Source organism: Ornithorhynchus anatinus, chromosome 4, assembly GCF_004115215.2.
Source record: "Ornithorhynchus anatinus isolate Pmale09 chromosome 4, mOrnAna1.pri.v4, whole genome shotgun sequence".
In the NCBI taxonomy this organism is placed as follows: Eukaryota; Metazoa; Chordata; class Mammalia; order Monotremata; family Ornithorhynchidae; genus Ornithorhynchus; species Ornithorhynchus anatinus.
Genome location: NC_041731.1, coordinates 53,805,124 through 53,877,212, shown reverse-complemented (window position 1 = coordinate 53,877,212; position 72,089 = coordinate 53,805,124). Strand labels below are relative to the sequence as shown.

Here is a 72,089-nt window from a genome sequence, read left to right as displayed (position 1 = left end):
AGCCCCCTCTTCAACTCTCAAATCATTTCTAGCAATATCTCAAAAGGAGATCTCCCGCCTCTCAAATTTTTCACTCTCTATCATTGTTTTTGATCCTATCCCTTCTCACTTTATGAAAGCAATTACCACTCCTTTCCTCCCTCACTGAACTCCATCCTCAGCTACTCACTTTCCATTGACTTTTCTCCATTGCTTTCAATCAGGCTCAGGTAGCCCCTATCATAAAAAAAAAACAAAAAAAGAAAAACAAATAAACAAAAAAACCCTTCTTTGACCCAGTGGAACCTTCCAGTTATTGCCCCATCTCCCTTTCTGCTGCCTTGGGCACTGTGGACCATCTTTTGTCTTGGAAACATCCAACCTTGGCTTCACCGAGACTATCATTCATTTATTCAGTCATATTTATTGAGAGCTTACTGTGTGCAGAGCACTGTACTAAGGACTTGGAAAGTACAGTTCAGGTATAGAGAGACAATCCCTGCCCACACCGGGTTTACAGTCTAGAAGGGGAGAGACAGACATCAAAATAAGTAAACAGACATCAATATAAATAAATAGAATTCTAGATACATACACATCAAAACAGTATCAATATAAATAAATAGGATTATAGATATGTACATATAAATAAATCTCTCTGACCATACCTTCTCATCTTATTGCAGACTCCTTCTTTGCCTCCCCCCACAATTGTGGGGGTGCCTTTGGATCCCCTTTTATTCTTCATCTACACCGACTTCTTTGGAGAACTCATTCACTCCCATACTTTCAACTACCATTTCACTGGGGATGATCCCAAGTCTCTCTCTCCAAACCTGACCTCTCTCCTCTGCAGACTCACACTGTATCCTGCCTTCAGGGCATCTATCTCTACTTGGATGGCCTGCTTATACCTCAAATAGATCTCTATATCTTCCCATCAAAACCCTGTCCTCCCCACAACTATCCCAATACTGTAGACAGCACCATAATCATCCTTGCCTCAAAAGCCAGTAACAGTGGTGTTATCTTCTACTCATCTTTCTTAATCAACCCACACATTCCATCTGTCATGAAATCCTGTCAAGTTCCACCTTCACAATACTTCTAGAGTCAGTCCTTTCCTCTCCACCCAAATTGCTACCATGCCGATCCAAACATTCATCACTTCCCATCTTGACTACTGCAGCATCCTCCCTGCTAACCTTCCTGGCTCTGTCTCTCCCTCTCTTCAATCCATGCTTCACTCTGCCCGCCTGGATCATTTTTCTGAAAAAATCTGTCAGTTCATATTTCCCCACTCCTGAAAAACCTCTGATGGCTGCCGATTCACTCCACATCAAACAGAAACTCTTTATCACCGGCTCTAAGTCATTCAATCAGTTCTCTCCTCTCTCCCTTCCACCTACTCTTGCTAATCTACTACACCACTTTATACTTTACACCCACACACTTTATACTTTTAAAACCAACTAATCTCTTTGCCTCAATCTTGTCTAACCCACCACCTACCCTTTGGCTACATTCTCCCTCAGGCTTGAAGCTCCCTCCTTCTCACAGTCTAACCCTCTCCCTACATTCAAAAACATCCTAAAAATACATTTCTAAGAGGCCTTCCCTGATTAAGCCCTTTTCGTCCCCCATCTGCCCTTCCTTCTGCATCAACTATATACTTGGCTGTGTACCCTTCACTTTGAAACTCACCCCAGCCCCCAGGTACTTATGTAAATATTCTTTTGACTATTTCCTCTCTCTAATCTATTTTAATTTCTTTCTCCCCCTGTAGAGTGTAAATGTCTCAAGGGCAGGGATCAGGTCTACCAACACTACTGTACTGTGTTCTCCCAAGCGTTTACTACTGTGCTCTGTACATAGTAATTATAATAATTGTGTTATTCATTAAACACTTACTATTTGCCAGGCACTGTACTAAACACTGGGGTGGATACAAGCCAATCAGGATGGACAAAGTCCCTGTCCCACATGGGGCTCACACACTTAATCCCCATTTTGCAGATGCGGTAACTGAAGCACAGAGAAGTTAAGAGACTTGCCCAAAGTCACACAGAAGATGGGTGGCAGAGCCAGGATTAGAACCCAGGTCGTTCTGACTCCCAGACCTGTGCTCTCTCCACTGGCTACTAAGCACTCAATAAATGCCATTGATTGATTGATCGACTGATAAGAATGGACACCTCAGGAGGGGCTGGCCCAACCCTCTTGCCCTCGCATGACTTGACCAGTTGGGCCTGCTCTCTCTGAGCTGCCTTGAAGAGAGAGCTCCTTTGGGTGAGGGAGGGGAAGAGAAGAAGGACAAGGGGCCCTTCCTGCTGTCTTCCTTCCCTGCCCACTTGCTTGGCATCCAGAGGAGCCTCTGGCCCCACCCGGTATCACATCGTGCTGTGCTCCTGGCAAAACACACCCGATGTAATGGGTGTGCAGGTAAGACTTTTTCACTTTCGGCCCTGTAGACCAGAGACAAACCACCTGAAGCCAGACTTCCTGATATAAAGCTAGACTAGCCACCCTAAGGAGGGATGAAAACTAGGAGACAGATGGCTTCACACCAGTCTCTCCCCATTCCTCATTCCTCATCCTGTTCACTGAACTGGGCTCAGCTTCTTTTCCCGGTGGCAGGAGCAGCTGCCGCCACAACTAAAGACGAAAATCCTACTTGATGAAGAAAACTAGAATCACTTCAGGCTTCTGATGCGCTAGACTCCGATTTATGCTTCCGAGAGCCTAGTAGTAGGAGCACTACAGTACTGAGTCATGTTCGATTCTAGGATCACCCTAGTGACTGTACGCAGCCTGACATTCATTCCCCATCTTAGATTTTTAGCAAATCTGACCCCACTTAATGGAACAGACCACAGAATCGCTTCCTGTTTTACTCAATGGGCTGTTAAACTGTTCCATTAGGGATTCAGTAGAAGAGGAAGACACTGCACTTTTAAATCAAAAGCAAAAGCTTGGTAAGTAGGTCATGAGTAACATAGCAACAGAGTCACAATAGCAAATGTTATTTCTATCAAACCTTCCTTTGGCTTATGATGCTTCACAACATTGTCTTTATAGTCCCTGTGGTGCCCTGAGTGAAGGAGGCAGGGACTGGGATTACTATGTCTATTTTTCCAACTAGGAATGTAGTTTAGGATCTGCAGGGTGGGTTTAATTTCCCTTTCAATAGTCCACCTAGCTCATTTGGTTATTAAGTGCCCCCAACTCATCCCCAGGACTGTAACTTGTTTAGGGGGACAGGGAACATGGCTACTCTGTTTTGGTGTACTCTTTCCAAGTACTTAGTACAGTGTATTGTACACATTAAACACTCAATGATAACCCTAGACTGTTTGATTCTGTCTTCTGCATTATACCTAAGGTGGGAGAAGGTCCTGGGTTTTTTAAATAAGTGATTTGGCTTTTCATCTTTAAACTGAAAGACACGTGAGATCAAGGAGGGAATTTTCTATTTTCTTTTTATCTTCCTATAGGGTCTAAAATCAATGAACTCTATGTTCGGGGCATCATATTCTTGCTTGGTGTCCTACTACCAGGAAAGGGGACAGAAAGGTCGCTGTTTCCCAAGCAACTGCAATTGATTCCAGTGCTCAGTGGGGACAAAATGGGCCAGATCTAGATGGTGGCAGGGAATGCTCAGTAATTTCAGGATGCTCTAGTTCAGAAAATATTCCAGAAAGTAGAGAGGAAAGCTGGGAATTTTAAAACCCACCACCTCCAAAAATCTGGAGGGTGCAGGCCAAAACCAGACTTGGTACAAACCTGGGAGAATACTCAGTGGTTTTCAGCCTAGAAAAACCTGGGATGTGAACCTGAACCACTATGAACACTAAACTAGGCACTGGGAGAGTATATAGAATAAACCGCAAAGCTCAATCTCTGCCTTTATCATCTGTTGGGGGAGATAAACACAAAAAAATGAATATACAAAATTTAAAAGAACATGAGCACAGGTAACAATTACTACCACTGATGAATAAATCAGAAACAAATAAATGGAATGTAATTGTTGAGGATTGAAGGAGTCTGAGCAGTAATAACCAGGAAGGGTGGGTATGAATTTAGCATGGAAAAAGAAAGGTTTATGGAATGTGAAAAGGGAAGAAACGAGTGGGGAACACACTGGGGGCAGAATGGGGGGGCCAGGGAGGTCAGTATTTAATGGGAGAGTTGAGACAAAGAGATGTTAGAAAGTTCGCTTGGAAGGAGTAAAGGGCCCAGGTTGGAGTGTAGTTGGGGGAGGAAAGTCAGAGAAGTAAGAGAGAGACAGTTGATGGAGTCTGAGTACAAATGATCATGAGCTTTTGCTCTTTAAGAGAAGCAATGTGGAGTTATTGAAGATTTCTGAGGGAGTGATATGCTCTGATTAGCATTTTAAGAAAGGTGATATATGAAGCTGAAGTGCAGGCAGCCTAAAGAGGGGAGGCACTGGAGGCAGGGATCTAATAAGAAAACTGATATAGTCAGGAAGGGATGAAGCCTTGAGGGCAAGGATGGAATCTTCTATTATTTCCTCATGGGGCCTACTATGCAAGAACCTTGGATTCTGGCATTATATCCTTGCCTGGGACCACATTGCCAGGAAAGGAGACAGAAGGTAGCAGTTTTCCAGGCAACTATAATTATTCTGTTGTTCACTGCGGACAAAATGGGTCCAGTTCTAGATGGAAACAGGGAATGCTCGGTAGTGATTGTCAGGATTAATCCATCAATCAGCAGTATTTATTGGGCACATATTGTGTGCAGAGCAAAGTCCCATGAAGTACTACTGAGGAAGAACTACCAACATAGTCATGGACTGTGAGAGCAAATGAGAGAGAAGAGTCAAAGACATTTCCAGGATTGAGAGCCTCTGAGACAGAAAGGAAAGGGTTATCACCGTAAGGCGAGTGTAAAGAAGCATCAAGCGTTGATGGAGGAAAGATGAGGAGATGGGTTTGGGCTGTATTATGTTCAAAGGACCAATAGGTTATCCAGATGGAGATGTCTTGAAGGCAGGAGGAAATATGAGATTGGAGAGTAAGTGATAGGTCAGGGCTGGAGATACTTTTGGGAGTCATTTTCAGAGAAGTGGCAGTTGACACCAAATGAGCTATGAGCTGCCCAAGAGAGTGAGAGAAAAGTGAGATTAGCAGAGGGCCCAGAACTGAGCCCTGAAGGATACCCACAATTGAAGGATGAGGAGAGTAAGAAGAGCCAACAAAGGAAACTGAGAAGGGGTAGTAGGAGATAGAGACAGTGGAAGGTAGAGAAGGAAAGGGGTGTAGAGGAGTTGAAAAAGGAGGAGGAAAAAAATTCAAAGAATACAGATAGGGAGACTAAAAGGTAGAAAATAACATGACAAAGTAGGCAGTGGATAACTTAGGACAGGAGAGTATAACAAACACTGTGGTTAACCCAAGGAGAATGCCTGGTCCTTAGGATGGAGGCTGTGGGAAAAATGATCAGGCCCCTAGATCCCGTGGGAAGCAGTGTAGCCTAGTGGAAAGACCACAGACCTGGGAGTCCGATAACTTGGGTTCTAATCCTGGCTCTGCCACTTCTCTGCTGTGTGACCCTTGGCAAGTCATTTAACTTCTCTGGGCCTCATTTACCTCATCTGTAAAATGGGGACTAATTCCTACTCGGACTGTGAGCCCCATGTGGGACAGAGACTCTGACCAACCTGATGATGATGATTAAGGTATTTGTTAAGTGCTTATTATGTGCCAGGCACTGTTCTAAGCATTCTAAGCATTGGGGTGGCTACAAGCAAAGGGGGTCGGACATAGTCCTTGTCCCACATGGGATTCACGGTCTCAATCTCCATTTTACAGATGAGGTAACTGAGGCCCAGAGAAGTAAAGTGACTTTGTCCAAGGTCACACAGCAGACAAGTGGTAGAGCAGGGATTAGAAGCCATGGCTTTTGACTCCCAGGCCCTTGCTCTATCCACTATGCCATGATCCTTCTGATTAACTTCTGTCTATCCATCTGCTTAGTACAGTGCTTGGCACAAAATAAGCACTGAAATACCTTTGTTGTTATTATTTCTTGAATTCATCTCAGCCCGATAAGGCACAGTTGCCGGGAAGAAGTTTGTCATAATGGAAAGAGCACAGACCTGGGACTCAGAGGACCTGGGTCCTAAATCCACCTCTGCCACTTGTTTACTGTGTGAACTTTGGCAAGTCACTTAATTTCTCCATGCCTCAGTTTCCTCATCTATCAAATAGGGATTAAATCCTACACCTACTTTGATGGAGAGGCCCCTGAGGGGCAGGGACTGTGTCCAACTTATTATTGTATATCTACCCTAGTGTTAAGTACAGTGCCAGGCACACAGTAAATGCTTAGCAAGTACCATTAAAAAACAAAAAACAAACGAGCAAAAAACTCTGAAAACCACCAGAACAGAGAGGCCTATGGTGTAGGAAGGAGAAGGGTCAGTGGGAAGCAGCTGTCGGGTGAAGAAGGAGCAGTGAGTAAGTTTTGGTTTCTGAATCTACATTCCCAGAATGAAATACTAAAGCGGGATAGGAATGAAAGGCATGGAAAGAAGGAAGAAATTCTCCCCTGGGGAAGTAGCAATCTTATAATAAATAGCTCCTCCCTTCTTTCCCTCCCTCTGCCCTATATACCTCCTCTTCAATACTTTGCAGGAAGCTTCCCAGAATGAAAAATCAATCAATCAATGGTACGACAGCATTACTTCCCATGGTGCTGATTCCTGTTGAGTGGATTCTCAGGTGCTGAAGGTATTCAGGTGATTTAATAATAATAATAATGTTGGTATTTGTTAAGCGCTTACTATGTGCCGAGCACTGTTCTAAGCGCTGGGGTAGACACAAGGGAATCAGGTTGTCCCACGTGGGGCTCACAGTCTTAATCCCCATTTTACAGATGAGGGAACTGAGGCACCGAGAAGTTAAGTGACTTGCCCACAGTCACCCAGCTGACAAGTGGCAGAGCTGGGATTCGAACTCATTGCTGCACAATGCCAAATTGTAGGGATTCAAAGAAAATTAAATGGCAATCACTGATTCCTCCTTCTTTCAGCTCCTTCTTGTCAGCTGTGTGACTTTGGGCAAGTCACTTCACTTCTCGGTGCCTCAGTTCCCTCATCTGTAAAATGGGGATGAAAACTGTGAGCCCCACTTGGGACAACCTGATTCCCCTGTGTCTACCCCAGCGCTTAGAACAGTGCTCGGCACATAGTAAGTGCTTAACAAATACCAACATTATTATTATTATTATTTCACCTTCTTGCTGGGAACTGTGAAGCAGCTTGGCTCAGTGGAAAGAGCCTGGGCTTGGGAGTCAGAGGTCGTGGGTTTTAATCCCGGCTCTGCTGCTTGCCAGCTGTGTGACTTTGGGCAAGTCGCTTAATAATGTTGGTATTTGTTAAGCGCTTACTATGTTCAGAGCACTGTTCTAAGCGCTGGGGTAGACACGAGGGAATCAGGTTGTCCCACATGGGGCTCACAGTCTTAATCCCCATTTTACAGATGAGGTAACTGAGGCACAGAGAAGTGAAGTGACTTACCCACAGTCACACAGCTGACAAGTGGCGGAGCAGGGATTCGAACCCATGACCTCTGATTCCAAAGCCCGTGCTCTTTCCACTGAGCGACGCTGCTCCTCTGTGCCTCAGTTACTTCATCTGTAAAGTGGGGATTAAAAAACTGTGAGCCCCACATGGGACAACGTGATCACATAGTAAGTGCTTAACAAATACCACCATTTATTTTATTTTAACTGTGGGCCACCTCTGTCCTACAAGATCCAAGCAGCAACTATCGGCCTCTTGCGAGCCTGGGAACTAAGATAGAGAAATAGTGTCGCCTAGTGGATAGAGCATAGGTCTGGGAGTCAGAAAAACCTGGTTCTAATCCCAGTTCTGCTACTTGTCTGCTGTGTGACCTCGGGCAAGTCACTTCACTGGGACTCAGTTACCTCAGCTATAAAATGGAGCTTTAGATTGTGAGCCTCACGTGGGACATAGACCGTGTCTATGTGGGACAGACATAGACCTGGCAAATAATAAGCGCTTAACAAATATCTTCAAAAAAACAAAAACAGGAACATTGACCCCAGGAATTCCTCTCAGGACTCTGTGGCTGTGGTCAAGGAAACCACTGTCAACCGTGGCAGAGAACCTAGGCAGTGACAGTTCTTATCAATGTAGATTTATCTTCTGGCTGGGGAATGTTGCCATGGCAACAGGGAACACCTTTAAAACCTTTTTTTAAAAAAAAATAAATATGGTATTTAAGTGCTTACTATGAGCCAGGCCCTGTATCAAGTGCTGGGATAGTTACAAGCTTAATCAGACTAGACACAGTTCCTGTCCCACTTAGGGCTCAGTCTTAATTCCCATTGTACAGATGAGGTAACTGAGGCACAGAGAAGTTAAGTGGCTTGCCCAAGGTCATACAGCAGACAAGTGGTGGATCCGGGTTTAGAACCCACGTCCTCTGACTCCCAAGCCCATGCTCTTTCCACTAAACCATGCTGTTTCATGGGACTCCTTAGGCCCAAATCTAGAAAGCTCCCCGGGGCAGAGCAGGTGCATTGCCTGCCATCTAGGAAGCCCCCTCCGGAGTAAGGACACCTGTCTCCGTTCCCACAGAGACACAGGGAGCTGGCAGGGTTTTCCATTGCTTTTTCTTAGGTTTGTGGTTTTGATGTCTGTCTCCCCTCCATTTAGACTGAAAGCTTGTTGAGGGCAGGGAATGTGTCTGTTTATTGTTGTATTATATTCTCCCAAGCGCTTAGTACAGTACTCTGCACACAGTAAGTGGTCAATAAATGACTGATCGACTTATCTAGGTCCCCCTCAAACATTCTTTCTCAGACATGTTATGTTAATATGTCCTTATTATATGTTAATAAGCCCTCCTGACTGTAAACTCGTTATGGGCTTGTTATGGGCAGTGAATATGTCTGCTAATACTGTTGTACTGTACTCTCCCAAATGCTTAGTACAGTGCTCTGAACATATTAAGTGTTCAATAAAAAAAATTGATTGATAGGCACAATCACACAGGACTCAAACCAGGGTAGTGCTAGGGAAATAGGGCAGGCAGAATAATATCCCCAAACACCTGAAATTCACAAATACAATTTTCTTCTCATCCTCTCATTGCTGATGGCAGTCAAGCCAGCATACCAGGCATTATCATGGCAATTTTTTAAAATAACCTTCTTTTATCAAGTGCTCCACTGAACAAGTTTTGTGGCCTAGTGAAAAGAGCACAGGCATGGCAGTCAGAGGACCTGAGTTCTAATCCCAGGCTCTGCCACTTACCTGTGTGACTTTGGAAAGTCACAGAACTCCTTTGTGTCTCAATTACCTCATCTGTAAAATGGTAAAATGTAAAATACTTGTTTTCCCTCCCACTAAGACTGTGAGCCTCTTGAGGCAAAGGGACAGTGTTCAACCTGATGGCTTGTATCTACTCCAATGCTTAGAACAGTGCTGGACACACAGTAAGTGCTTAAATACCATAAAAAAAAAACACCCAAAACAAGCCAATGCTGCTTTCAGAGGTGTGATTTTCCACTTCATGGTTGTAGTGGTCCAGATTTGCTCTGTTTTACTTCAAACAGGCTGGTGCTGAGGGAAGAACTTTTAAAAGATAGTTTTAAACTGAACTTGGCTACTTTTGGATATTTCTTTCTGGAGGGCAGACACACCAAAGGATATGCATGTGAACACACACACACACACACACACAATAAAAAAGTTGGAAAAAACAAACACACGTATTTTGTTCCAGATGTACAAACATCATTGCTTCTTTAGTTTTCATCTCAGTATTCTCCTCAAACTCCTTGTCTGATGTAAAGCAACAAAGCAGCTTGTTTTTGTTCTTTTAAAGAAACCAAAAACCAAAAACACTAGCTCTCTTATTTTAAAATTAGAAACAGTTTGCAAAATAACATCCAGAGAGGAATAATACCTGCATACATGCAATGCAAGTTGGGGTCTGCATGACTTAAGTGTAGGGATGTACAGCAAGAGCATGGAATGTATTTGAGCTTTGATTTCAAGACATCTCAGCAAGTATAATTATAGTCAGTTCAGTTCAAAATCCTCTTCAAACCCTGTATCTATTTCTAGTCTCCAGTGAAGAGATATGGAAACCCAGCAGGGAGTTCAGAATAGAACATGATGATGACCTGAGGGTTGGAAAGGAAGGCTCATGAAGAATGGCACAAGAAGGGGGCTGCTTAGGTTAGTGTAGAGAGTCTGAAAAGTGACCTCCTTTTGATCTTCGAGGATATCAAAGATTTCTATTTAGAGGAGGGTGGCAGGGTTGTCGGCTACGTCAAACATCTACGTGAATGCACCTCCCCTCAGAGGTTCTGGTCGGGTAAACCTGAGCAGGGGAAGGCCAGGACTGAACTTTTGGCCTGGGTGACAGGGAGACCAAGGGAATCAATCAATGGTATTTATTTTATTTTATTTTACCTTTATTAAAGGTATTTGTTAAATGTTTACTATGTGCCAGGCACTGTACTAAGCACTGGGGTGGATACAAGCAAATAGGGTTAGACATAGTTCCTGTCCTGCAAAGGGCTCACAGTCTTAATCCCCATTTTACAGATGAGGTAACTGAGTCCCAGAGAAGTGAAGTGACTTGCTCAAGGTCACACAGCAGACAAGTGGCAGAGCCGGCATTAGAACCCATGACCTTCTGACTCCCAGGCCTATGCTCTATCCACAACGCCATGCTGCTTAGTATTTACTGTGTAGTAAGCGCTTAGTAGACTACAACATGACAGAGTTGGTAGACATATTCCCTGCCCATAATGAACTTACAGTGCAAAGGAACATTGCAGAAAAAAAAGTGGTCATCACATCAATTTGCTCCTTCATAATCCTTTGATGCATCTAATCTGCGCCTGCAAGTGATACCAGGGGACTTGAAATCTAAGGCAGAATTGAAGGCAAGAGGCAGAGGGATTGCTCCAGTTTTAGGAGAGTTGATTCAAGGTCTCTGACTTCTCTGTGGGGGAGACTGTTCTCCAACTCCACTGAGGACAGCAAAAAAATAACGCAAACAACAATTTAAAGGGGTTTTCAACAGACATAAGAGAAAGAACTCTAGATCCTGAGGGTCATTAAACACTGGAAGGGGTCACAGGTTCATTCCTCTTCAACATCCATATTCATCAGTCAGTTAATCGATGGAATTTATTAAGTACTTTCTATGTGCAGAGAGCACTGTAATAATAATTATGGTATTTGTTAAGCGCTTTCTATGTGCCAGGCACCGTACTAAGCGCTGGGGTGGATATGAGCAAATAGGGCTGGACACAGTCCCTGTCCCACGTGGGGCTCACAGTCTCAATCCCCACTTTACAGATGAGGTAAGCGAGGCACAGAGAAGTGAAGTGACTCGCTCGAGGTCAAACAGCAGACATGTGGTGGAGGTAAGAAGTCCTGACCTTCTGACACCCAGGCATATGCTCTAACCGCTGTGCCATGTACTAAATGCTTGGGAGAGTACACCATAACAGTTAATGAATATGTTCCCTGCCAACAAGGAGCTTACAGGGTAGAGTTTATAAGTATATTCACTTGTAATTTGAATGATTCTGCCTCGATTCTTTATACATATTTTCATGCCCGCTTCTACTGATAAGAGTATAAGCTCCTTGTGGATAGGGATAGTAGCATGACACGTCATGCTACTGGTATATTCTCCCAAGCATTAAGTATAATGCACTGAACCCAGAAACTGCTCATGAATACCACCGTTATTGCTAATTTTGAGAGACTTCTGAAACACAACAGGTTCTCAACTGATTGGCCTGGTTTAGTCAATCAGTTGATTGTATTTACTGAGCGCTCACTGTGTGCAGAGTACTGTACTAAGTGCTTGGGAAACTACCATACAACAATAAACAGACACATTCCCTGCCCACAAGAGCTTACTGTCTAGAGAGGGAGACAGACATGAATGCCATTGTTTTTACGAGATGTTCTTCCCCTTGACTCTATTTATTGCCATTGTTCTTGTCTGTCCATCTCCCCCGATTAGACTGTAAGCCCGTCAAATGGCAGGGACTGTCTATCTGTTGCCGACTTGTTCATCCCAAGCACTTAGTACAGCGCTCTGCACATAGTAAGCGCTCAATAAATACTATTGAATGAATGAACATGAATATAAATAAATTACAGATATGGGCATAGGTGCTCTGGGACTTGGGGGGGGGATGAATAAAGGGAGCAAGTCAGGGGGATGCAGAAGGGAGTGGGAGATGAGGAAAGGAGGGCTTAATCAGGGAAGGCCTCTTGCAGGAGACATGTTTAGGAGTAGAATTCCTCTCCCGGAATGGGTACAGAGCCTCTCATGGAACCTTCTACACTATGGGCCACTTATATTTACAGTAGTAATACGTCAATTGCATTTTTATGCACGTCAAATTTCTGCTTTTAATCTAACAGTGCTAATTAACGCCCTTGGAAATGTCTGTTTCGAACACTCCGTGATACACTGGAGATCAGTAGAGCCGCTAAGGTGGTGCCTCTTGAGACTTGGCAGCATTTTTGAATTTTGGAGCTCAAGACTCAATTTACAATGTCAGGAAAAATGAATTTATTGGAACGGACAACACTGCAGCATCCTTATTCATTCTTCAAAAACTGAAGATATTACAGGGCTGAAAATAGATTAAGCACAAAATAACACTGTCTGTGGATGAAACGGAACTTTATAAGACCACCTGCATTTCAGCTAGGTCCGTTTATCTAAAGAGACTTTGTAACTTTATAGATGGAAGACTTTTTTTTTTTAAAGGCATGTACTTTTTAAAGTCTAACTCTGGTTCGGCAATAAATAATCCACTTAGAAAGTGACAGCTACCATACTAGTCCAACAAGCACTTATCAGATGCTGCCTCAACTACTGTTATCAGCCTCCTCGCTAATCTCCCTGCCTCCAGCCTCTCCCCTCTCCAGTCCATGCTTCATTAAGCTGCGTATGTTATTTAAAAAAAAAAAAAGGGAAAAAAACTCCCTCCAAAATAGTATGCAAACATCTCTCCAGTCCTCATAAGCCTCCAGTGGTTGCCCATCCACTTCCGCATCAAACACAAATTCCTTATTATTGGCTTTTAAGACATTCGGTCAGCCCTCTCCATCCTACCTATCCTTGTTCATCGACCTCTACAACCTAAACTACACATTTCACACCTCTAATACTGATCTCCTCACTATGCCTCTATCCCATTTCTCTCACTGATGACACCTTGCTCTCATCTTCTCTATGGCCTGGAACTCCCTCCCCCCTTCATATCTGACAGAACACCTCTCTCCCCATCCTCAAGGCCCTACTTTAATCATATTTCCTTCAAGAAGCCGTCTCTGACTACTTCTTAGTTTCTCTCCTTTCTGTGTTGCTATACACTTCGCTCTGTAACCCCTAAGCACTTTAGTATTCATTCCACCTTTACCCTCATAGCAGTTATGTCCTATACTTACTCTCTGTTGCTATCCCTACCTGTAATTTATTTAAACATCTGTCTCTGTCACTAGACTGCTAAATCCTTGAGGAAGGGATCATGTCTGCCAACTCTATTGGACTCTCCCAAGTGCTTAGTACAACCCTCTGTACTCGGTAAGTGCTCAAAAAATATCATTGATTGATTCTAAGAGTAAAAACACACACCTCATGTTTTATGGACATGAATACTATATTAAGCAAGACTTGAAACTGCTTCACCTAAAAGTAGCATCATTTTATAAAAACAGACATTTTAAAAAATTGAACCACTTAGGGCAATTATTTCAAATAAGGAATGAAAACTTTATGTTTGTATTGATAAAAAACACATAACGCTGCATCAAATGCAAGTGACTAATTTTCATGTTAAAATGTAGCCAGCTCCTGATCTTCTCTCAGCGGAACGTATGTAGTAAAACTGTAACCAACGTAACAGATTTTTAAAATGACCTTTTAAAAATGGACCTTTCCAACCTTTTCAAAACCCCTTACAGACTTTTGTAATGGGATGTACTTAAAGATGTTGTCCTAATAGCCAAAGATATTTCTGGGTAAGGTTGAAGTCCCATCTGTTTGTTGTCCTTCAGCTTTTGCACTATAATTTTGGCAAACTCTTCTCCTTGGCTGTCAGTGGTATCAAGCAATTGCCTGACTTTGGATGTCCTTGTAGGTTTGGTGCTGATTAGTTCATAGTCCTCCTTCATGATCAATTCTCTTGCTAGCAGGGCGTCTAAGGACTGGTTAAGGCAGGCCTCAGTCATCTGGTTGACAATGTCTTCTCTTTTACTTTGGATCCACTGTTGAGCTATGCCACTGTGCAGAGTCTCTGAGAGCAGATCTGAAGTGGGTGGAGAGAAAAATATAGACAGCCTGTGATCAACTACAGGGTTCTCAGAAAACATGTGGACAGAAAAAAAGCACGAATCGTTTTTTAGGGTCAACTGAATCTTAAGAGAAATAAATGGAGATTGCTGAAGCAAATGAGAGTGGGTTCTGAACAATAAAACCTTTTTGTTTTGTTTTAAAACAGCCAAACGTTCACTGATATTCCTAAACTACAAGTGCATGTGAGGAGTGTTCAGAGAAACACAAACTAAGGAGAAAACCAGGGGAGACTACCCGGTTTTACTCTCAGGAAGTCAAGTTTAATTGATCATTCATGCACTAATTCAGTTGGTATTACCACGGCACTCACAATCTAAGCAAAAAAGAGAGCATATACTGAATCCCCATTTTGCTGTTGAGGAAACTAAGGCACAGAGAGGTTAAGTTACTTAACCAAGATCACAGGCAGGCAAGTCACACAGAACTCCTCATTTTCCCAGCCAAACTCTGTTTTTCCCCTACTCCCTGATGCCCCAACTTTCCCCATCATTGTAGACAACACCACTATCCTCTCTGCCTCATAAACGCATAATCTCAGTGTAATCCTCGACTCATCTCTCTCATTCAACCCACGTATTCCATCTGTCACAAAATCCTATCAACAAACTTTTACAACATTGCTATAATCCACCTTTTCCTCTTCATCCAAACTGCTACTATGCTGCTACAAGCATTTAGCATATCCCACCTTGACTACTGCATCGATTAGACTGTAAGCCCGTCAATGGGCAGGGACTGTCTCTATCTGTTGCCGATTTGTACATTCCAAGCACTTAGTACAATGCTCTGCACATAGTGAGTGCTCAATAAATACGATTGAATGAATATGCCTCCTTGCTAAGTCCCTGCTCTCTGGCTCTCCCCAGTCCAATCCCTATTTCATTCTGCTGCCCAGATCATTTTTCTATATGAATGTTCAAATCCATGTTTTTCAACTCCTCAAGAATCTCCAGTGGTTGGTGCCCATCACTTCTGAATTAATCAGAAATGCCTTACCATCAGTTTTAAAGCACTCAATCAACTTGCCCCTCCTACCTAACCTCACTGATCTCCTACTAAAGCCCAGCCCACACACTTTGCTCCTCTAGTGGCAGCTTACTAACTGTTCCCTGATCTCTATGTCTCACCGACCTCTTTTCTACATCCTCCCTCTGGCTTGGAACTTCCTTCCCCTCCAAATATGCAAGACCACCTCTCTTCCCAGCTTCAAAATCTTATTAAAGTCAGATGTCCTCCCTGATTAAACTCTCTTCTTCCCCAACTCCCTCTCTCTTTTGTGTCATCTATGCACTTGGATCCGTACTCTTTGGGCACTTGATATTCACCCTCAGCCCCACAGCACTTATGTACATATCCATTACTTAAATATTTATATTAATGCATGTCTCCCCCTGTAGACTGTAAACACGCTGTGGGTCAGGGAATAAGTCTACCAGTTCTGTTCTCTCCCAAGTGCTTAGTACAGTGCTTGGCACACGGTAAGCTCTTTAATGAATACCAGTGAATGAATGAAGCAATTGGCAGAGCCGGGATCAGAACTCAGGTCCTCCGACTCCCAGGCCGGGATCCTTTCCACTAAGCCAAGCTGCTTCTATTGTTGGGAAAAGGCTCAAACTCCAAGCTTTCTGTATTTCTCCACAGAGTGAAAGGAACTGTCTATTAGCCCTTGTGAGCTGTGAACACTCAGTGGAGAACTGTTGGCACAAAGATGGATGTGAGGAGAAGGTTCAAAAAGTAGTCTCTAGTCAAGCATGTCAACATCAGCTGGCATGTACAAAGAAGACCCAAGGTGCCAATGCCCTGGAAGGACTCTGTACTTGCCTAGATCTGGCCCGGCAGAAGCAGAAACACAATAAAAACGTTATTTTCATGGGGAAAAGAATGAGAAACAGTGTGGCCTAGTGGAAATAGCATGGGCTGAGAGTCAGGGGCCCTGAATCCCTGCTCTGTCTCTGCCACTTACCTACTGTGTGTGACCTTGGGCAAATCACTTCACTTCTCTGGGCTTCATTCAGTTTCCTCATCTGCAGAAGGGGGATTCAATACCTGTTTTCCCTCCTACTTAGACTGTGAGCCTTACTTGGGGCCTGACTATCTTGTATCAGAAAATGCTCAATAAATGTGATTGGTTGATTGATCTACCCCAGCGCTTAGTTCAGTGCTTGGCACATTATACATTCTTCACAAATCTCACAATTACAGTTATTTTTAGAAAACAGATGATATCACTTTAAAAATTAATGGATTAAGATTTAAATTGCTTCACAACCTCCAGTATCTCTCTCTCCAGAGTCAGATTCCCATAAAATATCATTTTAATGGATCCCACGCTTACACAGATCAAAGAGAAACCTTCATAGAGCTTTATGTGCACTCTTCAATTATTCTAACTTTCAGTAACTAGGAAATAAGCCATGGGACAAATCCACTGAACAATCGCACGGTCTTACTGGGAACAGGATTCATTTCATGAAGTATTCACAAGAGAGTGCTTTACCTGAATTTTCCTTGACTAGCTTTGAAGTATATGACACTGGGTTTGATGATATATCAGAATCTACTGATGAAAAACAGGACTTCTTTGGACCACAAGATTTAACACTCTGGAGTAAAGAGATGTTATCATCCAAACTGTGATTTATCAGAGAGCAAGGAAGTGCTGGAGAGGAGTCTTGATCTTGCTCTAGAAAACAGGAAGGACCCACTCGGTTACAAACAGCCAGCAGACATTGCTTATCTTTTGGGTGAGAGACAGATTGAGAATGCATTTATTTATTTTTATTTCCACCACAGGAGCCCTGACTTCAGGAGGGACTTATTCCGAAAGACAAATTTTTGTGGCAGAACAGAGAAAGTCAAGTAGGCCCAACTTTTCTCTCCCTAACTTTCTGCTCATCTGTTCATTGCAAATAGGACTAAGTGGACAGGTGACTATCAGTAGGAAGACAGGGCCATTGAAATAATTTTGCTTCATTTCTTCTCACCCCCACAGTCCTTTACAACACACACACACACACACACACACACACACTCAGCTCCATCACCCCAACCTCCATTATTCCAGACCCTATTCCACCTCCTATAAAGCATCAATTAATGCAATCAATCATTCACATTTTGTGTGCAGAGCATTGTACTAAACGCTTGGGAGGCTTTAACAGAGTTGGTAGCTAGGAGCTTCAGGTCTAGAGGGGGACTGCATAAAGAACATATGCACTGTGCACAAAACAATTGCTTTCCAAAAATGCTGACCCCATTACGTGATGAAAATGGAAGCTTGTGAACCAACCCAGAGGGGTAGATTAACATACCGGCTGAAAACATGTCATGCAGTGAAGTAGACATGGGCTTTGATATTCCAGAAGATGCACTACTTATAGACAATCTTTGGTTGTGAAGAGGATTGCCACAGGATTCCTGGGTTGGAGAAAAGTGTACCTGAAGATAAAATCAAATAAATTTAACTTTAATAATATTACACTTGGGATAATGATAATGAAAATAATAATTATTATTATGATACTCATTAAGTGCTTTGTGCCAAGCACTCAAGCACTGTTCTATGTGCTGGGGTAGATACAAGATAATCATGTTGGACACATATTGGACACAGTCCCTGTCCCACATGGGGCTCACATTCTTAATCCCCACACTTTATAGATGAGGTAAATGAGGCCCAGAGTAGTTAAGTGACAGGCCCAAGGTCACACATCAGACATGTGGCAGAGCCAGGATTAGAACAAAGGGCCTTCTGACTCCCAGGTCTGTGCTCTATCTACTAAGCAACCTAAAAACCTAAAGCACCTCTCCACAAGCTTTGTTGATGACTGTTTAATTAAATGACATATCAAGAAGCCTTGTGGAGAGGATGCAGATTTACTTACAATATTTAAAGTTAGTAAGAATCAGTCAATCGGGTTTATTGAGTACTTACTGTGGGCAGAGCACTGTTCTAAGTACACTCTCATAATATCCCTGCTGGATTGTTGTGTCAGCCTCCTCTCAGATCTCCCTTCCTCCTGTCTCTCCCCACTCCAGTCTATTCTTCATTCCACTGCCCATACCATCTTCCTGCAGAAACGCTCTGGGCATGTCACTCCCCTCCTCAAAAACCTCCAGTGGTTGCTTATCAACCTTCGCACAAAACAAAAACTCCTCACTCTTGGCTTCAAAGCTCTCCATCACCTCCTACCTCACCTCCCTTCTCTCTTTCTACTGTTGTTGTCTTGTTTTTGTTTTATTCTGTTTTGCTTTGCTGTCTGTCTCCCCCATTTAGACTGTGAGCCCATCACTGGGCAGGGATTGTCTCTATCTGTTGCTGAATTGTATATTCCAAGTGCTTAGTACAGTACTCTGCACATAGTAAGTGCTCAATAAATACTATTGAATCAATCTTGGAAGAGTATAATATAACAATACCACTCCCTTCCCCACAACCAATTTACAGTCTAGAGGGCCTGTGGGATTCAGGGAAGTGGGCAGGATCAAATGTCCCAAGGATAGCATGCATGGAAATCTCTCATACAACTTTCTCTTTGTTTTTAAAAAATCAAATCTGGATTCCCAGAAGCCTATACACATAAATATTGAGAATGTTTTATACTTTCACTATTACTATTATTACTACATTTGTTAAATGCTTACTATGTGTCAAGTGCTGTTTTAAGCACTGGTGCAGATACAAGTTAATCAAGTTGGATATAGTACCTGCCCCACATGGGGCTCATAGTTTAAGTAAAATGAAGAACAGATATCGAATCTCAATTTTACAGATGAGGAAACTGAGGCACAGAAGTTAAGTGACTTGCCCAAGCTCATACAGGAGGCAAGTGATAAAGCCAGAACTAGAACTCAGGCCCTCTGACTCCCAGGCCCATGCTTTCTACTAGGCCACATTGCTCCTCACTATATATTTGTCAAGCACTTAGTACAGAGCTTTGCACACAGTAAGTGCTCAATAAATACAATAGAATTTCTATAATATATATTTCACTTAAAATACAGAATATATATTTGTTTCAAATATTGTGTGTGTGTACACACACACACACATATATATATATATATTATAAAATATTCTTTAAGTAATCAAATGCAACACACGTTATTGTATATAGAGATCCCACTCAACAGTTACATGTATGGACCACTGAAAATCCAAATCTATTTAAATAAAAAATAAAAAGGAAAGGAAGAAGTGGCAAGACAATTTCCCCTGCTATCCTTGAGCATTTGATTGTAACTGCGTTTCTGAATTCCTCCATCATTCTTACTAGCTCTCCTGAGGAAAATAAATACCTCTGGAAATGCTATACATGGAAGTGAACATCCTAAAATAGGGACAGTAGTAAAACAGAAAAAGAATATCTCTTTACCTCTTGTGGATGTTCATTTAGAGGAATGTTGAGCGTTAATGCCACCTCCTTCTTGGAACACAAATGGATGAGATTCGAGTCATTCTGTAACTAGAGAATACACCTGCTGCTGTAATTCTAGTTGCAGGAAAAATAACGGAGAATGCATTCTTCTAACACAAATCAAATTTCAATTCATTTAATGTCATACTCACATTTTATATGGGTAACAAATACAGATCAGAGAAAAATCTGAAATGTGAGACTACTATTTATTTCACATATTTCTAGATTTAAAGTTATTAACCTTCAACAGTCAAATTAGTTCTCAGGACTCTGATATTTTTCATGCGTTCAAGTTAATTTGATGTGAAAACATTTTTTTAATGAAAATGAACACGGCAACCTTTATTTTGTTTTTAACCAAATGTTGTAAATTCAAATTATTTCATGGGTATATCAACTCATATGTGGGAGAACAATAAATACATTGCAAAGAATAGTTTGCAATCTTAGCTATGACTAAAACTTATTAGAACCTCAAATCAATGAGAATCCCAGATATTTTTCTAAAATTCTAGAGAAAATATGTGAAAAAATGACATTTAAATATACACATTTCAAATACATATCCTCAAAGATCAGAGCTATTCAAACACATTTAAAGATTGAAAACAGGGAAGAAACTAAAATGTAATGAACCTTCAACCTATCTAGGCACTGGGTGAATGGATAGAGAGTCTAATAAAAAGGTCAGACGATTACTGTTTCAGTATTAGATTTTGCCTTTAAAAAAATCACAGTTTCTAAAAACTTGTAGTTTATTCAAATGTACTGATAATTCTGTCCAGAATAAATGGGGAACTTTCCAAGTCCCTTTTTATAATTGTTGAATTAAGGGTAAAATGCCAAATATACCCGTTCATATTTCTCTTTTGAACCCCAGGTGGAAAATTGTAAAATCAGAGTCACTGTGTTCCTCAGACTTTATTTTGAGTGTTTATGGAGGCGCTAGAAAACAGGTGTAGAGAAAGAAGCACGGTCACCAGTACGTTCCTGCCCACCCTGTGCTAAGTGTCCACCCGAAGAGCCTAGAGGGGCAGTGAAGAGCCCACAGCCACAATCCACAGCCTCTTAGGAAGGCGAGACAGCTCGGGATCAGTCACTGGCATTTAATCAGCGCTCACCATGTTCACAGTACTATATTAAGCCCTTGGAAAAGTACAGTACAACAGAGTTGGTCAACACATTCCTTGTCCACTAGGAGCTTACAGGATATACAGGGAGGCAGACGGCAAAATAAATTACAGATGGGGAAATGGCACAGTATGAGAATATGTACATGAGTGCTATGAGGGTGGTGTGAGTATCACAGTGCTTAAGGGCTACCCAGCCAAGTGCAGAGTTGATGCAGAGGGGAAAGTGGGTAGGAGAAATGAGGATTTCATCGGGGAAGACCTACTGGAGGAGATGTGATTTTAGGAGGCATTCGAAGGTGGGAATAAGGGTGGACAGTCAGATATGAAGGGATAGGGAGTTCCCAGACCAGTGGGAGGACATATGTCTAATTCCATCTGGGCTGTATTCTTTCTCAGAGCTTAGCACAGTGCTCTGTTTACAGAAGGCACTTAAGTTCTTTCCTGCATCAGGATAAAGGAGATGGAGGTACGAAGAGCAGGGTGGTAGAGGAGCTGAGTGTACAGCTTGGATTGTTGTAGGAGATCTGCAAGGTAAGCTAAGAAGGAGAGAGCTGACAGTGCTTTAAAGCTGACGGTAGAGTTTCTGAGAGATGCGGATTCTACAAATGTTGTGGAGGTGACAATGAATGCATGGATTCAGTGAGAGTGGGAGATGAGTAGAGGACAAAGCTAAGATTATGGGCTGGTGAAACAGGGAAGGATGGTCATTATGGTCAGGGAATGTGTCTGCTAATTCTGCTGTATGTGCTCTTCCAAGTGCTTAGTACAGTGCTTTGCACAGAGTAAGTGTTCAATAAATACAATTGAACTCCACACTCCACAAATACCACTGATTGACTGATGCTGTCTGTGGTGATGGGAAAGATGGGGTGGGTAGCATTTGGTGGGAAGGTGAGGAGTTCTGTTTCGGACAAATTGAGTTTGAGGTGTCGGCGGGACAACTAGTAGAGATGTCCTGAAGGCAGGAGGAAATACGATACTGCAGAGAAGGAAAGAGATCAGGGCTGGAGATGTAGATTTGGGTATCATCCACATAGAGAAGGTACTTGAAGCCACGGGAACCAATGTATTCTCCAAGGGAGTTGGTATAGATGGAGAATAGAAAGGGACCCAGAATTGAGCCTTGAGGGACTCCCAGAGTTATGGGGTGGGAGGTAGAGAAGCAACCCATGAAAGTGACTGAGAATGAGTTGCCAGAGAGATAGGAGGTGAACCTGGGGAGGATAGTGTCAGTGAACCCAAGGTTAGATGTTTCAAGGAAAAGGGGTGTCCCCAGTGTCAAAGGCATCAAAAAGGTCAAGGAGGATTAAGATGGACTTGGAAAGTAAGAGGTCATTGGTGACCTTAGAAAGGGCTGTTTCTTTGGAGTGAAGGGGCTGGAAGCCAGATTACAGGGAGGTTGAAGAGAGAGTTGGGAGGACAGGAAGTGGAGGGAGTGAGTTTAGGCAACTCGCTCAAGGAGTTTGGAAAGGAATGGAAAGAGGAAGGGTGCTAAGGGGTCAAAGCAGAGTTGTTTAGGATTAGGGGTTACATCAGAATGTGTGAAAGCAGTGGGGAAAGAGCCAGTGGAAAGTGAGAGGTTGAAGATTGGGGTTGGGGAGTGGGCAACCGTTCACATCTCAAAGAGAAGGAATAGGATCTGAGGCATAGTCAAACATATTTACTGAGTGCTTACTGTGAAGAGTGCACTGAACTAAGGGCTTAGGAGAGTACACTATAAAGACATTCCAGGTGGAGAGGGTAGATTTTGAGAGGAGGTAGAGATCTCCTTTTGAGATACTATTGGAAAAGATGGGAGAGTTGACGATGGGGTAGGTGGAGGGAGAGGAGCAGGAGAAAATTTTGGGAGCTCACACTTGAGGGTTTCAATTTTTTTTGATGAAGTATATGGCCAGGACATTATGGGCAAGAGACGGGGGAGGCAGGGGGTTGGAAGAGGGATTTAAAAGTCTGAAACAACTGGTGTGGGCAATGGGCATGGGAGTCAATAAAGACTGAGAAATACTATTCTTGGGCAAAGGTAAAGCCAGAGAGAATGGATGCAAGTTTCAGGAACTCCACGGGAGGCTCAGTACTTTGCTCAGGTCACTGTCCATCTGTGGAAGAGGCACACTTCTGCAAAGTGCAGAGGAAGTGGAGAACCCTTCTGGCAACTTAGCTGCCCTCAAAGAAAAACAAGTATAAGCTTGCAGCTCTGAGAGGATTAGTAAGGGGACAGAAGCCAGGTTGCACATCTTCAGGGAATGTGTTGCTGTGCTTTCTGGAATCCTACCCAGGGAATCCAGCCAAAGGCACTCCCGCTGGGGAGCTCCTTCCTGTACTTCCAAGTCCAAACCACCAAGACCTGTCTGACTGAAATATCTCTGTAGTATATTACTAGCATAAGGGCAGAGCTATCAACTGTCATCCAGCAGTAATCAATCGATTATATTTGATAGCATTTCCTGCACTTGAGAAAGTACAATATAACAGAGTTGGTAGACACATTCTCTGGCCACTAGGAGCTTACGGTCTAGAGGGTAGACTGAGGAGAATCACTGAGGAGAATCGCTGAGGAGAATACCAGCTTTTGGTCCCTGATCCCCAAGACCCTTACGAGTCAAGGCCAGGATGTATCAGCCTGCTCTGAGCTGGCTCCAGGCCGGAGGATCCTTGCCCAGGCCTGATCTGGGATGATAAGCTCAACCCACCTCTTTGGGGGTGCTTCAGATCCTTCCCCACCCCTCACTATGCAACAAGTGATTGCTTAATCTTCTCTGTACCTCCCTTCTAAATCACGACAACGAAAATAAACTGGGGAATTTAAAAATGACATTTCTTAAAAGGGTTAATTCCATTTTGGCTCACGCCCTTGCCACTTCCCTTTTAGCATTTGGTCATTTTTGTCTGGCCAGGGCCACGTTCACACATCCTTTTTACAGTAATGGCTTAGATCTCAAATTTAGGCTGTGAAGTGCCACTGCTGGAAGAAAATGCTAACCAAGGTTTTTTTCTTTGCAACACCTTCTGCAAACGCCCACCTTAGGCCCTTTCTCCCTCTTATGACCACCCACCATTTTTCTTAACCATCAGTTTTCTCTCGGCCTCCTTTCTGACCCTCCGCTCCCCTGGGTCCCATGACTTATTCCTAAGGATAAGTGAGAAAGCTCCTGGGGTCTCACCCTCTGGGTATTGCCCTTTCACTTTGAGCGTTGGGGCAAGCTCAGAGCAGAGCTTTGGAGGAGGTGAGGCTCCTAGGGGTCGTCCTCCCTGCCCAATCAGGCAGAGATGGCTCACAAAGTCTCCATCTGGACCTGGAGCTATGTGGAGGGAGGCTGAAAAATCTTGACTGGCCCAGTGCCAGATCCTGATGGGCTAGAAGGAGGCTAACCTGGAGCTCCAGCAGAAGCTCCACCCCTAGAGCCTGTGGGCCTGGGGCGAGGTGGACCTCCCTACCCAGCTTCCAAGGTGGCCTGCTTTGGCCTGAGATGAGAGGAGCTCTGTCTGGAGCAAAGCAGGAGGTGAGGGAAACCCCAGTCCCCATCCAGTTCTGGAGTTAGCTCTAGTACCGTGTTTAGTACAGTGCTTTGCCCACAGTAAGTGCTCAATAAATACAATTGAATGAGTTGTCTATGGATGCATGGCCTTCCTGATTAAAAAATGGACCCCCATCTTAGCTCCACTTCAGCTCCTTTCAAGATCCAAGGGGAAGGGTTATTAGAGAAGCAGCGCGGCTCAGAGGCAAAAGTCTGGGCTGGGGAGTCAGAGTTCTAAATTAGTGGGGTTCTAATTCCACCTCCACCACTTATCAGCTATGTGACCTCGGGCAAGTCACTTAACGTCTCTGTGCTTCCGGTTACCTTCATTGGTAAATTGGGGATTAAGACTGTGAGCCCCACGTGGGACAACCTGATTATCTTGTACCCCCCGCAGCGCTTAGAACAGTATTTGGCACATAGAAAGCGCTTAATAAATGCCATTATTATTATTATTTGGCTCTGACTTCCCTCCTTGCCCAAGAGGCTGTGGAGGGAAAGCTAAAGGTCACATCTCCAAGAGGCCTTCCCCAGTTAAGTCCTCTTTTCCCCTGCTCCCTCTCTCTTCTGTGTCATTTATACACTTGGATCTGTGACTTTTGGGCATTTGATATTTAACCCACCCTCAACCCCACAGCACTTTTGTACCTATCTTTAAATTATATTTTTAAAATTATTTATAGTAACGTCTGTCTCCCCTTCTACATTATAAGGTCGTTGTAGGCAGGGAAAGTGTCAAATTCTGTTGTACTGTATTCTCTCCAAGCACTGAATACAGTGCTCTGCACTCATTCATTCATTCATTCAATAGTATTTATTGAGCGCTTACTATGTGCAGAGCACTGTACTAAGCGCTTGGGATGAACAAGTCGGCAACAGATAGAGACAGTCCCTGCCGTTTGACGGGCTCACAGTCTAATCGGGGGAGACGGACAGACAAGAACAATGGCACTAAACAGCGTCAAGGGGAAGAACATCTCATAAAAACAATGGCAACTAAATAGAATCAAGTAAGTGCTCAATAAATATCATTGATTGATTAATGGCTTAGTTCCCCCTCCCTCTGACCCCCCCTCCTCCTCAGTGCTACATCACAGGGGACCACAGGAAAAAAGACACAGAAGAAGTTTAGCTCTTATTCACAGAAAAACTGGGAAGTGAGAAAAGAAAATCCCAGAGAGAAAATGTTTTGTTCAGCAGATTACCATTGCAATTATTGTCAACTTGCATTTTTCAAATCCCATTTACCTTGGTTTTCTTCAGTTGAAGAACAGCTTCTAGAAAGTTAATTTCTTCATATGTTCTCAGAACTGGCTCAAGTTCTATTAAACATTCTATATAAGAAAATGCAATTTCTAGTTAGTTAATGATGATACAGCTAATGTATAAAAACATTTGTAACCTTAAATGAGTTAGATATTTGATTTTATGTGGCCTCAGAGGGAGTTCACTTAAGTCTCTCTTTTAAAAATTGGAAATAGGACTCAAGGATGCCTTTACTCCAGAATGTGAGGGGAGAGAGAGAGAGGTAAAGAGAGACATACAACATGGGGAAGAGAGATGGAAAATGTAGGGAAAGAAGGAATGGGCAAGAAGAGAGAAGGGGAGTAAGAACAGCTGAGCCAGGGAACGGGGAGACAGAACTGGGAGAGAGAAAATAGGGAGAGATTGAGAACATGTGAGAGAGAGAACACGAAGAGAGAGAATGGGGAAGAGGAAAAATGAGGGGAGAGAAAGAACAGGGAGGGATAATGAGGGAGATAATGAGGGAGACAGAACTGAGAGAGAACGGGGAGAGAGAATGAGGAAGAGGAAGAAGGGGGGAAGAGAAAGAATGAGGGAGAGAAAAAAATGGGAGGGAGAGAACTGACATTAGCTCCCCAGTTTCATATTCAAGCTTTTTTTTCTTTTTGTACTGTCCTCCTTTGATAACTCCAACCTTGTTTTTCCACCCCCCCTCCACACTTCTTAGTCTCTGCTTCTTTTCTGTCCCAGTATTCTCCAGACCGTCAAATTCAATTGCTAATAATAGACATATGACAGATCTTCATGGTTCCTTTAAAATTAATTAGATCATTAGGCGAGGAGGAGGAGTTATCACAGGGAGAAAACACTGCACTGCCATGTGGATTTATTTCTTACACTTTTTGAAAAGTAGCTAAAAGATTAGGAGTTATAGATAACATCTAGTGGTATTAAAATCACAACAGACATTGACCTAAAGCATTTATCCCGAGAGTTTAGCAACAGCCAGATCATGAGACCTAAAATAGGCAACAGTATATTTTTAAGAATAGGTGGTGAGTCAAACTAGATAAATACCACTAGTAGCCAATCCTAGTTACAGAACCAGTTTGACCATCTATAATTGGTCCCTGACATCTTTGTTTCACAAATCTTACAAATGGTATGTAGATGAAAAGGTAATGAGACCAATTCTTCCCAGTGCTGAAAATTTCTACCCGGTAGTAACCTAAGTTCTTTGGGAGTTCTCTTTCAGACCACCAGGTGAATGTATCAGGGTAACAGTGAATGAATCAGTGCATTCCCACATACGCTGATACTATGCACTACATAGTTTCTTTGTAAAATGAACAAATCACTGGCCTTGGCAAAGGGCCTAATTTATATGCAGTTCTGCGAGAAGGTGTATTTTCACCACACCTCTGGGCTGGGATGTGGCAGTAGAATTAGGAAATGGTCTTCTGACAATCCACGACTCTGGATATAGTGGAAGAAAATGTTGGGAGCGTTTGCCAGTCATGGACATGGGCTAAATTCTACAATGAAAATTTCTCCTAACCAGGGATTTTGCAAAAAAGGAACCCCTGTGTTATTGGAAACCTCAAGGCATCATTACTGAGTAACATAAGGCAAAGGGGAAAAAGGAAAAGTCAGAAAGCCACGTCTGAATCTCCATTTCAACAAAAAAGCAGAGAGATTTGTTTTCTTTCTTTTTCTTTTTTTGGTACTTGTTACGTGCTTACTCTGTGTCAGACACTGTACTAAGCACTGGGGTAGATATAAGCTAGTTAGGTTGGACAAAGTCCATTTCCCACATGGGTTCACAGTCTTAATCCCCACTTTATAGATGAAGGAACTGAGACACAGAAAACTTGAGAGAAAACTTAAGAGACTTGCCCAAGGTTTCTTACCTCCTATCTCTCTGGAGGCTCATTCTCAGTCTCTTCTGTGGACTCCTCCTCTGCCTTCCACGCCCCTAACTTCCCTCAAGGTTCAGTTCTGGGTCCTCTTCTATTTTCCATCTACACCTACTCCCATGGAAAACTCATCCACTCCCATCTCTATGTGGATGATCACCCAATCTACATCTCCAGCCCTGATCTCTCTTCCTCTCTGCAGTCCTGCATTTCCGTCTGTCTTCAAGACATCTCTAGTTGGATGTCCTGTTTTCACCTCAAACTTAACCTGTACAAAACAGAACTCCTTATCTTCCCACACAAACCCTCTCCTTCCCCTGACTTTCCCATAACTGAAGATAGCACCACCATCCTTCTTATCTCACAAGCCCATAACCTTGACATTCTCTGTATCTCCTCTCGCTCATTCAACCCACATATTCAATCTATCACTAAATCCTTCGGTTCAACCTTCACAACACTGCGAAAATCCATCCTTCCTCTCCATCCAAACTGCTACCATGTTAATACAATCACTTATCCTGTCCCTCCTTGATTGCTGTAGCAGCCTCCTTGCTGACCTCCCGGCCTCCTGTCCCTCCCCACTCCAGTGCATACTTCAATCTGCTCTGTGCCTCAGTTACCTCAACTGTAAAATGGGGATTAAAACTGTGAGCCCCACGTGGGACAACCTGATCACCCTGTATCTACCCCAGCACTTAGAACAGTGCTCTGCACATAGTAAGTGTTTAACAAATACTAAGACTATTTTTTTGGGAAGCAGCGTGGCTTAGTGGAAAGAGCACGGGCTTGGGAGTCAGAGGTCATGGGTTCGATTCCCAGCTCTGCCACTTGTCAGCTGTGTGACTGTTGGCAAGCCACTTCACTTCTCTGTGCCTCAGTTACCTCATCTGTAAAATGGGGATTAAGACTGTGAGCCTCACGGGGGACAATCTGATTACCCTGTATCTATCCCAGCGCTTACAACAGTGCTCTGCACATAGTAAGCGCTTAACAAATACCAATATTATTATTATTATTATTAACAGGATCATTTTTCTATAAAAATGTTTGGTCCACATTTCTCCACTGCTCAAGAAGCACCAGTGATTGTCCATCCACCTCCGCATCATACAGAAACTCCTTACCATTGGCTTTAAAGCATTAAATCCCTTTGCCCCCAACCTACCTCACTTCACTACTCTCCTACTACAACCCAGCCTGCCCATTTCACTCCTTTAATGCTTACCTACTTACTGTACCTCAATCTTGCATCTCTCACGGTCAACCTCTCACCCACGTGCTGCCTCTGGTCTGTAATGTCGTCCGTTTTCATAGCTGACAATTACTCTCCCCACCTTCTAAGCCTTATTGAAGGGGATAGCTCCTCCAAGAGGCCTTTCCTGACAAAGCCCTTATTTCCTCTTTTCCCACTCCCGTCTGCATCACCGACTTACTCCCTCTATCACCACCCAACCCCAACCTCACAGCACTTATGTACATATTCATAATTTATTCATATTGATGTATGTCTACCCCTCTAGACAGTAAACTTGTCATGGTCAGGGAATGTCTGTCATATTGCTGTGTTGTACTCTCGCAAGCGTGAGTACAGTGCCCCGCACACAGTAAGCGTTCAATAAATATGACTGATTGATCACACAGCAGACAAGAGCTGGAGTTGGGATTAGAACGCAGGTCCTGCTCTATTCACTAGCCCACGCTGCTGCTCTCCTTGATCATATATGCACAGCTCCATACCATAATATTTTTTTTTCAAACACAAAACAGTTGATCGATGAAGGCTACCAATTCTTGTATCTTTCAATATTAAAAGGGATCTTTTCTACTAGACAGTTCCAAGAGTTGCTTGGATTCAAGGCAGCTTTCCTCCCTACTTATCCTTGTTGCTCCTTGACTACACCCCAGTTGAGACACTTCACTCCTTGCTGTCTATCTCATTAATATCTTCGATTTCATCTATCTCATCGCTGACCTCTTGTTCATGCCCTCCTCCCTGTTTGGAATGTTTTTCTTTTACACATCTGGCACAGCACACCTCTCCCCAGCTTCAAAAGCCCTTCTGAAAGCCCATCTTCTCCAGGAGATATTCTCTGATTAATTTTGCTCCTCATCACACTATTTCTCCTCAGGCCCTAAAAGTCATCTAGACACTTGGATACTCATTTCCCCTCAAAACCCCTTACCCCTGAAGCACTTATTTTACCTCACTCTCACTCTGCTGTTTTCTTTTATTTACTGCCTGTCTCCCCCAACTCCCCTCTCAGGGTTACATCTGAAGAGTTTCCAGTACTTTACCAGTCTCAACTACAAGAGGGAGAGTCAAGCAGAGGCATATCCATTCCATTCCTATCTTGGGCAGTGGCTAGTGAGTGGAAGGCAATCTGCTACAAGTCAAAACTCACCTGTGCTGGGTAGCAGTGGCATGGGAGAGAGTCGGGGGTGAAGACTCAAGTTTACTTTGTGGAAGGAGGCAATGGTAAACCACTTTTATGTTTTTACCAAGAAAACTCTATGGATCCACCACCAAAACGATTACAGATGGAGGTGTGGCATTCTGGGAGAGATGTGTACATGGCATTGCTATGGGCCAGAGATGACCCGACGGCTTAAGACAAGACTCTCCCATCTAGACTGCAACCTTCTTGAGGGCCGGAATCATGTCTCTCAATTCCACCTACTCTCCCAAATCCTTAGTACAGTGTTCTGTGCAGAGTAGGCACCTACTGAATGCAACTGAGTGATTACTGGACAGCCATTAAGATCCTACCTGCTTTTAAAATTCAGTGCAGCAGGTTTCAAGAGTCACTGTAATTTAGACAAAAACTGCCAAACAGGTGTAATCTGGGATGACAAAAGTGAAGTGTCAGAAAACTTTGGAGCAGGCAACCAAATGTACCTATTACCTTTTAGCGTAAAAGTATTCAAGGAATGACACTAATGAGCGAGATAACATTTTAAAACTCACTTAAGAAAGATGGCCTTTCGTCTGGATTTTGTGCCCATCCACTCTCCATTAGAGAGATCATAAGAGCTCGGTGTGGAATATCAAGAGGCAGACTTTCTGTACTTGTGTCCGGTCGATTTCCTTGTGACACACTAAACATAATCTGCAAAGGGTTGACAACTTCTGTCAAAATAGACATCGCACAATGATTAGGAATTTATTTTGCCCAAAAGATATTAAATATAACTAAAATATACCACCAAATAGGAACAATCTAAAAGTTAAGAACGTTATTAAGAATCTTTACATCCAATACAGAGACTGCTGGAAATGTCTTCCTGAGGATTTTTTTGAGCTTCCTCCTCTGTATCAGGAGAGGTGATCTCTGGACTGAAAGCTCACCGAGGGCAGGGAACGGACTCGATTGTACTGTATTCTCCCAAGCACTTGGTACAGTGCTCTGCACATAAGTGTTCAAAAACTACTATTGATGATTTCTGAGGGTGGAGAGGAGAATTTTCTGTTTCCCCTTCTCCACTCCTTTCTGCAAATCCCTTTGCTCAATGACAAAGAGAATTGGCCAGCTGTTCTGGATGCCCAACTCTGAGCAGCAGTTATTGAAAAGAACCACCACATACACATACATTTTATGCTACCTTCCCCAAACTCCACCGCACTTAGTGATGTACATATCTTTAAACGTTCTTGTGTCTGACCCCATATTGTAAGCTCCTCAAGGGAAGGGATCATGTCTCCTAAATCTACTAAACTCTTCAAGTACATAGTATACACTATTCAGCACAGATTGCTTAAATGAATATTACTGACTGATTGACTGACACTCCATAAATACACACGGTGGAAGTCAGTTTTGTGAAATGGTCAAATGTCAAATGTTTATTGGCATTCCCAGAAACACTCGTTTTGAACTGAAAGGTCCAGTAAAATATGGGCCAGTTAGGAAACACTTTTGAACATTTTTCTCTCTAAGCATGTGGAGCAGATTACAGTTCAAGGTTAGCTATCTGTAAATGAGACATCACAACAATCGCGGTTTTTACAGTATAGAGTGCATTTTTCATACATTATCATTTCATAAGTTATCCCCAATCATCCCCCTCCCGGATTAAGCCCTCTTGTCCTCGGCTCGTTCTCCTCCTCTGCATTGTCCATGCACTTGGTGACCTTTGGACATTTAATATTTGCCCCACCGCCAACCTATGATGTCCATGTCTTATGTCCATATCTTTATATTACATTATAAATTGCTAATTGATTCATATTAATGTCTGCGTCGTTCTCTAGATGGTAAACTTGTTATGGGCAGGGAACATGTCTGCTAATTCTGTTATACTGTACTCTCCCAAGTGCTTAGTACAGTGCTCTGCACATAGTAAGCGCTTAATTCCACTGATTGATTATCCAAATTTTCCCTGATTTCTATTTCCTAAATCATTTCTTTAAAAATTTGAGTTAAACATGATCAGATTGGGTCTTTTTGGCCCAAGATCCTTTAGCTAAGACTCGGCCGTTTCTGATGCATACTCACCGTCCCCATCATCCCCCAGACACAGACACCCACCTGCCCCTTTTCTAATCCTCACTCTCCATGTGCTGGTGTTTTGCCCTTCTGACCCCAACCAACTCGGCCCACCCCTTCTTCCTCTTCTTTTCCGTCACCCTACCACCTTATCCCTCTAATGCTGAACCACATAGTGTTCTTGTGGGGGCAGGTCAGCCCAAGGAGAGGGAAATAAGGGGCTACAGAGTGTCCCACACCACTGTCACCATCACATTCTCCCAATACCTTGCTCGTTGTTCCCTCAATGGGGATGGGGCAGTATTAACGATGCCATGTTTTTGGTACAGGGCCTTTATTCTTCCTAAGTATCTCCACTTTAATTATGTCATTTATGCCTTCGCTACCTTGTTCCATCTCGACAGAAGAGACAGAAGCAGGGGCAACATACCCCTTGGTTCCCCCAAACCACTGGATCCCCTCTAGACTGTAACCCTGTTGCGGACAGGGAATGTGTCTGTTCATTGTTATATTGTACTCTCCCAAGCGCTTGGTACAGTGCTCTGCACACAAAGTTGCCCGAGCCCCTCAACTGGCCTCCTGCACCGTGCCCACCATTGCCCAGCCTGCATCCTCCTTCCCAACCTGTCTCACTCCATTATTATCACCATTTTGACAGTATTTATGCCTACTTGTTTTGTTTTGTTGTCTGTCTCCCCCATCTAGACTGTGAGCCCACTGTTGGGTAGGGATTGTCTCTATCTGTTGCCAAACTGTACTTTCCAAGCACTTAGTACATTGCTCTGGACACAGTAAGTGTTCAATAAATACAACTGAATGAATGAATTATTATTATTGTATTTAAGTGCTTACAGTTTGCCAAGCACTGTTCTAATCGCTGGGGTAGATACAAGGTAATCAGGTTGTCCCACGTGGGGCTCACACTGTTAATCCCCATTTTACAGATGAGGTAACTGAGGCACAGAAAAGTGAAATAACTTGCCCAAGGTCACCCAACAGATAAGTGGAGGGAGCGGCAGCAGCCATATGCCACCTCCCCAGAATGTACCCTAAAGTGCTCTGCTCCCTCAAATGTTTTTACAGTGCAGTGCACATAGTAAGTGCTGAATAAATACCACTGAGTGATTGCATGGTAGAGCACTGGGCAGGCACCATGCTGAAACTGTTGAAATTTAAGCCTTGAGAACTGTGAAATTCTGATCTTCTAGCCACAGTACTTTGGTGCTTGTATTTATCCCTGTCCTCATCTTTTAGGTTGATTTTGTATTCGTATTGCACTTTGTCCTTCTGCGTCCATTACCAGTCACTTTCCACCTTATTTTAAGGTTGTAAACCCAGATCTCCATGCTCATTCCACCACTCTGCTTCCCTATTTCTTGGTTTAATAATAATAATAATAATGATAATAATAATAATGTTGATATTTGTTAAGCACTTACTATGTGCAGAGCACTGTTCTAAGCGCTGGGGTAGATATAGGGCAATCAGGTTGTCCCACAAGGGGCTCATTTACATTGTACATTGGCATACATTGGCTCCTGCTGTGAAAATCATTTTTTTTAATTAACACTCCACTTTTACTCAATTAAAAAAAGTTAAAACAAAACCTAATAATTACATCCAAATTGTATTTTCTTTTAATAAAAAAAACCCATTACCTTCTTAAAGGCAGAGAACACTTACCTTCGAAGGGCAGCTTTCTTGACAACACTTCCCAAGTAATAATCGCATAGCTGTTCAAAGTAGAAAAGAACTGGATGAAAACAATGTGCACAATAAACTAAAATATCCTGCATTTAAGAAACAACCATGGTAGCCGTCCTTAGAGGCAAGAAGGGCTATGGTGAGCCAGATTGATTTACTGAACGGCTTTGGGCTTGCTGCGGTTTGACCACTGTTGTGGTTCTAGCTGAACCTTTTGGGTTGAGGTAAGAACTGACCTGGCCTAAGACTTGGCCTAAAGGGTCTTCTCCTGTCAGATGTGGCCCTGATGAGAAGGATGCCTGGCTTTGAGGAGGAACTACTTGGTTATTTCCCTACCAGTAGGTAGGGACAAGGGGCCTGCCCCAGGCCTGGACTGCGGTGCGATTAGTTGGATGGCGGAGCTGGATCTGGCAGAGGCCTTTCAGGAGAGGGGGAGGTGAATCCGTGCCTGCAGCAAGGAGGCTTCCAAGATTTTGACCTGACAGGTCATTACTCAAGGTGCCTCAGGTTCACAAACAGGTCAATTCCGAGCCCCCAGAAAAGGGGAGAAGAGAGGAAGAGGAGGAGAGTCTGATTCATGTTCCAAGGTCCAAGGTGGCCATGATGTGGCCATGATGCTGAGACTTGAACCAAACTAGGCTATTGGACATGGCAGCTGACTCCCATGAAGGGCCTAGAACTGAACCCTCTCCAAATAATAATTATAATCTGTGGTATTTGTTACGTGCTTACTCTGTGCCAAGCACTGTACTAAGCACTTGGGTAGATACAGGATAAGCAAGTCCCACATGGGGCTCACAAAGTAGGAGGAAGAACAAGTACTGAATTATTTTGCAGATCAGGGGACTGAGGCACATAGAAGTTAAGTGACTTTCCTGAGATCATACAGGAGACAAGGGACTGAGGAGGGTTTAGAACCCATGTCCTTTGACTCCCAAGCCCGTGATCTTTCTGCTAGGCTAGTCTACACCTCAAGATCTTGATTTCAGGGGGTCTTGCAGGCTCAGTCCAGATGTTACTCCCTTGAGGAGAGCCCGCCCAGTGGACTCACAATGGTAGTGAAGAGACTGGCAAGCAAATCATTTTTGGGTCTCATTTTCAGACTCTGTAGGAGCTGGTGTGAAAGTTCCCGTTTGGGCCACTGCTGGTCAGCATTCTTGGTAGAGAGATGGAATTAAAATACTCCATTCCAAAAGTAATGAAGGTGACATGTTCTAATTTGAGGTTTCCTCTTTTGAGATGGATGGAGATGAATGAGAGTAGGGTAACTAAACAGCTAGAAAAGGACAACTGAAAACATGGAGAGACAGAAGGAAGGCTTTAACAATTTATGTCTAACCTTACACTGAGAATTTTGGGTTTTTTTTTTAATGGTGTTTGTTAGGCATGTAATATGTTCCAGGCACAGTACTAAGTGTGGGGGTAGATACAAGGTAGTCAAGATGGACACAGTCCATGTCCCACATGGGGCTCACAGTCTTAATCCCCATTTTACAGATGAGGTAACTGAATCACAGAGAAGTTATGTGCCTTGCCCAAGGTCACACAGCAGACAAGAGGTGGAACTGGGATTAGAACCCAGGTCTTTCTGATTTCCAGACCCATGCTCTATCCATTGGGCCACACTATTTCTTATTGTTAAATCTGGTAAACTATTTCTGTAACATTAAACTGGCACACTGCAAAATGAGTGGGCTGTCAGAGCCCACACATTTTATCTCTTCTATCTCATTGCTGACTTCTCACTCATAGCTTGCCTTTGGCCTGGAACACCTTCCCTGCTCATAACTGACAGATGATCACTCTCTCCACCTTCAAAGCCTTATTAAAGGCACATCTCTTCCAAGAGGCCTTCCCTAATGAGGCCTTCCTTTCCTCTTCCCCACTCTCTTCTGGGTTGCCCTTGCACTTGGATTTGTACCCTTTATTCACCCCTTCTCTGACCCCCAGTACTTATGTACATATCCATTTTTTGATTGTAATGTCTGTCTCCTCCTCTAATAATAATTATTATTACTATGGTATATGTTAGGGCTTACTATGTGCCAAGCAGTGTTGTAAGAGCTGAGGTAGATACAAGTTAGACACAATCAGGGTAGATACAATCAGGTTGTCCCACATGGGGATCAGTCTTAATCCCCATTTTACAGATGAGGTAACTGAGGCACAGAGAAGTTAACTGGCTTGCCCAAGGTCACACAGCAGACAAGTGGTGAAGCCAAGATTAGAACCCATGTCCTCTGACTCCCAAGCCTGTGATCTTTCTATTAATAAGTGCTTGACAAATACTATTATTACTAAGCCACACTGCTTCTCTAGACTGTAAGCTCACTGTGAGCAGGGAATGTGTCTACCGACTCTGTTATGTTATACTTTCCCAAGTGCATTTCCTCTGACCTTCAAGACATCTCTACTTGGATGTCCTCCTGTCACCGCAAACGTAATACGGCTAAAACTGAACTTACCTTCCCACTTAAACTCTGTCCTCCCCATCACTTTCCCATCACTGTTGATGGCACCACCATCCTTCCTGGCTCACAAGCCCATAGCCTTGGCATTATCCTTGACTCCTCTCTCTTGTTCCACCCACATATTCACGCCATCACTAGATCCTGTCAGTTCTACCTTCACAGCATCGCCAAAATCCACACTTCATCTCCGTCCAAACCACTACCACATTAATGCAAGCACCTATCCTAGCCCGTCTTGATTATTCTATCAGCCTTCTCGCTGACCTCCCTGCTCCTGTCTCTCCCCACGCCACTCCATATTCCATTCTACTGCCCGAGTCATTTTTCTTCAAAAACGTTGAGACCATCTTTCCCCACTCCACAAGAAATTTCAATGTTTGCCCACCCACCTCTGTAGCAAACAAAAACTCCTCACTATTGGTTTTAAAGCACTTAATTACCTTGCCCCCCCCACCTCATCTCGCTATTCTCCTACTACATACAACCCAGCCTGCACACTTCATTCCTCTAGTGCTAACCTTCTACCTTTACCTTGATTTCATCTTTGCTGCTGACCTCTTGCCCACATCCTACCTCTGGCCTGGAATGCCCTCCCTCATCATATCAGACAGATAATTGCTCTCTCCCACTTCAAAACCTTATTGAAGGCACAACTCCTCCAAGAAGCCTTCCCTGACTAAATCCTCCTACTCCCTCTGTGCCGCTCTTACTTGCTGCTTCATTCATCCTCCCTCCCATTTCCAAAGCACATCCAGATATATCTGGATATATCTGTCATTTATTCATTCATTTACTCCATTTATATTAATGTCTGTCTCTCAGCTCTAGACTGTTAGCTCGTTGTTGGTGGCAATGTGTCAGACTGATGACAGCCCTTTGCACCATGCCTGACTTTAACATTCCATGTCTCCAGTTTTCAAGTTGATTTGACTAATCTCGATTTAAGGCCACTCAACGGGGAGCAAACAGATCTTCTGCCGCACCTGTATATGTCATATTTGACACTGGCTCGTGACTTCTGGCTGGGCTCATAGTCCTCCGGGGGCATGTAGATGATGGTCCCTCCCTCGGGCACAGATTTGCTGATCCTTGACTGGGACTGGGACACCATACGCCATTTCGACAAACCGAAATCTGCAATCTGGAAGGGAAAAAGAATAGTAGTCACTCCATTTTTTTTTTTTAAACTGGTTGCTTTTCTTCTGTCGATAAAACTATCTGTTAATTAACTTCAGGCCTCCATCAGGCCTCCGTAGTTGTAGTCCCATGCCAGGGTCGAGGCCACGCAGGCAAAGATGGTCACACACAGCAGGATCACCAGCCCCTGAAGGATATGGACCAAACCAGGAGGGGAGGTCCACCTGAAGAAGTACTGGGGCACATCCTCCTGGTAGAAGGAGCCAGGTGGGGCTGAAGCCATGTAGGCATATCGAGACCGTGGAGGGCCATAGATCACCGATGGCCGCCTATCGTACGCCTCTGGGGGCAGGGGAGACCCCAGGCTGTGGCTCACCGAGGGCCACTTCTCATACACCTCCGGGGGGGGTACACGGTTCCTGGGGCATAGCTCACTGAGGGCCGCTTCTCGTACACCTGGTCATACAGTGCCACTTTTGAGCAGTCTGCCCCGCTGTCTCCCTGGAAAGGAGAACATCTTACTTTGGGCTGCAGTTTGGCCTAGTGGAAAGAGCACTCTGGGGGGGCAGAGGACCTGGGTTCTAATCCTGGCTCTGCCAATTGCCTGCTCTGTGACCTTGGGCAAGTCACTTAACTTCTCTGTGCTTCAGTTTCCTTATGTGTAAACTGGAGAATCAATATCTGTCTTTCCCCCTATTTAGACTGTGAGCCCATGTGTGAGAGGGACACATTGGACAGAGTGACTAAACGCATCCATTTCAGCACTAAGAACAACAATGCTTGACACACAGTAAGGGCTTAACAAATACCATAATAATAATAATAATAATAATTATTATTGTTTGGGCTCTCTCATTATGGAGTACTGAGGCAGGGATGGAGTACTGAGGCAGGAGACCGTTAGCCAACGGCAACACAGGAGTGTCCTCAGGTCCGGATTCTGCCATTCTACTTCCTAGCTGACAGCAGAGATGGAACACCTACGGGGAGAACTCTGGGACATCTTAATTGATCCATCAACAGCATTTATTGAGCACTTACTACGTGCAGAGAACTGTACTGAGCACTAAGCAGAGTACAACAATAGAGTAGGTAGATGATTCCTACCCTCAAGGAGCTTACATGAGTCAGCTGCTGAACCAGCCGAACAGGAATTCAGTGACGCACATTGGGCTATTGTTTCTCTGATCTGTTTGGGCTGTACATGCTGCCACATCTGAAGAGGTGGAGGTTGTATCAGGAGCCCGTGCTGTCTCCCCTCGGTGGGGAATCTTCCCCAATACTCTCATTCCCTGATGCTCTCTCCAGGGTGGTGAGTCAGGTCTGGCTTCCAGGGTGGGGAAGGGAAAGAAGGAGGGAGCTATTCTGAGGGATCTTTGGGAAGGGAGGAAAGATGAAAAAAGGGGACGTGAGAGGAAGAGAGGGAGATAGGAAAGGATAAGGGAGGCCCGACCCCAGACCTCTGAGAAAGCCGATGCCCCCATGCTACACACCCCTCCCCCACCTCTCCATAGAAAGTATATCCTGAGAAAGGTGGTTAATTGAACATCCAGTTCTGAACTGAGGTAGGGGCCGACACTAAGGACTAATTAGGTATGTGTCTGTCTGAAAAACAAATTTGAGATAGCTGAACCAAATGGGATTTGGTTATCTGAACAATCCTCAGTCCCGATTAGTTCTGATAACGCCACTTGTCAGCTGTGTGACTTTGGGCAAGTCACTTAACTTCTCGGTGCCTCAGTTACCTCATCTGTAAAATGGGGATTAAGACTGTGAGCCCCACGTGGGACAACCTGATTCCCCTGTGTCTACCCCAGAGCTTAGAACAGTGCTCGGCACATAGTAAGCGCTTAACAAATACCAACATTATTATTATTATTATAACTAGCTTTCTATCCAGGCTGTTGAACACCTTCCATTAATTTAAGACCATTTAAAACCAACTGCAGAGGTTAAAAACCACAACCCAAATCCACAGGTTCCACACAGCCAGCAAATTCCCGCCTCTAAAAGAAATGTCTCCAAATTCTTGTGACTAGCCGACTTTGCACTGCCCTTATGGTAGGTGACAGCGAGGTGTTTAGTTTAATATCTGTCTTCCCTTCTAGGCTTTAAGTTCGTTGTGGGCAGGGAATATAGCTACCAGGTCTATTACACTGTACTCTCCCAAGTGCTTAGTACAGTCCTCTGCACATAGTAAGCACTCAATAAATATGGTTGATTGACCTACCCAATTAAATTAGCTATACACCTATAGAGGTGGGAAATCCACTTTTTCTTTCCAATTCATGTTTGAGGAAGCTTTCTTTCCTAGGAGCAAACTGCCTCTAAGTGCATCTAACATAGGAACCACTGCTTACATTAGAACATTACCCAGAGATCTCGCTAGGAACAGCCCAGAAATGGCCTTTGCTGCAATTTCCCTGTCAGAATCCACAATGGAGAACACTAAGCAGGTGTGGCTGTCTGCCACCCTGGTGATGATGATGACCCAGATTTTTTTTGCCAATCAACCTAGCCCCAGCCCTCTGTCTACACTTGAACTCTTAAGAATCCAAGGACCTGCATTAGGATTAAGCAGTCACCTGTTGCTGACAACCTCACCTATAACCCTTAATTTTCTCTGGCCTCACCATGGTTTCCTCAATCCCCTCCTTCTAATCAGTCTCTTATCCTTCCTCCCCAACCCCTCCCTCATCTTCCTCTATCCAACCCCTCCCTCTCTAGAGGGGGCCTCATCTTTTCCCACTCCCCAAGACTCAATGGGAAAGGGGGAAGAGGAGATTCCTTCTCACTCCCCAATGCGCTTTCGCACCATTCCACCTCCCTCATCCCTCGCTTTCCCTTCCATCAAACCCCATATCATCCGCCTTTACCACCCACTCCAATTACAGTCACGGTCATCTATCGCTCCCCCCGCCCCCACCTCCACAGGCCCCACCTCCAACTTTCTGAACCATTTTGATCCCTTTCACACATTCTTTCTCTCTTTCTCCATCACTTCACTGATGCCTGGGGGCTTCAATATCCACGTGGATGTTCTTGACAACTCTTCCGCTGCTCACTTCCTATTGCTCCTCAACTCCACTGACCTCCTGCTCCACCCTACCTTGGCCACTCGACTTGGACACACATTCAATCTCACCATTTCTAGTCATTGCACAATGTCTACCCTCACCAATTCTGAAATCCCACTGACCATAACATCCTTACCTGCCCTCTCTCCCACACCCCTCTCCCCGTTAATCTGTCCTGTTCCCACACATAAACCTCCGATCCTTTGACCCATCCTAATTTTCTCAAGACATCGTGTCTTGCTTAGTCTCCATACCCACAATACTTTCCCTTGATGACCAAATTGATGCCATCCACAAAATGCTCTCTGCCAAACTCAACTCGCCCCCCCATCCCTTCGCCAATCTCATACCCGCAATCTCGGTGTCATCCTTGACTCGTCTCTCTCGTTCACCCCACACATCCTAACTATTACCAAGACCTGCCGGTTTCACCTCTACAATATCGCCAAGATCCGCCCTTTCCTCTCCACCCAAACGGCTACCTTACTGTTATGGGCTCTTGTTATATCCCGGCTAGACTACTGTGTCAGCCTTCTCTCTGACCTCCCTTCCTCCTCTCTCGCCCCGCTCCGGTCTATTCTTCACTCCGCTCCCCGGCTCATCTTCCTGCAGAAACGATCTGGGCATGTCACTCCCCTTCTTAAACAACTCCAGTGGTTGCCTATCAACCTCCGCTCCAAACAAAAACTCCTCACTCTAGGCTTCGAGGCTCTCCATCACCTTGCCCCTTCCTACCTCTCCTCCCTTCTCTCTTTCTACCGCCCACCCCGCACGCTCCGCTCCTCTGCCGCCCACCTTCTCACCGTCCCTCGGTCTCACCTATCCCGCCGTCGACCCCCGGGTCACGTCCTCCCGCGGTCCCGGAACGCCCTCCCTCCTCACCTCTGCCAAACCGATTCTCTTTCCCTCTTCAAAACCCTACTTAAAACTCACCTCCTCCAAGAGGCCTTCCCAGACTGAGCTCCTCTTCTCCCTCTACTCCCTCTGCCACCCCCCCCTTTACCTCTCCGCAGCTAAACGCTCATTTCCCCCTTTTCCCTCTGCTCCTCCACCTCTCCCTTCCCATCCCCACAGCACTGTACTCGTCCGCTCAACTGTATATATTTTCGTTACCCTATTTATTTTGTTAATGAATTGTACATCGCCTTGATTCTATTTAGTTGCCATTGTTTTTACGAGATGTTCTTCCCCTTGACTCTGTTTATTGCCATTGTTCTTGTCTGTCCGTCTCCCCCGATCAGACCGTAAGCCCGTCAAACGGCAGGGACTGTCTCTATCTGTTGCCGACTTGTTCATCCCAAGCGCTTAGTACAGTGCTCTGCACATAGTAAGCGCTCAATAAATACTATTGAATGAATGAATGAATGAATGAATACCACTAACCCACAGCCCGGATTCCCTCCACTGGCTACTTCCTTCACTCCTGTTCACGAGCTGCAGAGTCCTGTTGGTGGAAAGTAAGATAGCAGGCCGACCACGTCCATCTGAAAAATCCCCTGGCCTGCTTTAACTTTTTCTTTATTTGCTTTAACAAATACCAACGTTATTATTATTATTTTCCTTCTCCTCTTATTGGCAATGTTAATTAATTAAGGTATTTATTAAGCGCTTAATATGTGCCCAGCACTGTTCTAAGCACTGGGGTAGATATGAGGTAATCAGGTTGTCCCACATGGAGTGCACAGCCTTAATCCCCATTTTACAGATAAGGTAACTGAGGCACAGAGAAGCTAAGTGACTCGCCCAAGGTCACACAGCAGACAAGTGGCAGAGCCAGGACTAGAATCCATGTCCTCTGACTCCCAAGCCCGTGCTCTTTCCATTTAGCCACGCTGCTTCTCTCTTTCTCCATCCTTATCGACTCCCAAGACCACTGCCTTCGGCAGTTGTATAGGACATTTAAGTTATCATACAATTAAAAAAACAAGGGGTGTGATCTCCCTAAAATTTCCCCTGCTCCCTCTAATCCTTTCCTCTCGCCCCTTCTTCAACTGTCCCATCCTTCTCAGCAGTATCACAATTAAGCACCCCCTCCTGTCAAAATTAACCCCATCCACCCACGCCTACCACCCCATCTCTTCACACCTTATCAAAACCCTTGTCCCCTCTTTCTTCCTTCCCTGACTGCCATCTTCAACAGTTCAATCTCCAATGCTTTTCCTCATTGCTTTCAAACACACTCATGCCTCCCCTATCCTATAAAACCTTTACTCCACGGCTCCCTCCATTTATTGCCCCATCTCCTTCTTACCATTAGTCTCCAAACTCCTTGAGAGAGTTGTCTATACTCCCATTGTTGAGCAGGGATTGTCTCTGTTGTCGCATTGTACATTCCAAGCGCTTAGTACAGTTCTCTGCAAACAGTAAGCGCTCAATAAATACGATTGAATACCCACTGTCTTCAGGTCCTCTCCTCTAATTTTCTTAAGTCCCTCCAATCTGGTTTCCACCCCTATTACTCCTCCAAAACTGTCCTCTCAAAGGTCACCAATGATCTTCTTGCCAAATCCTATGACCTCTACTCCAACCTAATCCTCCTTGACCTCTCAGCTGCTGCCCATGCTATGGACCACCTCCTTCTGCGAACTTCTCCATTGACACTGTCCTCTTCTGGTTCTCCTCCTATCTCTCTAGCTGCTCACTCTCAGTCTCTTTTGTGGGCTCCTCCTCTGCCTCCTACCCTCTAACTGTAGAAGTCCCTCAAGGTTCAGTTCTGGGGCCCCTTCTATTCTCCATTTCCACTCACCTCCTTGGAGAATTAATTTGCTCCACTGGCTTTAACTACCATCTCTAGGAAGATAATTACCAAATCCACATCTCCAACCCCAATCTCTCTTCTTCTCTACAAACTCATATATCTTCTTGCCTTCATGACATTTCTTCTTGGATGTCCCTTTGACATCTCAAATTTAACATGTTCAAAACAGAAGTCATCTTCCTTCCCAAACCCTGCCGTCCCCTTTATTCTCCCAACACTGTAGACAGCACCACAGTCCTCCCTGTCTTACAACCCCATAACCTTGGCATTATCCGACTCATGTCTCTCATCCAACTCACATACTCAACCATTCACCAAATCCTGTCTATTCAATATTCACAACATAGCTAAAATCCACCTTCTCCTCACCATCCAAACTGTCAAGTTGCTCCAAGCACTTACCCTATCCTCCTTTAACTACTGCATAAGCTTCCTTGCTGACCTCCTTGCCTCCTGTCTCTCTCTACTCCAATCCATACTTCACTCTGCTGCCCAGATCATTTTTCTATAAAAATGTTCAGTCCATGTTTCCCCACTCCTCAGGAACCTCCAGTGCTTGCCCTTCCACTTTTTTGTCAAAAGGAAAGTCCTAACCATAAGCTTTTAAAGCACTCAATCACTCTGGCCCCCTCATCTTACCTCTCTGATTTTCAACTACAACTCAGCCTGCACAGTTCACTCATCTAATGCCAACTTACTCACTGTACCTGGATATTGTCTATCTCACTGCTGACCCCTCGAACACATCCTGCCTCTGGCCTGGGGAGTCCGCCCTCTTTATAAGCAACAGATGATCACTCTCCCTACCTTCAAAGTCTTATTAAAAGCACATCTCCTCCAAGATATCTTCCCTGACTAAGCCTTCATTTCTCCTTCTCCCAATTCCTCCTGCATTGTCTTACATTTGGATTTGTACCTTTTATTCACTCTTCCCTCAGCTCCATGACACTTATGTACATATCCATAGTTATTTATTTATATTAATGCCTGTCTCCCCCCACACTGAATACTCATTATGGGCAGGGAACCCTTCTACCAGCTGTTAAATTGTACTCTCCCAAGTGCTTAATACAGTGCCCTGAACTCAGTAAGCACTCAAATACAATTGATGGATTGTTTGAAAGGAGAGTTGAAAGACACTGTTGGGAATTTGTGGCTTCTCCCCGTAATGTCCTGAGGCCAAGTTATTCTGTGGTCTGCTGCCCTCAGGGTTGAAATGAGAATCAGAAAATAGCAATGGGATTCCCTACTACTCTGGGCGGATTTTCCTCATCTGATCTCAGAAGAAGCTCTGTAATCTGAGAGTAGTTGATGGGGACTTTGTGTCCAGATTGAAGCAAGGCACTGTAGGATACGGCAGGGCAGAAAGCTAATGCCCCACACCGATTGCAGCAGGTAGGTATCTGAACCCCATGGAGGAGATTAACTAGCACGATATTACAATCACTCACCCTATCCAGACTGGATTACTGCATCAGCATCCTCTCTGATCTCCCAATCTCATGTCTTTCTCCACTTCAGTCTATACTTCACTCTGCTACCCGGATTACCATTCTACAGAAACCTTCTGGGAACGTCACCACCTCCTCAAAAATCTCCAGTGGTTGCCTATCAATCTCCGTATTGAGCAAAAACTCCTCACTATTGGCTTCAAAGCTCTCCATCACCTTGCCCCTTCCTACTTCACCTCCCTTCTCTCCTTCTACAGCCCAGGTCACACACTCTGCTCCTCTGGTGCTAACTCACTATGCCTCATTCTCGCCTGCTCTGCCGTCGACCCCTGGCCCAGGTCCTACCTCTGGCCTGGAATGCCCTCCCTCCTCAAATCTGCCAATCACACTCCCCCCTTCAAAGCCCTAGTGAAGGCTCATTTCCTCCAGGAGGCCTTCCCAGACTAAGCCCCCCTTTTCCTCAGCTTCCCCCGGCCCATCACTCCGACTCGTTCCCTTTGCTCTACCCACCTCTCCGCCCCAAAACACTTGTGGAATTCTTATTTATATTAATGCCTGTTTACTTGTTTTGATGTGTATATATATCTATAATTATATTTATTTATATTGATGCTATTGATGCCTGCTTACTTGTTTTGATGTCTGCCTCCCCCTCGCTGGACTGTAAGCCTGGTTTGGCAGGGATTGTCTCTATTGCTGAAATGTATTTCCAAGCACAGTACACAAGTACAGTACTAAATTAGTACAATAAGCACTCAACAAATACTATTGAATGAACTAGTGAAATCAATCCATCAGATTTAAGTGCTTTCTGTGTGCAGAGCACTGTACTGTACTAAATGCTTGGGAGAGGACAATAATACAGAGCTGGTAGGCAAGGTCCCTGACCACAATTAACTAACAGCCTAGAGGAGAAGACAGACTTTAATCAATCACTCAATCAGTGGCATTTATTGAGAGCTTACTGTGTGTAGAGCACTGTAATAATAATAATAATGTTGGTATTTGTTAAGCGCTTACTATGTGCAGACAACTGTTCTAAGCGCTGGGGTAGATACAGAGTAATCAGGTTGTCCCACATGAGGCTCACAGTTAATACCCATTTTACAGATAAGGGAACTGAGGCACAGAGAAGTTAAGTGACTTGCCCACAGTCACACAGCTGACAAGTGGCAGAGCCGGGAGTCGAACTCATGACCTCTGACTCCGAAGCCCAGGCTCTTTCCACTGAACCACGCTGCTTCCCACTGTACTAAGCACTTAGGAGAGTACAATATAATACTAAAATAATGATGGTATTTGTTAAGCGCTTACTATGTGCCAAGCACTGTTATAAACACTGGGGTAGACACAAGGTCATCAGGTTGTCCCACATGGGGCTCACAGTCTTAATCCCCATTTTCAGATGAGGTAACTGAGGCTTAGAGAAGGCTCAGTGGAAAGAGCACGGGCTTGGGAGTCAGAGGACACGGGTTCAAACCCATGCTCTGCCACTTGTCAGCTGTGTGACTGTAGGCAAGTCACTTAACTTCTCTGTGCCTCAGTTACCTCATCTGTAAAATGGGGATTACAACTGTGAGCCTCATGTGGGACAACTTGATGACCCTGTATCTACCCCAGCGCTTAGAACAGTGCTCTGCACATAGTAAGCACTTAACAAATACCAAATTTTTAAAAAAAGTGACTTGTCCAAAGTCACACAGCTGACAACTAGAAAAGCTGGGATTAGAACCCATGACCTCTGACTCCCGAGCCTGTGCTCTTTCCATTAAGCCAACTGTTTCTCAATATAACAGAGCTGGTAGACATGTTCCCTGCCCACAAGCTTTAAGTCTAGTAGTAATAATAATAATGGCATTTGCTAAGCACTTATGTGTCAAGACTTTCTAAGCATTTTCTAAGCTAATCAGGTCAGATGCAGTCCCTGTCCCACATGGGGTTCAAAGTCTTAATCCCTATTCTACAGATGAGGTAACTGAGGTCCAGAGAAGTGACTTGCTCAAGGTCACACAGCAGTCAAGTGGCAGAGCTGGGATTAGAACCCAGGTTCTTCTGACTCCCAGGCCAGGGGTAGAACAGGGCCAGGGATAGGCCCTGATGCTTCATGAATGTGAAAGTGAAAGTGAAGAATTCCCTAAGGGGAAAGGAAAGCAGCCAGCAAATATGTTATTCATTCCCAATACGCCCACAAGGCTCAAGACTTACCTCCCTTTAATCACTATCTACACCCCCTTTGTATGATTTTGTCTTCAATTCACTGCCATCTCTTCTGGAAATTCACCCCAAACATGAGAAAATTTGGGTGACTTTAACCAAGTACCTAGGGCATGGAGGTACAAATGACACTGTAGAAGTTGGAAGGGGCCAACAAAAAGGAATTCTCTGTTAATGCCAGGAAGAAAGGCCAACTGTAGGCTGCCCATGAGGTGATTTACAGGTGCCCAGACAAACTGCCTCCTCCTTGTCGGTCACTTCCCCAGTCCTCTAGACTAACTAGCTAACTAACTAGACTAACAAATGATGGTATTTGTTAAATGTTTACTACCGTGCCAAGTGCTGTTCTAAGTACTGGGGTAGATTCAAGCTAATCAGGTTGGACACAGTCCCCGTCCCACATGGGGCTCACAGTTTTAATCCCCATTTTACCAGATGAGGTAAATGAGACCCAGAGAAGTGAAGTGACTTACCCAAGGTCACCCAGCAAATAAGTGGCGGAGCTGTGATTAGGACCTTCTGACTCCCAGCATAAAGCACAGCTCTATCTGGCTCTCAGTGACTTGCTCTCTCCATTATTCAATAGTATTTCATTCAATAGTATTTATTGAGCGCTTACTATGTGCAGAGCACTGTACTAAGCACTTGGAATGTACAAATCGGTAACAGATAGAGACAGTCCCTGCCCTTTGACGGGCTTACAGTCTAATCGGGGGAGACGGACAGACAAAAACAATAGCAGTAAATAGGATCAAGGGGATGAACATCTCAATAAAACAATAGCAAATAAATAGAATCAAGGTGATGTACATCTCATTAACAAAATAAATAGGGTAATGAAAATATATATATAGTTGAGCGGACGAGTACAGTGCTGAGGGGAGGGGAAGGGAGAGGGGGAGGAGCAGAGGGAAAGGGGGGAAAAGAGGGCTTAGCTGAGGAGAGGTGAAGGGGGGTAGAGGGGGAGCAGAGGGAGCAGAGGGAAAAGGGGAGCTCAGTCTGGGAAGGCCTCTTAGAGGAGGTAAGCTTTAAGTAGGGTTTTGACGAGGGGAAGAGAATGAGTTTGGCGGAGATGAGGAGGGAGGGCATTCCGGGACCGCGGGAGGACGTGGCCCAGGGGTCGACGGCGGGATAGGAGAGAACAGGGGATGGTGAGGAGGTAGGCGGCAGAGGAGCGGAGCGTGCGGGGTGGGCAGTAGAAAGAGAGAAGGGAGGAGAGGTAGGAGGGGGCAAGGTGATGGACAGCCTTGAAGCCTAGAGTGAGAAGTTCCACGCTGCTTCCCAAACATTCTTCCAAAAATACAAACCTGTCTGGACACAAGGTGACCTGGTATCAGAAGAATGACTGGGTGCATCTATGTGGCATGTGGCACCACGCATGAGGTGAGAAGTACAATGTGAGCTTTCCATAATGCCAGGTTCTATAAGAATGTAATCTCCCGGCTGAGAAACAGCGTGTCCTGGGAGTCAGAGAACCTGGGTTCTAATCCCAGCTCCACCACTTGTCTGTATGACTTTTGGCAGTATTAATTTAACGATATTTGTTAAGTCCTTATTACGTGCCAAGCACTATACAAAGAGATGATAAGGATGATGGTATTTGTTAAGCGCTTACTATGTGTCAAGTACAGTTCTAAATGCTGGGGTAGATACAAACTAATCAGGTTGGACACAATCCTGTCCCACAGGGGGTTTAATCCCCATTTTACAGATGAGGTAACTGAGGCACAGAGAAGTGAAGTGACTTCCTCAAGGTCAAATAGCAGACAAGTGGCAGTGCTGGAATTAGAACTCAGATCCTTCTGAGTTCCAGGCCCAGGCTCTATCCTCTAGGCCATGATGCTTCCCTGGCACAGACACAAGATACTCAGCTTGAATAGTTACTGTTCCTCATTGGGCTCACAGTCTAAGTTAGAGGCAGAACAGGTATTGAATCACCATTTTATAGAGGAGGAAACTGAGGCACAGAAAGTTAAGTGACTGGCTAAATTGACCCAGCAGTAGGATTGGTATTAGAATCCAGGTCTTGTGACTCCCAAGCCCATGCTCTTTCCACTAGGCCATGCTGCAAATCACTTAACTTCTCTGTGTCTCTGTTCTCTCACCTGTAAAATGAGGATCCAGTATCTTTTCTCCCACTTAGACTGTGAGCCCCAAGTGGGACAGGGTCTGTGTCTGACATGATTACCTTGTATCTACCTAGCACTTAGAACAGTGCTTAGCACAGAGTAAGTGCTTAATTTATACTGCAATCATTATTTTTAGAACACACGTTCTATAACATGGGGATTGCATTCTTTCAGACTCTTCCATTAAAGAAAGTTTGTACTGTCAGACTCATAGAGAAGCAGCGTGGCTTAGTAGCAAGAGCCTGGGTTTGGGAGTCAGAGGTCATGGGTTCGAATCCTGGCTCTGCCGCTTGCCAGCTGTGTGACTTTGGGCAAGTCACTTCACTTCTCTGTACCTCAGTTACCTCATCTGTAAAATGGGGATTAAAAACTGTGAGCCCCACATGGGACAACCTGATCTCCTTGTATCCATCAGCGCTTAGAACAGTGCTTTTACACATAGTAAGTGCTTGAGAAGCAGCTTGGCTCAGTGGAAAGAGCACGGGTTTAGGAGTCAGAGGTCATGAGTTTGAATCCCAGCTCTGCCATTTGTCAGCTGTGTGACTGTGGGCAAGTCACTTAACTTCTCTGTGCCTCAGTTACCTCATCTGTAAAATGGGGATTAACTGTGAGCCTCACGTGGGACAACCTGATGACCCTGTATCTACCCCAGCGCTTAGAACAGTGCTCTGCACGTAGTAAGCGCTTAACAAATACCAACATTATTATTATTATTAACAAATATCACCATTTTTAAAAAATTTCTCTGTGCCTCAGTTAGCTCATCTAGAAAAGGGGGATGAAGACTGAGAGCCCTGCGCGGGACAACCTGATTACTTTGTATCTACTCCAGCGCTTATAACGGTGCTTGGCACAGATTAAACGCTTAACAAATACCAACATTATTATTATTGGCAACACATGCATCTGATTACTTTTTCCAAGACTGTGTCCTGCTTTATCCTTTCCCCATAGGGAATTCTTCACTTTCACATTCGTGAAGCAGCATGGCCTAGGGGATATAGCATTGGCTTGGGAGTAAGAAGAACCTGAGTTCTAATTCCAGGTCTGCCACTTGTCTGCTATGTGACCTTGTGTAAGGCACTTCACTTCTCTGGGACTCAGTTACCTCATCTGTAAAATGGGGATTAAGACTGTGAGCCCCACGTGGGACAGGGACTGTGTCCACCCAGATTAGCCTGACACGTAATAAACACAGGGCTTAATACAATGCCTGACATTTAACTACCTCAACTACTCTTAATATTATTATTATTATGAGGAGTAGTGTCACAATTGGAGTTGTTTCATTGGGATACAAAAGCTGCAAGTGCCTGCATAACAGGATGGGTTTCATAAAAAAAAAGGTTGTCAACAAGTTATCCTCTGTGCCCAAATAAGGGGGAACCAAAGGGAATAGGTTTAATTTTTTATGGGCATTTGTTAAGAAATCATTATGTGCCAGGCACTATAGTAAGCGCTGGGGTAGACCATCATCATCAATGGTTCTGATTAGTTACAATGTGCAGAGCACTGTACTAAACGCTTGGGAGAGTTCATATATAAGGTAATCAGGTTGCACACGGTCCATATCCCATGTGGAGCTCGCAGTCTTAATCCCCATTTTACAGATGAGGTCACTGAGGTACAGAGAAGTGAAGTGACTCGCCCAAGATCACACAGCAGACAAGTGGCAGAGCCAGGACCAGAACCCAGGTCATCTGACTCCCAGGCCCGTGCTCTTTCGACTAGCCCTTGCTGCCACACTAGACCAACTGAGAAGCCATCTCGACTTGACATACAGAAAAAACAAAAACGAAATAAAAAAATACTTCCCATCAGGATAAAGAAACTCTACAGTATGCTACAGAGAAATAGTGGGAATTCCAGCCCTAGAAATCTTTAGAATAGATGAGTTAGTAACATCTGCCTTCGATAGCTGAGTCATTTCCCGGCCTGACTGTGGAGGCTGAAGAGTGTGACCTTCAAGGCACGTATCATTTTGAGTCCTTACTCTCTGCCTTGGTTTCCCGAATCTCTCTGCTGAGCAACTCGGAACTGAATTTTCCCGTTATATGCAAAGCACTGCACATCCCCTGCTGCAATCTGCGGTCTTCTGCTCCTCTCTGCTTCTTTCCCTCCTGTTACCCCCCCTCCCTCCCCCCCGGGTTGTACAGGGTGGGATCTTAGGTCTTTGAACGGTTTATCCGCCGCCTGTTCCCCTCTGCTTCCTCTCTGCTGGTGGGGAGCCAAGGTTTGCCAGGCTCCAAGATGTCATCCCGTGTGCCCTAGGGACACAGGCAGGAACCGCCACAGCTCTCACCCCTTCCCAAAGTGCACAGAACCTCCTGTCAGCTCCGTGGGGCCACACACACTCTTCTGGAGAAGCAGCACGGTGTGGTGGAGAGAGCACGGGCCTGGGAGTCAGAAGGTGGTGGATTCTAATCCCGGCACCGCCACGTGTCTGCTGAGTGACCTTGGGCAAATCGCTTCACTGGGCCTCAGTTCCCTCATCTGCAAAATGGGGATTGAGACTGTGAGCCCTGCGTGAGACAGGGACTGTGTCCAACCCGATTTGTTTGTATCCACCCCAGTGCAAGGCACAATGCCTGGCATGTAGTAAGGGCTTAATAAGTACTATAGTTATTATTATTATTATTCTGGTCCTTACTACTATTATTATATTATTATTATTCTGGCCCTCGGTGTCCCTCTGCCTGACAGGGGGTCCTACGCGTCTCTGGCCTTCTGTGTCCCTGCACTCCATGGTGGGTCTCAAGCTCTTCCAGGCCTCATGTCCTGCTCTTCCAAAGGGGGTCCTGCACTCTTCTGGCTTTCACTGTCCCTGTGCCCCACAGAAGGTTCGCACTCTTCTTGCCCTCCATGTTCTTCTGCCCCATGGAGGGGCCCGCACTCTACTCACCCTCAGTGTCCCTGTGCCATGAACTCCTCTGGCCTTCAGTGTCCCTCTGCCTCATAATCCTCTGGCCCTCAGTGTCCCTGTCCCCAGTCACATAAGGCACCTGCACTGTCAGCTATCTGCACCTCCAACCTCCGGTCTCCCCTACCCAGGCCCCAAACGGCTCATCTGCTGTCGTGAGCAACTGGGGGGTGGAGGTAAGGAGGGCGCTAGGCGGGGACAGCAGAACAGAGCCCAGGTGGACCCTTGCTCCGGGCCACTGGACAGTGCAGGCCCAGACATGGAGAAGTCTCTGTTGCTGAATTGTATTTTCCAAGCACTTAGTACAATGCTCTGCACACAGTAAGTGCTCAATAAATACGATTGAATGAATACAATTCGGCAACAGATAGAGACAATCCTTACCCATCAACGGGCTCACAGTCTAGAAGGGGGAGACAGACAACAAAACCAAACAAGTAGATAGACATAAATAGCACCAAAATAGATAAATAGAATTATAGCTAAACACACATCATTAATAAAATAAATAGAATAATAAATATGTACCAATATACACAAGTGTTGTGGGGCGGGGAAAGGGGTAGAGCAGAGGCAGGAGGGGAAATGAGGAGGGGAGGAGGAGAAGAGGAAAAGGGGGACTCAGTCTGGGAAGGCCTCCTGGAGGAGGTGACCTCTCAGTAGGGCTTTGAAGGAGGGAAGAGAGCTAGTTTGGCGGATGTGAGGACAGAGGGAGGACACGGGCCAGGGGTCGACAGTGGGACATGAGAGAATGAGGCACAGTGAGGAGGTTAGCGGCAGAGGGGCAGAGTGTGCGGGGTGGGTTGTAGAAGGAGAGAAGGGAGGTAAGGTAGGAGGGGGCAACAAGGTGATGGAGAGCTCTGAAGACAAATGTGAGGAGTTTAGCTTCATACAAAGGTTGATAGGCAACCACTGGAGATTTTTGAGGAGGGAGTGACATGCCCACAGCGTTTTTGTAGAAAGATAATCCGGGCAGCAGAGAGAAGTATAGACCGAGGTGGGGAGAGACAGGAGGTTGGGAGGTCATAAAGGATGTTGATGCAGTAATCCAGTCGGGATACGATGAGAGATTGTACCAACAAGGTAGTGGTTTGGATGGAGAGGAACCAGCGCTTAGTGTTTGGCCTTTAGTATGTACTTCACAAATATCACAATTATTATTTTAGTGCCCTGCACATAGTAAGCACTCTCGATAAAGGCTCTTACTACTTGTCTTGTTTTACGCTGTCGAGTCGTCTCCGACCCATAGCGACACCATGGACAAATCTCTTCCAGAACGTCCCACCTCCCTCCGCAATCGTTCTGGTAGTTACCTATTCTTTTTTTATGACTATGTCAAGACCTCTTTGAAATATCCAGTTACATCCTAATACATTTTGGGAATGAGACAGTGGGTGACCTGCTAACCAGTCCGTTAACAGATGCACATTTTTCACTGGGGTTGGAGACAAGGCATGCTTTGATTTTTGCATTTACAAGAACAAATAACCACCTTATAAATTACTAAGCATCAACATAGTGTTCAGAAGTAAAAACCGAAGCAAAAAAGATGTACCTTTACATGAAACTCATTATCCAGCAAGATATTTTGAGTTTTCAGGTCATGATGTAGCAGAGGAGGGCTCATGTTGTGCAGGTAATTTACTCCCAATGCAATTTCATGCAAAATTCGGAATCTTAATGACCAAGCAATGTCCGGATAGTCATTTTTCTTTAAAAATAAAAAAAGGGCCAAGGCAAAATACAATGAGATTCATATTTTAAAATATTTCAAAGACACGTTTTATAAAAAAAAAAAAAGGACCATATTTTTCCCATTATCCCCCAGTGGTCTTGGGAATAATCACCTAAAGCCTAACCGGGCTGGAAACTTAAAACTTCAAACCCTATTTTAAGGAGTTGCACGTCTGTAGAAGGAGAAGGAAATCCCATTATTAATTAAAATATGAATTGATTCAATCATCCAAATCACTCCCTTACTGCAAAGCTTATAGTAGTTCTTTATTGTGGCTTATGAGAAGCAGTATGGCCTAGTGGATGAGCACAGATCTGGGAGTCAGAGGACCTGGGTTCCAATTCCAACTCCGCCACTTGTCTGCCGTGTGATTTTGGGCAAGCCACTTAATATATCTGTGCCTCAGTTACCTCATCTGTAAAATGGGGATTAAGACTGTGAGCCCCATGTGGGACAGGGACTGTGTCCAACCTGATTATCTTGTATCTACCCCAGCATTTAGTACCTCAGTGCCTGGCAAATAGTAAGTGCTTAATAGATACCATTTTAAAGAAAACCAAACAAAATAAACCATAAGCAACCACACAGAAAACCCTTGACCATGGGTTTAGAGGCAAGAAAACCTTAGGGCAAGCCCTGACTGCTCACTACACTTCAGTTTAGGCTGTGAACTTTCTGTCCTTTCTTCCCAACAATCTCCATCACCTTCAAACCACGGAAAAAGCTAACTCTCTCTCCCTCGGTGGGGAATGCCCAACCCTCTCTGCTCTCACAAACACCAGCCATCCTGCTTCCAATGTTCTCTGTAAAACCCATCTCCTCCATAAAGTCTTTCCAGATTAGCCCTGTTCTCCAGTAGTGCCAGCCACTGGTTACCCTAGTCTTTTTTTTAAATGGTATTTGTTAAAGTGCTAGCTATGTGCAGGGAACCGTTCTAAGCGCTGAGGAGGATACAAGGTAATCTGGTTGGATACAGTCCCTCTCCCACATGGGGGTCACAGTCTTAATCCCCATTTTCCAGATGAGATAACTGAGGCACAGAGAAGTGAAGTGATTTGCCCAAGGTCACAGAGCAGACAAGTGGCAGAGACAAGATTAGAACCCAGGTCCTTCCTGGGACTCCCATGCCCAAGCTTCAACCATTGGGCCGTGCTGCTCCCAGTTCACCCTCTGTATATATTTCAAGGATCTGTATCATTTACGGTCTTACACTTGCGTTTTTTGTCCATGTGTAAGCTAGCTCTTTTGGCTCTTTTCCTATTTCTTTTTTTTTAATTCTTCACAGTCTCAAGATTGGGTTTTGAAGAAAGAAAGCGCTCGACAAATCCTATTGTGAAGTTCCTGGACTAGGCTGTTGTGAAGATGTGAACTACTGAATGAGATGCAAGACCCTTTTTAGTTGATAGTATATTGAGAATTCAGTGAATAAATCAACGCACAACACACTAAAATGGGTGAGGGTTTTTTTTTCCCATGGTATCTGATAAGCGCTTACTATGTGCCAGGCACCGTATTAAGTGCTGGAGCAGAGACAAGCTACTCAGGTTGGATACAGTCCATGTCCAATATGGGGCTCATAGTCTTAAAAACCCATTTTAAAGATGAGTGAACTGAGACAGAGAATTTAAGTGACTTTCCCAGGGTCACACATCAGACAAATGGTAGAGCCAGGATTAGTTAAGAGCAGTTGCCTTAAATGAAACTGTGTGGCTTTTAACAGTTACTAGTATAGCTTTATTTTTAGATTGAAGGTTTTATCTTTAAAAAAAGCTTCTGAATGGGAATCCCTAGTAGAATAGAACCAACATGGCCTAGTGGACCAGCATGGCCTGGGAGTCAGGTGGCCTGAGTTCTAATCCTGACTCTGTCTCTTGCCTGCTGTGTGATCTTGGGCAAGCGACTTAACTTCTCTGTACCTCAGCTTCCTCAATCGATCAATCGTATTTATTGAGCATTTACTCTGTGCAGAGCACCTCATCTGTAAAATGGGGTTAAAAGTCCTAACCTCCTTCCTGCTTAGACTGTGAGTCCCAGCTGGGTCGGGGTTTGTGTCGAACTTGATTATCTTGTATCTACCCAAACACTTCGTATAGAGTTTGGCACAGAGTAAGCGCTTAAATACTACAATTATTATGATCACTGAAATATGTCAGAATCTCAGGATTCAAGTTAAAACAGGTTCTAGACTGTAAACTCGTTGTGAATAGGGAATGTGTCTGTTAAATGTTGTATTGTACTCTCCCAAGTGCTTAGAACAGTGCTCTGTATATAGTAAGCACTCAATAAATATGACTGAATGAATGAATGGGATGAAGTTAGGCACCTACTAACACTTTAATTAGTTACAATGTTTATTAAGTGCTTACCATCGGTCTCAACATCCAAGTGTGTCTGTAGGTCTAACAAGGAGACTGTGACGAGCACTATGCTAAGCACTGGGATAACAACAACAGAATCAGATCAGATGCAGTCCCTGTCCCACACAGGGTTCACGCTTTAGGAAGTAAAAGACTTTAACAACCCAGACCCGGGTATCATATGTAACAGGAGCCTCACAATAGGATAATAATAATAATAATAATAATGATGTTGGTATTTGTTAAGTGCTTACTCTGTGCAGAGCACTGTTCTAAGCGCTGGGGGACATACAGGGTCATCAGGTTGTCCCACATGGGGATTACAGTTTTAATCCCCATTTTCCAGATGAGGGAACTGAGGCACAGAGAAGTGAAATGACTCTGTTGAGTGTCTTATCCCCACTTTAGAGATGCGAAAACAGAGGCTCGGAGAGGGTCAGTGACACACCCAAAGGCACAGAGCAGGGCAGTGCAGAGCTGGGATTGGAACTCAGATCTCCTAACTCCCAGTTTCTTGCTCTTCATGCTAGATCATGCTGCCACAAGAGAAAGGTAACATGGCTCCTAAGAACCTAACACTGGCTTGTCATGTTGTATGTATTGTCTGGGAAAAACCGGGGCAATTTTTCCTAGAGCAGAGTCCTTTTGAAGCTCATACTCGAGAGTGTTGGTTTGAGAGTCCTCAGTGTTCACAACCCCCTGGTAGGGGAAAAAAATGGAACCCTGAAAATTGAGGTCTGAGGAATGGCCACCTGCTCTCCATCACCCCAGGCAGCTGCCAAGTCACTTTCTGAATCAGTCAGTGGTCTTTATTGAGCACTTATTGTGTGCAGTACACTGTACTAAGTGCTGGGGAGAGTCCAATCAATCAATCAATGGCATTTACTGAGCGCTTCCTGTGTGCAGAACACTGTACTTAGCATTTGGGAGAAAACAATACAATAGAGTTGGTAGACACGAAAGTTGCTCGTCAAGGATTCCCCCAACGAATCACCACTTTGGCAAAAATCAAGGGTAATCTCAGAGAAGCAGCTCTCAGTTCTGAAAAGAATACAAAAGAAGCAGTCCTTGACTGCTACGTGGAAATGAAGGGCTCCAGATCTTCGCTTCTGAAGCAGGAATTTTCACAGCTCTAGGGAAACAACACCCGGCACTCTGGGTGGGTCAGTGTATTTTCCCAGCTATTTCCTCTTTCAAGTACAGTGTGCTGCTGAGGGTCATTAAATGGACACAAAAGTTACCCGCAAGAGGTAACGCTCCATCTTAAACTCCCAATTTAGAACCAGGAAATGACTTAGATCGTTTGGAAATTCTAGTTCATAATCTCTCTCCCAGTCTCCAATCAGGCTGCCATGGGGTGAGTAAGTCAAACCTCAACTGGTCATTTTCAGGAAAGTAAGTTTGACCTTTAGAAATTTATTTCATTATTTTTTTTTCCACGTAAGGGCATATGTCTCCCTTCCAATTTTTCTTTTCAGCACATCTTTCCTGCTTTCACAGTTAACGATTAAGCTAGGTCATGAATCACGAAGACGAACTCTTATTTTGAATCCAGGTTTCTTGTATTAGAATGTCAACCTTAGATGGTTTGGGGATGGATGCTGCAGGGCCTTCAAAGGCCTGGCCTGCCCTCTCATCAGCCTGCGGTGTGACCGTGGGTAACATTTCACTTTGTCGTGCCTCAGTTTCCTCATCTGTAAAACGGGGATTAAACTCCTATCCCCCTTAGGCGGTTAACCCTGCGTGAGATAGGGACTGTACCTGACCAGAGTTTCTTGTATCCACCCCAGTGCTCAGTACAGTGTTGGGCACATAGTAAGTGCTTAACCAATACCACCATTATTATATTGTTGCTCCCCATTGTCTTCTTCCCTTTAGAAGACGACTTCAACAGTGCAAACAACAATGACTGAGGAGAAACTATAAAACTGACCGCCACTGACATAAAATATCAACCTGAATGAATCATAGCTCTTGCTTTCAGCCACTGGTTGCTTCCCTTGCCAAAATTTTGTTGGATAATCCTAAACAGGTTTTTATTGCATTCCACAACCATCCAAGGTCAAATGATGTTAACTAGTAAAGACGACAGAAGATACAGTGTACTTACCCCTTGCAAAAGTTGATTCAATGATCCGTTGGTCATGTATTCCGTAACTATTCCCAAAAATTCAGGCTCATTGCAGATACCCAAAATTGGAAGAATATAACTAAATCTAGCTTTATGTAAAATTTCAGCTTCTCGTAAGACATTTCTTCTTTCACTGTCAGGAGAAAAAAAAATACATTAGGACATATAATTATCAATTGAAAAGAAATGACTAATTTCCAAGTTAAACTGTTACCAATCAAATGATTTAATTAAAACAACGATTTCAAAAATAGAGCAGCTCATACAGAACTCCTTTAATATGAGTAAGAAGAGGCCCATAAGAGGCTTTAATTTGCCCACATTTCTAAGGATATATATATATACCTCCCGGAGCATAGTGGGTGAACCAAATGTGTGGTGAGCTTGAAAGCATAAACTAGAAGTAGTGGCTATTTCTGCGTATTAAGCAGTTTTACCCCATTCGATTCCATCCACTTTGGACTCATAAAAGAACTAAATTAATCTCAAAAACAGAAGCGAGCCACGTGCGTCGTGTATCTGGGCACTGAAGCCGAACACTGAGAAGAATTCCGCTGAGAGATGGTGGGATGAGCCCTGTTTTAGTTCCCCAGTCGAGGAAACGGGCCTGTATCACCCCCAGAGGCAGATCAGACTCAAAACCCTCACGGGCTTCCGAACCGGGGCTTCCTGAGGCATCGGCCAAACTGAGGGTGACTTGGGGCTGGTCCAGACAGGATTGTCCCAGCCCAAACCTGCCCACCAGGACTGAGCCAGAATCACACTGGCCTGAGGCTGGGGGAGTGATGAAGTCATGTTTGCCCGGGCATCTTCCTCAGTGAATCCCTTCTAATGCCGAGGGAGAGGGCAGGGCCAAGGGTTGAAATGACAGGGGAAGGTGGCTCCCGAGGGTGGCCATAGCAACTCCTACTAAGTGAGAAGCAATCCTGGGTCCAGTTTTGGGATTAGAATCTCTACCACTCCTTTCCCTCCTCTCAATCCATTCTTTCCCCCTATTCCACGAAGAGTAGGCTCTATGCTCTGGGGAAGGGGTAGGGCTGGAATCCTCTCCCTAGGATGGTTCATCTTTAAGAATGATTAATCAAAACAAAACAGAGAGATTAGAAATAGGTCTTATTCTGTCCCTGAAAAAGCCAACATTTACAATGACAAGAAAAAAAGGTAGTTTGAAAAGCATTTATCAATTGCATGGGAGAAGAGCTATTTACCAAACCAGGGCAACACCGAGATTTAAAAACTATTTTTTCCCTAATAACATGGCATTTTCCTTGATCCCTCTCTCCTTTTCAACCCCTATATTCAGTTTTTCCTTCCTGACATTTCCAGAATCTCCCCTTCCTCTTCATCCAGCCGGCTACCACAACAGTTTCACTCATGAACCAGTACAGAGCTATACTGCATCAACTTATTCCCTGATCTCCCTGATTCCGGTCTCCACACTCCCCACCTGCCCAATTATCTCCTCATCAAGCAGAAACTACTGACCATTCTTTCTAGGACCTTAAATCAGCTCTCTCGATCAATCAATGGCATTTCTTGAAGGCTTCTTTTCTATAAAATACTGTACTTACGACCTTGGGAGAGTACAATACAATTGATAGGCACTACTCCTGCTCTCAAGGAGCTTACAGTCTAATGGGGGAAACAGGAATTATTAAGAATGCAAATAATAATAATAATAATTATGGTACTTGTTAAGCACTTACTATGAGCCAAGCAGTGTTCTAAGCACTGGGGTAGATACCAGTTAATCAGGTTGGACACAGTCCCTGTCCGAAAGGGAGCTCACACTCTTAAATCCCATTTTATAGATGAGGGAACCAAGGCCCAGAGAAGTGAAGTGACTTGCTCAAGGTCACAGAGTAGGTAGGTGACAGAGCCGGGATTAGAACCCAGGTCCTTATGACTTCCAGGCCCATGCTCTATCCACCAGGTCATGCTGCTGCCCTGGTAGAATAAATTACAGGTAAGGAAAGCAAATGAGTAAAAGGATCTGTACATCTCCCCCAATTGGGTAGGCCCGTCAATGGGCAGGGACTGTCTCTACCTGTTGCCGAATTGTACATTCCAAGTGCTTAGTTCAGTGCTCTGCACAGAGTATGCGCTCAATAAATACTACCGAATGAATAAGAGCTGTGGGGATGGTGGTTGGTACCTTAAGTGCATGGGAGAGGCAGTAGCAAGGGAAAAATAAAGTGTAGGGGGTGATGAAAGCTTAGTCTGGGAAGGTTTCCTGGAGGAGTTTAGGTTTCAGGAGGGCTTTGAAGATAAAGAGTGCTGGTCTGTCAGATACGAAGAGGGAGAGAGTTCTTGGCAGGAGGGAGGACGGGAGCAGGGGGATCAACGAATGGTGAGGTGAGAGTGAAGGAAAGTGTGCGGGCTGGGTCGCTGTGGGAAAGGGGCAAGGATAAGTTAAGGGGAGAGAACTGACGGAGTGCCCTGAATCCTATGGCGAGGAGTCGATGTGGAGACGGAGGGCCCGCCACCGGGGGAACTGGAGGAGTGAGGATGGAGGAGCCGCCACCGAGGGAACTGGAGGAGTGAGGACACGTGAGCAAAATGGCTGTTTTAGAAAGGCGATCTGGGTGGCAGAGTGAGGTATGCATTGGAAAAAGGAGAGGCGGCAGGCAGAGAGGTAGGTGAGAAGGCTGATGCGGTAAGTGGGACAGGATATGGCAAACCTTGATTCTATTTAGCATGATTATGTTGTCTTGTTTTTGCCCGTCTCCCTCCCTCGATTAGACTGTGAGCCCGTCATGGCAGAGACTGTCTTTATCTGTCTTTATCTGTCAATGGGCAGGGATTGTCTCTATCTGTTGCCAAACTGTACATTCCGAGCGCTTAGTTCAGTGCTCTGCACATAGTAAGCGCTCAATAAATACTACTGAATGAATGAAATATTTAACCCAGTGTCCTATCATTAGTATTGTTGGAACACTTGGGATGTAAAACACTGTACTAAGCGCTTGGAACTTATCCACTCTCTTTTCCTCAGCTCGCAGTCTTCATTCCTCTGACGTGAACCTACTCATTGTGCCTCATCCTCATCTCACCTGCCACCGAGCGCTTGCTCGAATCCTTATTATTATTATTATTATTATGGTATTTGTTAAGCATTTACTATGTGCCAAACACTGTCCTAAGCACTGGGGAAGATACAAAGTAATCAGGTTGTCCCATGTGGAGCTCACAGTCCTAATCCCCCTTTTAAAGATGGAGTAACTGAGACACAGAGAATAACAACAACAACGTTGGTATTTGTTAAGTGCTTACTATGTGCCGAGCACTGTTCTAAGCGCTGGGGGAGATACAAGGTAATCAGGTTGTCCCACATGAGGCTCACAGTTAATCCCCATTTTACAGATGAGGTAACCTCTGACTCCCAGACCCATGCTCTTTCCACTAAGCCACCCTGCTGTATGAGAGTTTATAGAATCAATTAGACATAATCCTTGCCCTCAGGATCTCACAGTCTACTGGACAAAACAGACCCTAAAATAATTACAGATAGGAGGAAGAAGTAAAAATGGGAAAGGCATGTACGTCGGTGCTTAATAGGATGTGTGTAGGGTGGTCATAAATGCTACCGGAGGGTTGTGAACACCTTAACGGTCCAGAGTGCCAAAGTGGAAGATATAACTTGGGAGTCAATCACTCGTATTTATTCAGCATTACTGTGTGCAGAGAGCACTGTACTAAGCACTTGGGAGAGGGCCGTGTAACGGAGTTGGTGGATATGTTCCCTGCCCTCAGAGAGCTTACAGTCTAGAAGGGGAGACAGCATTAAATATGAATAAATCAAGTGTGGATATGTACATAATTGCTGTGGGACTGATGGCGTGAATAAAGAGTGCAAATCCAAGGCCAAGGGCACTCGGAAGGGAGTGGGAGAAGAGGAAATGAGGAAGGCCGCCTGGAGGAGATGTGCTTTTAATAAGGCTTTGAAAGTGGGGAGGGTCATCTGTCAGGAAGATTACCAACTAATTGGAGATGGTCTCCTGAAGGAGTTACGCTTTCAAAAGGGCAGTAGGATGTCAGACGTGAAGATGGAGTTCCAAGCAGCAGGGTCCAGTGACGAGAACACGGACACGAAAGCCAGAGGACGTAGGTTCTAATCCCGGCTCCATCACTTGTCTGCTGTATAACCTTGGGCAAGTCACTTAACTTCTCTGTGCCTCAGTGACCTCAGCCCTAAAATGGGGATTAAGACTGTGAGCCCCTACCTTGTATCTACCCCAGCGCTTAGCACAGTGCTCGGCACACAGTAAGTGCTTAACAAATATCGTCATTATTATTATTATTGTAGTGCTCTGTACTCAGTATGAACTCAAAAAAACATTACTGATTGACAGAGCACCTGAGAGGACAAAGCATTATTATTCCAAATTGAAAGTTGAGGAAATTGAACCCTAGTGATATAATGGAAAAAAACTAGTCTAGTGCCAAGACAAAGTAAACACTGCCTTCTTGAAGACCTGAATGAAAGCACTCCAGGGTGAAGAATGCAGGTCGTAAATAGAAGAACAGGAACTACGGCAGGAATACTGTAGTTTCAGCGGCCTCCACCTGATCTTTCTGGACTCTTGGAGACCAGTGATTGAATATTTCTTTTTAATGTTCTTATTTGTTATGCACTTTCTACGTGCTAGGCGCTGTCTTACAGCGTGGCTCAGTGGAAAGAGCCTGGGCTTGGGAGTCAGGGGTCATGGGTTCGAATCCCCGCTCTGCCCCTTGTCAGCTGTGTGACTCTGGGCAAGTCACTTCACTTCTCTGTGCCTCAGTTCCCTCATCTGTAAAATGGGGGTGAAGACTGTGAGCCTCACGTGGGACAACCTCATTCCCCTGTAGCTACCCCAGCGCTTAGAACAGTGCTCTGCACGGAGTAAGCGCTTAACAAATACTAACATTATTATTACGTGCCGGAGTGGAGTCAAGATGATCAGGCAGTCCACGTCCCATACGGGGTTCATAGTCTTCATCCCCATTTTACAGGTGAGGGGACTGAGGCACAAAGTGACTTGACCAAGATAACAATAATAATAATAATAATGATGTTGGTATTTGTTAAGCGCTTACTATGTGCCGAGCACTGTTCTAAGCGCTGGGGTAGACACAGAGGAATCAGGTTGTCCCACGTGGGGCTCACAGTTTCAATCCCCGTTTTCCAGATGAGGTCACCGTGGCAATGAGAAGTGAAGTGACTCGCCCACAGTCACCCAGCTGACAAGTGGCCGAGCCGGGATTCGAACCCATGACCTCTGACTCCAAAGCCCGGGCTCTTTCCACTGAGCCGCGCCGCTTCCCGTATAGCGGGACTAGGCGGTCAACACTAGTTTGAGAAGCAGCATGGCTCGGTGGAAAGAGCACGGGCTTTGGAGTCAGAGGTCATGAGTTCGAATCCCAGCTCTGCCACTTGTCAGCTGTGTGACTGTGGGCGAGTCACTTCACTTCTCTGTGCCTCAGTTCCCTCATCTGTCAAATGGGGATTAAGACTGCGAGCCCCACGTGGGACGACCTGATTCCCCTGTGTCTACCCCAGCGCTTAGAACAGTGCTCTGCACATAGTAAGCGCTTAACAAATACCAACATCATCACCATTCCCGGCCAAGATCACACAGCAGGCCAACGGCGGAGCCAGGATCAGAACCCAAGTCCTTCTGACGCCCAGGCCCGTGCCCTCTCCACCAGGGTCATGCTGCTTCTCAAGCTAGTGTTGACCGCCTATTCCCCACGGTGAAGATATTGAGATAGTAACCATTAGCACTGGGATTGCCCTTCTCAGGATGGCACCTGGAGAGTTTCCAGTCCTCTACCAGTCTCGGCTACGGGAGGGAGAGTCAAGCAGAGGCCTGTCCATTCCATTCCATTCCCAGCTTGGCCAGTGGCCAGAGAGTGGAAGGCAACCTGCTACAATTCAGAGCTCACCCGCGCTGGGCAGCAGTGGCGCGGGAGAAAGTCGAGGGCGGAGACTCAAATTTACTGCACGGAGCAGCGTGGCTCAGTGGCAAGAGCACGGGCTTGGGAGTCAGAGGTCATGGGTTCGAATCCCGGCTCGGCCACTTGTCAGCTGGGTGACTGTGGGCAAGTCACTTCACTTCTCTGGGCCTCAGTTCCCTCATCTGTAAAATGGGGATGAAGACCGGGAGCCCCACGTGGGACAACCTGATTCCCCTGTGTCTACCCCAGCGCTTAGAACAGTGCTCTGCACATAGTAAGCGCTTAACAAATACCAACATTATTATTATTATTATTATTAAACCGCTTCTGTCTTTTTACCGAGGAAACTCGGCGGACACCAGACCGATTGCAGATGGCGAGTGGGACATTCCGGGAGAGACGTGGCCATGGAGTCGCTGTGGGTCGGGAGACGACGCGACAGCACAGAAGACAAGCAGGGGGACTGAAGACAAGAGGAGAACCTGGCACGAACTGAAACCTCGAGAGTTACCTAAAGGAGGGACCTAGTCCAGTGGGAGAAAATCTCTGTTTCGATTTTCGAGAGGCAGCGTGGCTCAGTGGAAAGAGCCCGGGCTTGGGAGTCAGAGGTCATGGGTTCGAGTCCCGGCTCTGCCCCTTGTCAGCTGGGTGACTGTGGGCAAGTCACTTCACTTCTCTGAGCCTCAGTTCCCTCATCTGTAAAATGGGGATTACCTGTGAGCCTCATGTGGGACGACCCGATTACCCTGTATCTCCCTCAAGGCTTAGAACAGTGCTCTGCACATAGTAAGCGCTTAACAAATACCAACATTATTATTATGTTTAGAGAAATCTCATCCTTTATTTTCCTGTGACTTCCCACATACTTCTAAACGTTCAAGAGCTCCCGGTGCAATGGGTGTTCAGTAAGTGTGGCTGACTCACTGATTTAAACCCAAATGATGTGCTCACAGACTTCCTAATTTGACATACAAAGGGCTAAAACGCACCTCCCACTCACCAACCACCGCCCTTGGCGGGGCACCTGCTCCTTAGAAACAAAAGGCCAATATCAACAGATGTGTGGGAAAGCACAGCCCGTGTTCTGTGACCCTGAACCCTAGCAGATAATAACAACCATTTTGGTCTTTCTTAAGCACTTACTATGTGCAGAGCACTGTTCTAAGCGCTGGGGGTGGACACCGGGGAATCGGGTTGTCCCACTTGGGGCTCACAGTCTCAATCCCCATTTTCCAGATGAGGTCACTGAGGCCCTGAGAAGTGAAGTGACTTGCCCACAGTCACACAGCTGCCGAGTGGCAGAGCCGGGATTCGAACCCATGACCTACGACTCCCAAGATCACGAGTAGAAGGCAAAACCCCAGTGATGCTGAAACATCGCCGGCCGTAAGGACCGCAGCCTGGCAAGCTCTCGTCAACCTCCCCTCCAAATGACCAGATCTTCAGACCGCTCGGGGAGACAATGTTCGGTGAAGGGGAGGGGGCCGGGACAGACCGGGAGCACATTGTGGGCAGCAATGTGTCTGTCTGTTGTGCTATTGTACTTCCCCAAGCGCTTAGTACGGCGCTTTGCACACAGTAAGCGATCAAAACTATGACTGAATGACAGATTGCAAATGGCATATGATAATAATAATAATAATGATAGTCTTTATTAAGCACTTACTATGCACCAGGCGCTGTATTAAGCGCTAGGGTGGACACATGCAAATCGAGTTGGACACAGTCCCGGTCCCCCACGAGGCTTATTATCTCAATCCTCATTTTACAGAGGATGTAACTGAGGCACAGAGAATGACTTGCCCAAGGTCACACAGCAGACAAGTGGCGGAGCCGGAATTAGAACCCATGACCTTCTGACGCCCAGGCTCGGGCTCTATAGTGAAGCGCTGGGAGACTTCAAAAGGACCCCTGTCTTCACCATATAATAATAATAATGATAATTATGGTATTTAAGTGCTTATTATTCATTCAGTAGCATTTATTGAGTGCTGTGTGCAGAGCACTGTACTAAGCACTTGGGAAAATACAATACAAGAACACAATCCACAGTTGGCAACAGAGATAAAGATCCATAGTACTCTATATTCCTCACTCTCCTAAATACCTGAAAACAAAAGCAGAGTTCCTCTAATTTAGTAAGCAGACACTTAATTTTCCCACTCACATAACACGCGCCCGGCTTAGGGGAAAGAGGCCGGGCTTGGGAGTCAGAGGTCGCGGGTTCTAATCCCGGCTCCGCCACCTGTCAGCTGTGTGACTGTGGGCAAGTCACTTCACTTCCCTGTGGCTCAGTGACCTCATCTGCAAAACGGAAGATTACGACCGCGAGCCCCACGGGGGACGATCTGACGACCCTGTACCTATCCCGGCGCTCAGGACGGCGCTGGGCGCCTAGTAAGCGCTTTAACAGACACCATCATCCCTAGCGTTGGGGTACCCGCACGCTCATCCGGTTGGACAGAGTCCCACCTGGGGCGCCCAGTCTTCACCCCGTTTTGTTTCTTTTTACAGATGAAGGAGCCGAGGCCCAGCTGTCCCAGGCCACCGGGCAGACCCGTGTCAGGATTAGAACCCAGGTCCTGCCGAGCGGGAGCCGTAGCCACCGAGCCGGGCCGCTTCGCCGCCTCGGGGCGGTTTTCATGGCACGTGCGTCCTACGGAGCTGGGCACCTCGAGGCCGGGGGGGGGGGCGGGGGGGAGTCCGAGCCGGTGGTGACCGGCCACGGGGTTCATTCAATAGTATTTATTCAATAGTATTTATTGAGCTCCGGAGGGGAGAGTCCCCGTCTCTTTCTTCCGCTTTCGTTTTCCCTTTCTGGAGCGTTGGAGAACAGGCATCCTCCTGTTGACGTCCGCCTACTTCTCGTCTTCCGTGTCGCCGTCCGTCTCCCCCTTCTAGACCGGGGGCTCGTCGGGCGGGGACGGTCTCCATCTCTTGCCGGATTGGACCTTCCAATCCAGCGCTCTGCACACAGTCAGCGCTCAATCAATACCGTGGAATGAACCAATGAAGGGCGGAGCCCCCGCTGCCCGTTTTTGCCCGCCGGGCCGGAGAAGGGTGGCGTGTAGCCCAGCAGAGGCCCGGCGGACGGCACGGGGAGGGGAATAATAATAATAATAATAATAATAATTATGGCATCTAAGCGCTTACTATGTGCCAAGCACCGTTCTACGCGCTGGGGTAGATACAGGGGAATCGGGTTGTCCCACGTGGGGCTCACAGTCTTCATCCCCCTTTTCCAGATGAGGTCACTGAGGCACAGAGAAGTGAAGTGACTTGCCCACAGTCACCCAGCTGACTCAGAGAAGCAGCGTGGCTCAGTGGGAAGGGCCCGGGCTTGGGAGTCAGAAGTCATGGGTTCGACTCCCGGCTCTGCCCCTCTGTCAGCTGTGTGACTGTGGGCCAGGCACTTGGCTTCTCTGTGCCTCGGTTCCCTCATCTGTAAAATGGGGATTAACTGGGAGCCCCACGTGGGACCACCTGATGACCCTGTCTCTCCCCCAGCGCTTAGCACAGTGCTCTGCACATAGTGAGCGGCTTCACAAATACCAATATTATTATTATATTATTACACGAGGTCATCAGGTTGTCCCACGTGGGGCTCGCAGTCTTCATCCCCGTTTTTACAGACGAGGTCACCGAGGCCCAGGGAAGCGAAGTGACTCGCCCAAAGTCACCCAGCTGGCAAGCGGCGGGGCGGGGATTAGAACCCACGACTCCCCAGCTTGGGCTCTTTCCACTAGGCCACGCTGCCTCTCCCAGGATAACAACGACGTTGGTATTCGTTAAGCGCTTCCTCGGTGCGGAGCACTGTGCTAAGCGCTCGGGGGAGATCCAGGGGAGTGAGGTGGTCCCACGTGAGGCTCCCAGTCTTCATCCCCATTCGACAGATGAGGGAACTGAGGCCCAGAGAAGCGAAGTGACTCGCCCACAGTCACGCAGCTGACGAGGGGCAGAGCCGGGAGTCGAACCCATGACCTCTGACTCCCAAGCCCGGGCTCTTGCCACTGAGCCACGCTGCTTCCCCTCAGCATCCTCAACATCAACTCCCAGGCTGGAAGCGACGACGACGACGACAAGACCACCACCACTCTGGCCTTCGATCGGCTGCAGCAAGCGCGACGTGGGCCGGGGCCGGGCGGACGGATGCCCGGGCCGGGCAGGGTCGGTGGGCGGGGGTGTGCGGTGGCAGCAGGGGGTCTGGGGGGCTGCGGGGGCAGGGGTCAGGGGTCAGGGGGCCTAACGAGCTTCCCACGGGTGGCCCAGGGCTGCTGGTTCTCCTCCCTCCCTCCACTTCCTTCCTTCCCCTTTTTGCCCAAGGCGGGCTCCTCTCCGGGGCAGCCGGGCAGAGGCCAAGGGGCAGGAGGTAGAGGGAGAGGGGCAGCGGGCAAAGGGAAAGGGGTGGGTGGCGGAGGGCAGTGGGAAAGGGGCAGGAGGCAAAGGGAAAGGGGTGGGTGGCGGAGGGCAGGGGACAAGGGGCAGGAGGCAAAGGGAAAGGGGTGGGTGGCGGAGGGCAGGGGGAGGTGGTAGGGGAAAAGGGGAAGGGGGCAAAGGGAAAGGGGTAGGTGTCAGGGGGCAGGGGGCAGAGGGAAAGGGGAAGGGGGCAAAGGGAAGGGGTAGGTTTCCGAGGGAAAGAGGCAGGGGGGAAAGGGAAAGGGGTGAGAAGCAGCGTGGCTCAGTGGAAAGAGCCCGGGCTTTGGAGTCACGGCTCATGAGTTCGAATCCCAGCTCTGCCACTTGTCGGCTGGGTGACTGTGGGCGAGTCGCTTCACTTCTCTGTGCCTCAGTTCCCTCATCTGTAAAATGGGGATGAAGACTGTGAGCCCCACGTGGGACAACCTGATTCCCCTATGTCTACCCCAGCGCTTAGAACAGTGCTGGGCACATAGTAAGCGCTTAACAAATACCAACATTATTATTATTATTATTAGAGGAAGAGGGGAAGGGGGTAAAGGGAAAGGGGTAAGTGTCGGAGGGCAGGGGGCAGAGGGAAGGGGGTAGGGGGCAGAGGGAAAGGGCTAGCTGGTAGAGGGCGGTGAGCAAAAGGAAAGGGGTAGGTGAAAGGGGCAGTTGTCAGAGGGCAGGGGGCAAGGGGCAGGAGGCAGAAGGAAAGGGGCAGGGGGCAGAGGGAAAGGGGTAGGTGGCAGGGGGCAGGGGGAAAGGGGCAGGGGGCAAGGGGCAGGGCGCAGAGGGAAAGGGGTAGGTGGCAGGGGGCAGCGGGCCAAGGAAAAGGGGCAGGAGGCAGAGGGCAAAAGGAAAGGGGCAAAGTGGCAGAGGGCAGGGGGCAAGGGGCAGGAGGCAGAAGGAAAGGGGCAGGGGGCAGAGGGAAAGGGGCAAAGTGGCAGAGGGCAGGGGGTAGAGGGAAAGGGGAAGGAGGCAAAGGGAAAGGGGGAAGGGTCAGAGGGCGGGGAGCGAGAGACAGAGGAAAGGGGGCAAGAGGCAGGAGGCAGAGGGAAGGGGTAGGTTTCCGAGGGAAAGAGGCAGGGGGGAAAGGGAAAGGGGGAGGTGTCGGGGGGCGGGGGGCGGGGGGCAGGGGGCAGGGGGCAGGGGGCGAGGCAGGAGGAGCGGGGGCCCGGGGGTCGGGGCGCGGTACCTGTCGGTGATGGGGTCCCTTAGGGTGAGGTACTTGACGGCGAGGCGGACGCGCCAGTCCGCGTGCCGGGCGGCCGACACGGTGCCGTAGGCGCCCCGGCTGAGGTAGCAGACGTCGGTCAGCTTGGACGAGGGGATGGCGGGCAGAAAACTGCTCAGCCGGGGGGCGGCGCTCGAGCTCCCCCCCACGACGCCCCCGCCCGCAGCCGCCCCGTTCATCGTCCGCAGGGCCCCGCCGCCCCCGCCCACACCCCGACAACGCTTGCGGACCGACCGACCCACCGACCGACCGACCGACCCACCGACCGACCGACCGACGGACGGGAGGCCACGCCCCTCGCCCGCTCCGCCAATCACCGCCCTCCCACCACGAGCCACGCCCCCCTTCCCCTCCGCCAGTCACGCCCTTCCTGCCTAGGCCTCGCCCCCTCCCCCCTCCGCCCATCGCGCTCTCCCACCGCAGGCCACGCCCCCTGGCCCTCCGCCAATCAATCACCGCCCTCCCACCACAGGCCAAGCCTCCCTCCCCCGCGGGCCCCGCCCCCCCGCCCGCTCCGCCCATCGCGCTCTCCCACCACGAGCCACGTCCCCTTCCCCATCGCCAATCGCGCCACCCGAACAGGACACGCCCCCTCCCCCCTCCGCCAGTCATGCCCTCCATGAATAGGCCACGCCCCCTCTCCCTCCGCCAATCACGGCCCTCCCGACGCGGGCCCCTCCCCCTTTTCCCATCGCCGGTCCCGCCCTCCCAACACACACCACGCCCCCTTCCCCTCCGCCAATCGCTTCCATCCACCGCAGGCCACGCCCCCTTTCCCTCCGCCAATCACTTTCATCCAGCACAGGCCACGCCCCCTTTCCCTCCGCCAATCACATCCATCACGGGCCACGCCCCCTTCCCCCATCGCCAATCACTTCCATCCACCACAGACCACGCCCCTTCCCTATCACCAATCCCGCCCTCCCAACACAGGCCACGCCCCCTCCACGGTCCGCCAATCACGCCCTCCCTTTGGCTGGCCACGCCCCCTTCCCGCCCCTATGCCTCCGCCCGCCCACCCCCTCCCGTCATTCATTCATTCATTCATTCATTCATTCATTCATTCATTCATTCATTCAAAATGATGGCATTTGTTAAGCGCTTACTAAGTGCCAAGCACTGTTCTAAACGCTGGGGAGGATACAAGGTAATCAGGTAGTCCCACACAGGACTCACAGTCTTTTATCCCCATTTTCCAGATGAGGTAACTGAGGCCCAGAGAAGTGAAGTGACTTGCCCACGGTCGCACAGCTGACAAGTGACAGAGCTGGGATTTGAACCCATGACCTCTGACTCCCAAGCCCGGGCTCTTGCCACTGAGCCACGTATTTGTTAAGCACTTACTATGTGCAGAGCACTGTTCTAAGCGCGGTCCTAAGGTAGATACAGGGTCATCAGGTTGTCCCAAGTGAGGCTTATAGAAGCAGCGTGGCTCAGTGAAATGACCCCAGGCTGGGGAGCCAGAGGTCATGGGTTCGAATGCCGGCTGTGCCCCTTGTCAGCTGCGTGACTGTGGGCAAGTCACTTCGCTTCTCTGGGCCTCAGTGACCTCATCTGGAAAATGGGGATGAAGACTGTGAGCCCCACGTGGGACAACCTGATGACCCTGTATCTACCTTAGGACCGCGCTTAGAACAGTGCTCTGCACATAGTAAGCGCTTAACAAATACCAACTTTTTTTAACCCCCATTTTACAGATGAGGGAACTGAGGCACAGAAAAGTGAAGTGACTTGACCACAGTCACACAGCTGACAAGGGGCAGAGTCGGGATTTGAACCCACCGCCTTTGACTCCCAAGCCCGGGCTCTTTCCCCTGAGCCACGCTGCTTCGCTGGGGTTCGCCATCTCATTTTACAGATGAAGTAACTGAGGCACTGAGCAGTGCAGTGACTTGCCCGCAGTCTCCTAGCAGACAAGAGGCAGAGCTGAGATTTGAACCCATGACCTCTGACTCCCAAGCCCGGGCTCTATCCATTAGGTCACGCCGCTTCCCATTCCGTCATCTCCTTCCCCCAAGATGCCATCCCGTTCCCTTCCCACCGCTTTCACCCGCCTGCTGCCCTGTGTGCCGCCCGGAGCCCGGGCTTGGGAGTCAGAGGTCATGGGTTCGAATCCCGGCTCCGCCACCTGTCAGCTGTGTGACTGTGGGCAAGTCACTTCACTTCCCTGTGCCTCAGTGACCTCATCTGGAAAATGGGGATGAAGACTGTGAGCCCCATGCGGGACAACCTGATGACCCTGTAGCTACCCCAGCACTTAAACCAGTGCTCTGCACATAGCGCTTAACAAATACCAACATTATTATTATTATTATTTTAAAATTGTCAATGAGGTT

General features: G+C 46.2%; 1 protein-coding gene and 1 non-coding gene across 2 annotated transcripts; one reads left to right on the top strand and one right to left on the bottom strand.

The window, feature by feature from the left end:
- Positions 1-12,573: 12,573 nt before the first annotated feature.
- Positions 12,574-69,982, bottom strand: RIPK2 (receptor interacting serine/threonine kinase 2). The gene is made up of 11 exons (XM_029063883.2): positions 69,715-69,982; positions 58,161-58,314; positions 53,514-53,669; positions 37,256-37,413; positions 33,781-33,830; positions 30,579-30,740; positions 25,698-25,783; positions 19,757-19,846; positions 17,693-17,819; positions 16,879-17,064; positions 12,574-14,334 (listed from the first exon to the last, which is right to left on the bottom strand). The coding sequence occupies exons 1-11, from the start codon at positions 69,930-69,932 to the stop codon at positions 13,985-13,987; spliced, it is 1,737 nt and encodes a 578-aa protein (XP_028919716.1). The 5' UTR covers positions 69,933-69,982; the 3' UTR covers positions 12,574-13,984.
- LOC114811730 lies at positions 29,868-30,005 on the top strand. Its single transcript, XR_003759426.1, has one exon. It is a non-coding gene; the product is annotated as a small nucleolar RNA SNORA7 (small nucleolar RNA).
- Positions 69,983-72,089: the final 2,107 nt, after the last annotated feature.

Excerpts from the sequence above, each read along its gene's own strand:
- RIPK2 (XM_029063883.2), bottom strand. The coding sequence starts at position 69,932 with ATGAACGGGGCGGCTGCGGGCGGGGGCGTCGTGGGGGGGAGCTCGAGC. Across the intron at positions 58,315-69,714 it reads AGGGACCCCATCACCGACAG|TGAAAGAAGAAATGTCTTAC; the intron begins GTACCGCGCCCC and ends TTCTCCTGACAG. Across the intron at positions 17,065-17,692 it reads GCATGACATGTTTTCAGCCG|AGCAAGATCAAGACTCCTCT; the intron begins GTATGTTAATCT and ends CCTGTTTTCTAG.